Source organism: Lathyrus oleraceus, chromosome 4 (genome assembly GCF_024323335.1).
Source record: "Lathyrus oleraceus cultivar Zhongwan6 chromosome 4, CAAS_Psat_ZW6_1.0, whole genome shotgun sequence".
Classification (NCBI taxonomy): domain Eukaryota; kingdom Viridiplantae; phylum Streptophyta; class Magnoliopsida; order Fabales; family Fabaceae; genus Lathyrus; species Lathyrus oleraceus.
In genome coordinates, this window is record NC_066582.1 from 158,619,168 (window position 1) to 158,691,256 (window position 72,089).

Consider the following 72,089-nt stretch of genomic DNA (forward strand, 5'->3'; position numbering starts at 1 on the left):
CACAAACAGGAAAACATGGAAACCGAATGCCAATCGCTGGACTTATATCAAACTCCAAACCAACAAACACACACAGGAAACCAACTGCCAATCGCTGGACTTACATCAGTCTCCTAACACACACAAAGAGGTCGCAAAAGAAAAAGGGCGCCCGGAGAGATCAGCTCATCTCCTGCCTACGTACCTCATTTGGTATGAGGATCAGGGCGACGTAGTTCCCCTACGCAGGGAAAAAGGACTAGCCTAACCAGATACAAAGGGAGACACAAACTACTAGGGAGACTACGACTCGAGCCTAGAAGTTATCATGCATACGATCCCTATGTTAAGGTTTCTATCTAACTTGCACAGGCAGCAAGCTATCCTAAACAGCATAAGCAAATACATACAAGCACAAAAAGCAAGCACACACACTATATGCACACAATTGGGCTCATACAAGGTTAGGCTGTGAAACACAAGCCAGCTGGAATCGGGTGTAGTTAGCTCTTAACCCTAACATTGAGAGTTAGGGTGAAGCAGATGAAATGGGAAGTGAGGGTAAGACCTCACAGCTCTTATCCCTGGCCTGGGAGAGCTTCAGACAAATGAAAGTGTGGGAGTTCAGAAAGTAGGAACTCTTCTCCACATATGACTGACACAACATAGATCTTGGGTTAATATCCACAATGCATCAACACATGGTGTGAGCAAAGTGGATGACACACTGAATAGCAGGAGATGGATTGCACATCTCTTTTATCTGCCAATTGCCTCATAGAGGTCTTTTCCTGCTTGGCACAAAAGTAAACATTCACAAGCATTGCCTCTTAAGGAGGACTTCAGACAAGTGCCTGCCCACATAACAGGACAGGTCTTCCAGACTACATGAAGTCAGAGAGTTATACCTCAGTGGTTAAGCAACCAAGCAAAGCAAAAGCAAGTTCAAATGAACTCAAAGCAACTTAGGTACCTGAAAAAATCTAACCCAATCAGTATACAATTCAAACAATCAAACAGACAACAGTCAATCACACAATCAGACAGATAAGGCATTAAGCCACAATGTGCAAGCCATAAGCCAATGGGCATAACACAAATGACTTGGCATCAACCTACAAAACAACATAAGGTTAGCCAATCAACAACCAATTAATCAATCCAAAGGAGTGAACTACTTCAACCATGGTAATGTGCTTCTTAACCTGAAATCCACAACCCAAACAGTGAGTCCAAACCACTAGGTCAAAGCCTAGGGTCAAAAGAGGGTCAAACATTCAAAACAGAACATGAAATTTAACATGAATCAACTTCATTCAATCAAGAACACAATCCAAAAAGTCCCATATCAATATCATTAACCAAATTCATTTCATGAACCAAACATGGCAAGGTATGCAAGTTGTGACCACATTGTGACATCAGAAAAAACAAATGCACATTAAATCTAAAATGATTCAAATAATCTTGGCAAAATTCATGAGTAAACAGAACATACAACATGATCATTACACAAAAAATTAGAGGCATTGGACATCATTAGGCATGGCAATCACATAGCATAAGTTAAGACAAACACAACAAGCACATGTGTGACACAAATTGTCACACCAAGTTAGCATAGGCCTAAAACAGAGATGGATCATGGTAAAAACCTCAAACCAAAGCCAAAACAACACTCAACATGTCTAGAAATAGTGTGCAAAATTTCACAATCATTGGATAAGGAACAAACATTTCACAATCAAATGAAGTTCAAGGCAATTTGGAAGCTCAAATGTGACCAACTAGAATGAAAAATCTCAATTAAATCAGAAATGATCTCAAAAATTCCAACAAAACTCATGAGCAATCACAACATCCATAGCATGCATCATACAAAAAATCAAGGCAATTGGAGCTCATTTGACATGGCAAACACATCAATCAAGTTGAACATCACAAGGTGTGACACAAATTGTCACACCTAACTTAACATGATCATAAAACAGCAATGGCAATTGATAAAAATACCAAATCAACACCAAAATGTCAAGCAAGATGTCTAGTTATAGCATGCAAATTTTCAGATTCATTGGATAAAAACTCAGCATTTCACAAATGATATGGCAAGGCAAGGTACAAAATGCATACATGTTCACATACCCTAGCACAAAATGAAATCCAACCAAGCACAATTTATGGAAAAATGATCAAAAAATAATAGACAGAAAATGAAACACAATGCAAAAACCCACATATTTTTTGGATGATTTTTCAATTATATATGAATTTTGGAAGATGAAGAAAAAATGAAAAAATGCATGAAGCATGGTACATGAATATATGAGGAAAATAAATGAAGCATATGAAGAAATGCTGGCACGGAGGATCGAACAGAGTGACAATTCAAACTGAAGCGCGCCAAGCCTTGAAACGATGCGTTTCATTAGTTGACCTGGCCTGGTCAATGCTGGCGTGGCTTAGTCAAAGCGCTACAGGCCAATGGATACGCCGTGTGTGCAGCTACGTGGACCAGTACCTGAGAAACCCTAGCTAACGCATGCATGGCCTTAAGAAATCCGCAGGAAACTATGATGAACTGGCAATTAAATCCGCAGGAAACTATGATGAACTGGCAATTAAATCCGTAGGAAACTGGAAATCAGCATGAACACGTGAAGAACACGATGAAGATCATGAAGATCTTCATCCAATTTTTTTTCCAGATTTTTCAAAAGTTCCAGAAATGAACATTGAGCATACCAATCGAATCCTTATGCAATGCACATTCACAATCCATAATCATTTTAACATAAAACAACGAAACAAGCATGGATCGAAGACATTAATAATCATGCATCAAACTTCAAACAAGCAGAAATCCATGTACAATGCACCATTTTACTCGATTCAAAGCTCAAATTACTCAGCATCAAGAGATCTATAACAACATCACAACAATTTTAAGAACTAAGAAGTTTGATTCATAACCTCTTGAAGAGCAGCTTTGGAATTCGCTTGATTCAGGCTTTGTAATGGCTTCAATGTTCTTCTATAACACTTGTACAAGTGATTGGAAGAGAAATTGCAGCTCAATTGCACACGATCTTGCCAGAATTTGGATTTGCCATGGATGCTTCAAGCTTCACAAATGCTTCAATGCTGCACTGTTTTCTTCAACTCCACGTGTAAACCTGCTCGAGAACAACTCAGAAACAAGGATCAAGCAAAAGGAATGAATTGAATGTGAAGAAATTGCAAGAAAAAAGTGAGAGAAAATTTTGGTATTTTTGATCTAGATCTGAAATTGTGATTGTTGTTAATGCTGAAATAGTTAGGGTTTGCCTTATATATGTTCCACTAATCACTCTTTTAATCATGTTTAGGCCAATGGTTAAGTGGAATTAACAAAATGTGGTGTAAGTGCAAATTGGGATTTTCACCCTATGCATGAAATGCATGGTGAACAGTGCACGAGCTTGCCTTCAAATTCTCTCAAAATTCTGTTTTGGAGCTAAATGCAATGGTGGAATGTTCAAATAATGCACCAAATTTAAACTTCAATTTTTCCCTCCAAAAATCAAGTGAAATGGAAAATGTTCATATGATGATAATGCATGTCATGTAATGCAAGATTTGGAAACTAGAAGCCAAAATAAGAACAATGCAAAAAGAGCCATCCCATTTGGAGTTTTGGTTAAGAAGTTATGCCCATTTGAAGTTCAAACCACACTTTGCCATGTTTTGATCATATCTCCTTAACCACACATGAGAAATTGATGATCTTGGACTTTTTGGAAATGGGAGAGAAAGATATACAACTTTCATGTTGGACAAATTTTCATTTGAAGCTTTCTTGATGATGTAATCTTGAGTTGAAGTTGGTCCAAAACCTTTCCATTTTTGGAAAGTTCAAATTACAGGTCACCTGCTATTTTGGGAAAGTTTTGATCTGACTTCAAATCCTTCAATGTTGATGTTTGAAATGTCAAATGAGACTTGTTTGAACATGAATGAGGTAACTCTAACCATCTCCCACCTCCAAATCCATAGTTGAACTGACAGTTGACTTCTGTTGACTTTTTAGGGTTTCAGATGATTTGCACATGGACTGATGAGCTTTGAGCTTTCAACACTTGGCCAAATCACTTCAAAATGATCCTTGGGTCATTTGAATTCATTGTACCAACCCTAGGGCTTTGATTCCATAGAAAATGCACTTGCTTGCTTGCACAGTTGAATCTCCTGACCAATCTTGCCTGATGACTTGGTGAACTATGCAATGAACAATGCAATGTTAATGACCTAAAATGAAAATGTATATACAAAATGGGAGGTGCAAATTTGAGGTGCTACAATAAGGTGTAAACCATAATCCACCAAAATTGATGATTGATCTTGATAATGACCTGATTCATCCCTTGACCTTTGATTGTTTGCCTTTTGTGTGATCCCTTATTTATGATTGTTGCATTCATGCATTCATGCGCATCATAACATTCATCACACGGAATTTTCAAGGAACAAAGGTATTATGTGTAAATATTTCCAGACCATGGACTGTGGACGAAGGAACACTAAGAAGTACAGTTTCAGATGTCCCAACTTGAAAGAGTTAAGGAAGTTAGCATCTTTTGTATTAGACCCCTTTGACTTCAAACAACGCCATGGGAAGCTTTTGTCTATCTTGTCTACTGATGTGGTTGAAGGACTCTTGAGTGTGTTGGTGCAGTTCTATGACCCTCTCTACCGTTGATTCACTTTTCCTGATTATCAGCTTGTGCCTACGTTGGAGGAGTATGCCTATATCTTGGGAATACCTGTTTCTAGCAAGGAGCCTTTTAGTGGATTAGAAGAGATTCCCAGATCTCATCTTATTGCTGAAGCTCTTCACTTGAAGAAGTCTGAGATAGAGGCTCATTGGGTGAAGAAAGGAGGATTGTTTGGGTTGCCATCTGATTTCCTCATCAAGGAAGCTACTTCTTTTTATCAAGCTGGTAGTGTGGATGCTTTAGAAGTTATCTTGGTGTTTCTCATTTATGGATTAGCTTTGTTCCCTAACATTGACGGTTTTGTTGATGTTAACGCCATTAGACTTTTCTTGATTAGGAATCTTGTGCCTACTTTAATGGGTGATATGTATTTCTCTTTGCATCTAAGGAATTCGAAGGGTGGTGAAACCATTGTCTGTTGCACTTGTCTCAGACACCTGCTTTTATGGAGAACAAACAATGTCTACTGTGGTCTCAGAGACTTATGTCTCTCACTAATGATGATATAGTTTGGTATGACTATGCATTGGGAAGTTTGGACATTATTGATTGTTGTGGTAAATTCTCTAATGTGCCTCTCATTGGTACACAAGGAGGAATTAACTACAACCCTGCTTTGGCTCGTTGTCAACTTGGGTTCCCCTTGAAAGACAAACCTAATAACACTTTGTTAGAAGGTCTTTTCTATCAAGAGGGTAAAGATCCCCAACATTTGAAGCAGAAGATTGTGCATCCTTGGCATAATGTGCATAGGAAAGAAAGATCTGAGCTTGGTACGTACAATTGTGTAGCTTTGGAAGCTTACCCTCTTTGGGTGAAGAAGAGAGCTTTGGAGTTGAAGATGCCTTATCCTTGTGAAATACATATGTCTATGGTTGTGGTTGAGCCATTAGCTTTCCCTAACCAAGATGTAGAGGAGTTGGAAGACGCGCTCGCCAAGATGAAGCAAGAGAAAGATATGTGGGAAGAGCGTTTCCGTGCTTTGAGTAAGAAGCATGAAGAGTTGCAGTTGGAGTCTAAGGACAAAGATGCACTTATCGTGCTACTTGAAGACCAGGTAGCAAAGAGACAGAGAGAGCCGAAGGTTTCATCTTCTAGCATGCCTCAGCCTTCCGTTACTTGGAAGAAGATTGTTGATCAGCTTGTCCTTGAGAAGACTCAGATGAAGGCTTCTTTTGAGACCGATATTTGACGCATTCGAAGGAAGTACGCGCCTTCAGCTAGGTCTTCTGAAATTATACTCAGTGCAATCCTTCCAATTATATAAATGAAAAGAGATTTTTGGTCATATAAAAATTATTGCAATTGTTGATATTTATATTTGCAAATGATATAGTAAGTTCCTTGAAAATAAAAATAAATAAACAAGCACTGCATTTTCATGCATCATGCGCATAAGCAGGTTTCTCTTTCGCCAGATGTCTCATTGGTGTTTCTTCTGTACTTTAGCCAGGCTGACTCATCGGTATAATACTCGCGCCAATCATATTAGAACCATGGAACATTTGGAGCAAGAGAACAGAGAACTAAAGGAAGAGATCGCCCGACTGACTACCATGATGGAGTCGGTACTAGCTGCTCAGAGCCAAGCTTCTCCAACACCCGTAACTTCTCCTCAGAGGACATTTATTTCAGAGGTGGCTACCTCTATCATGCATGTTGCTTCCCCTCACTTCGTGCCTGCTATGTCTTCCAGATTCTCGTGGGGAATGCCACCGAACTATATGCCTGAAGGCTTTATGCCTACCTTTGCTTCGATGCCGGCATCTAGCCCGATCATGTCTGTGCCACCTCCCGTTGTGCATACCTTACCTCGTGTAGAGGACACCATTTATCATTCCGAGCCGTCTGAGGGTCCGGATGTTTACGAGAAAATGGTTGAAATGAAGGATCAGTTTCTTGAGCTGCGCAAGGAGTTGAAGACACTAAGGGGTAAGGATTTGTTTGGGAAAAGTGATGTTGAGTTATGTTTAGTGCCAAATGTGAAGATCCCGGTGAAGTTCAAAGTGCCTGACTTTGAAAAGTATAAACGGAACACATGTCCACTCAGTCATCTAGTGATGTATGCTCGCACGATGACCACCCAAACTGAAAATGATCAACTGTTAATTCACTACTTCCAAGACAATTTGACCGGTGTTGCGCTCAGATGGTATGTGGGGTTGGACAGTGCAAGCATTCACACCTTCAACGACTTGGGAGAGGCTTTTGTTAAGCAGTATAAGTACAACGTGGATATGGTGCCTGATAGAGACCAACTGAGGTCTATGTCTCAAAAGGATAAAGAGACGTTTAAAGAGTACGTGCAAAGATGGAGGGAATTGGCTGCTCAGATCACTCCTCCCTTGGAGGAAAAAGAGATGACAAAGATCTTTCTGAAGACCCTGAGTTCATTTTATTATGAACGTATGATCGCTAGTGCCCCTAGTGACTTTACTGAAATGGTAAACATGGGGATGAGGCTTGAGGAAGGAGTCCGAGAAGGACGATTGTCAAAAGATGAAGCATCGTCATGTAAGAGGTATGGCAGTAGTTTTGGGAAGAAAAAGGACAACAAAGTTAATGCAGTAATCAGTGGGAGGCAGAGGAGGCCTCAGATCAGGAAGAGTCAACCATCCCGTCAACATCATCATCAAGTATCTTCAGTCATTCCAGTATTCTCTAATAATCAATCAACACTAGTTCAACAACAACAACAACCACAACAAAGAACCAACACCTACAACAACAACAATACCAACAACAATCATCATCAACAAAACTTTGAGAGGAAAAAGGTCTCTTTCGACCCGACTCCTATGTCTTATGCAGAACTGTACCCGTCTTTGGTTCTCAAGAACCTAATCCAACCAAGAAACCCGCCGTAGATTCCAGAACCACTTCCTTGGTGGTACAAACCTGAACTCCGTTGTGCTTTTCATCAAGGGGCACCCGGACATGATATAGAGAACTGTTATCCGCTCAAGTATGAGGTTCAGAAGCTAATGAAGAGTGGAATGGTGTCCTTTGAGGACCGAGCGTCGAACGTGAAAGAAAATCCATTGCCCGCCCATAGAAATTCTTCTATGAATATGGTGGATGGTTGTCCTGGCGAATTTAAGGTTTTTGATGTTCGCTTTATCCGGAGGTCCTTAGTGTAGATGCATAAGGACATTTGTTTGGTGAGTGATTGTGAGCATGACCACGATGGTTGTGCTGTTTGCAATCTTAATTCAAGGGGTTGCGAAGTTGTGAAAAGGGACCTCCAACGACTGATGGATGAAAGCTTGATTCAGATTGTTCAATCTCGTCATGTAGATGACGATGTGAATGTCATAGTGCCCATTTTCAAGCAACCAGAAAGATTGGTGATTCAATATGACACTAGCAACAGTAACAATGTCAGCAATAGATCAGTATTGTCGTTAGTTATACGGCTAGCGGGCCCAATCCTGTATTCATCTGATAAAGCTATTCCATATCAGTATAATGCTACAATGATGAAGGATGTTCTAGAGGTCCCGTTACCTACGACTAGTTATGTAGTGAGCATTGTTGATGTTACCAAGGTGACCCGCAATGGTCGTGTGTTTGGGCCGATGTTCCCAAAGGAGAAAGAGGAATCGGTTGTTAGTAAGAAGGTAGAAGTGCCTGTTGTGGATCCGATTAATGCTTCAAAGGGTAAGTCTGGTGAATCCAACGATTTGAAGGCTAATGATGATGATGAGGTACTTCGATTAATCAAGAGAAGCGAGTTTAATATGGTGGAGCAGTTGCTCCAAACCCCCTCAAAGACCTCAATGTTTTCTTAGCTCATGAATTCTGAAGCGCACAGAGAAGCACTGCAGAAAGTTCTCTAGCAAGATTTTGTGGAACATGATGTTACAGTGGATCAGTTTGATCATATTGTGGCTAACATCACTTCCTGCAACAATCTCAGCTTTTGTGATGAAGAACTCCCTGAGGAGGGCAAAAATCATAACTTGGCTTTGTAAATCTCTATGAACTGCAAAGAGGATGCTTTGTCTAATGTGCTAGTTGACACCGGGTCTTCATTGAATGTGCTACAAAAGTCAACTTTGTCAAAGCTATCCTACCAAGGAGCGCCTATGAGGTATAGCAGTGTAATCGTCAAAGCTTTTGACAGTTCGCGCAAAACAATTATTGGTGAAGTGGACCTTCGAGTTAAGATAGGTCCGAGTGATTTTCAAATTATTTTTCAAGTAATGGATATCCACCCGACCTACAGTTGTTTGTTGGGAAGGCCATGGATCCATGAGGTGGGAGTTGTTACCTCCACTTTGCATCAGAAGGTCAAATTTGTGAAGAGTGGAAAGCTTGTAATCGTTGGCGGGGAGAAGGCGTTGTTGGTTAGCCACCTGTCATATTTCTCTTATGTTGAAGCTGAGGATGAGGTTGGAACTCCGTTCCAAGCCTTATCTATTGCCGCTGAAAAGAGAGTTGGGGCACCTATGTCCTCATTGAAAGATGCAAAGAAGATTGTGGAAGAAGGCAACATTGATCAATCGGGGCGCATGGTAGAGGTCTCCAACAATAAAGGCAGAACCGGTTTGGGATTCCAGGGAGGTTCATCAATTGTAATATTAGAAGATATGTAACTTAGCTTCTGTAGCGGAGGGTTCATTCATGGCAATGAACAACACTTAGTTGTTGTGCTAGAGGATGACGAAGAGGAAGACTGCACCAATTTTGTGACGCATGGAAAGGCTTGCAACAATTGGTTTGTTGTTGATATTCCTGTTATTTTGCATCGATCTAAGTAATTGCTTTTATATGTTTTCAAAATCCTTCTCCTATGCCTAAGAGAGAAGTGAGCATTGTTTGGGCATTTTCAAGTTGATCATTAATAAAACTAATTCTATTCATCCATATCTATGATGTTTGTTTTTACTATTTGCTTTATTCTGAAAATGGTAATCACAAAAAACATAAATAAACAATATAATTGTCCATCTGCATAATATTTGGTCACAAATCCACTTCTCTAAAATCAAAATATCAAATCATTATGCAGGTTGGTTTCTAACCCCATTGAATACAATGATCCTTCTCCTTCTCCAAATTTTGAATTCCCTGTGTTTGAGGCCGAGGAGGAAAGTGATGAAGAAGTGAGTGATGAATTATCTCGTCTTCTTGAGCATGATGAAAGAATCCTTCAGTTGTTTGAAGAGAAGATTGAGCTAGTCAACTTGGGTTCCGAGGATGATGTGAAGGAAGTCAATATTGGGTCTCGATTGTGTCTAGATGCAGAAAAGGGGTTGATTGATCTTCTTCGAGAGTATTCAGATGTGTTTTCTTGGTCCTATCAAGATATGCCTGGTTTGGATTCTAAGATTGTGGAGCATAGATTGTCGTTGAAGCCTGAATGCCCGCCAGTCAAGCAAAAATTGAGAAGAACGCATCCTGATATGGCCGTAAAGATCAAAGAAGAAGTGCAGAAGTAGATTGACGCCGGTTTCCTTGTGACCACTGAGTATCCGCAATGGGTGTCCAATATTGTGCTTGTACCGAAGTAAGATGGAAAAGTCCGCATGTGTGTCGATTATAGAGATTTGAATAAAGTCAGTCCAAAAGATGATTTTCCTCTGCCACACATTGATATGTTGGTAGACAATACTGCTAAATTCAAAGTCTTTTCATTTATGGATGGATTTTCCAGATATAATCAGATTAAGATGGCACCCAAAGATATGGAGAAGACCATATTCATTACACCCTGGGGATATTCTGTTATAGAGTGACGCCTTTCGGTTTAAAGAATGATGGTGCAACTTATCAAAGAGCAATGACTACTCTTTTTCATGATATGATGCATAAAGAGATTGAAGTATATGTCGATGACATGATTGCTAAATTAATTGATGAAGAGGAACATGTTAAGCATTTGTTAAATCTATTCGAACGTTCGAGGAAGTATAAACTCCGCTTGAATCCCAATAAATGTACTTTTGGTGTTCGTTCTGGTAAGTTGTTGGGCTTTATTGTCAACGAGAAGGGGATTGAAGTTGATCTTGCCAAGGTCAAAGCAATACAAGAGATGCCTGCGCCCAAAACTGAGAAGCAAGTCAGAGGTTTTCTCGGCCGCTTGAATTATATTTCCATATTCATTTCACACATGACTGCCACATGCGCGCCTATATTCAAGCTTCTTCGGAAAGATCAGTCTTGTGATTGGACCGAAGATTGCCAGAAAGCTTTTGACAATATCAAGGAATATCTGCTTGAACCTCCAATTTTGTCTCCACCTGTTGAAGGAAGACCATTGATCATGTATTTGACTGTGATCGAAGATAGTATGGGTTGTGTTCTTGGTCAACAAGATGAGACTGGAAAGAAAGAATTTGCAATTTACTACCTCAGTAAGAAGTTCACCGACTATAAGACTCGATATTCTATGCTTGAGAAGACTTGTTGCGCATTGGCTTGGGCTACTAAGCGTCTGCGTAAGTATATGTTGAATCATACCACTTGGTTGATATCCAAAATGGATCCGATCAAGTATATATTTGAGAAGCCCACTTTAACTGGGAGAATCACCCGTTGGCAGATGTTGTTATCAGAGTATGATATCGAATACCGATCTCAGAAAGCGATCAAAGGTAGTATCTTGGCTGTCCATTTGGCTCACCAACCGATTGAAGATTACCAGTCAATGCAGTATGATTTTCCTGATGAATAGATCTTGTACTTGAAAATGAAAGATTGTGGTGAACCGTTGCTTGAAGAAGGGCCAGAACCTGGTTCTCGTTGGGGCATGGTATTTGATGCAACTGTTATTCAATATTGTAATGGTATTGGGGCAGTGATTATTACTCCTCATGGCACGCATTTTCCATTTACAACTAGATTGACTTTCAAGTGTACAAACAATATGGCAGAATATGAATCTTGCATTATGGGGCTTGAAGAGGCCATGAATCTCAGAATCAAGAATTTAGATGTCTTCGGAGATTTGGCTTTGGTTGTGAATCAAATCAAAGGTGAATAGAAGGCAAATCAAACCGGTTTAATACCATATAGAGATTATGCGAGGAGGATTTCAACTTTCTTTAAAAAGGTTGAGTTTCATCATATCCCTCGAGATGAGAACCGAATGGAAGATGCTCTTGCAACATTGGCGTCAATGATTATGGTGAAGTATTGGAATGAGGTTCCCAATTTGACTGTAATGCGTCCAACTCATGTGTTTCCTGTGGAAGAAATCAAAGACGAGAAGCTGTGGTATTACGACATCAAATGTTTCCTCCAAAGTCAGATTTACCCGTCTGGGGCATCATTGAAAGATAAGAAGACTTTGAGAAGATTAGCCGACAATTTCCACTTCAACGGTGATATATTGTACAAGCAAAACTTCGACATGGTTTTGCTCAGATGCGTGGATAGACACACAACAAACTTATTGATGACTGAAGTGCATGAAGGTTCCTTTGGTACTCATTCCAATGGACATGCAATGGCGAAGAAGATGTTGCGAGAAGGTTACTATTGTCTAACAATGGAATTTGACAGTTGCAAGTTTGTGAAGAAATGCCACAAGTGTCATATATATGCTGATAAGATTCATGTTCCTCTAACACTATTGAATGTTATTTATTCCCCATGGCCTTTCTCCATGTGGGGAATTGATATGATTGGGATGATTGAGCCCAAAGCTTGGAATGGACATCGTTTCATTTTAGTGGCAATTGACTACTTCACAAAATGGGTTGAAGCGGCATCGTATGCAAATGTAACCAAGCAAGTGGTTGTGAGGTTTATCAGGAATCAAATCATATGTCGTTATGGTGTGCCAAGAAAGATCATTACTGATAATGGATCGAACTTGAATAATAACACGGTGGAAGCTCTTTGCAAAGACTTCAAGATTGCACATCATAATTCTTTTCCCTACAGACCTAAGATGAATGGGGTTGTTGAAGCTGTGAATAAGAACTTCAAGAAGATTATTCAGAAGATGGTTGTCACGTATAAAGATTTGCATGAGATGCTCCCATTTGCTTTGCATGGGTATCATACATCCATCTGCACTTCAACAGGGGCAACTCCTTTCTCTCTTATATATGGCATGGAAGCAGTACTCCCCGTAGAAGTTGAGATTCCTTCATTACGTGTGCTCATGGAAGCCAAGTTGACTGAGGCTGAATGGTTTCAAACGAGGTTTGATCAGCTGAGTTTGATTGAAGAGAAGAGATTAACTGTCATGTGTCATGGTCAGTTATATCAGCAAAGGATGAAGAAAGCTTTTGATAAGAAGGTCAGACCTCGTGTGTTCAGAGAAGGTGACCTTGTGCTCAACAGTATTCTATCGTTCAAACCAGATTCTAGGGACAAATGGGTTCCTAATTATGAAGGCCCATATGTTGTTAAGAGAGCCTTTTCAGGCGGCGCTTTGATTCTTACAACTATGGATGGTGAAGAGTTCACTCTTCCTGTGAACGCAGATGCAGTCAAGAAATACTCCGCCTAAAAAGAAAAGAACAACTCTCTAAGTTGAAAACTCGAAAGGGCGGCTTAGGCAAAAAATGAGCGTCTCGGTGGATTGAAAACCCGAAAGGGCGATTCAGGAAAAAATTAGAGACATAAAAATAGAAAGAATTTCCCGATAAGTTGAGTACCCCACCTTGGGGCAACTTATGCAAAAATTAGGGATTATGACAAGTAATAACATTCTGCTGATCTTCAAATTTTGGAGAAACTTTGTTGAGCACAATGGTTGACGGTGGGTCATCATCCCAGCAGCGGTCAAGAGCATAGCGAACATCAAAAGTTGGTAGAAGGATTAAGGATCATTTGTATTCAATGTAACCCTTTTCCATGTAAATTACCATTTTCAACTTTGTAAAGATCTATGGAGTCTTGTCATTTACAGATTACCATTCTATTAAATAAAGTTGAGCTTTTATCCAATTATTTATACTCTTATTTACTTCAGCCAATAGTTTTAAATTTTATTATGATCATTTTTGAAATTAAAATCTTTAATCAAAATCATTTTCTTAAACATATAAAAACAAGTATTTTTCAAAGCAATTAAAAAGAAGTATCAACATCATTTCAAAGAGTAGCAAGTCTTAAGTGTGAAGCATTAAGGGTTCCCAAAGCAGTTAACCCTTTGGGTATCCTTAGCCGAGTTTGTTGACCCGGTTCCCCTCCAGAGTTGTGTTTGATCCCCAGTGGAGCTTCGTTTATTTTCCAGCTGAGTTGGTTGATTTAGTGCCCTGCAGCGTGTTATTTCCCCAACAAAGTTTCTGCTTCCCCCGACTGAATTTGTGTTTTCCTCAGCAACTCAGATCCTCAACTGAGTAATTGGACTCCCAAGTAGATCGTGTTGGTTTCTCCACCAGTCTCCATCTGACTTGCTCCCAGTCAGAGTTTCCTCCTGGTTTCTAAGCAGCTACTTGTGTTTATCCTCTATATGGTTGTCTCCTATTTTGATATGGTGTTGACCTAAAATTCCCTGCAGATTTGATAAAATTTCCTCTCCTTTTGTGGATTGACCGAGGATTATATCGATGACTCAAATTCTTTGCGAATCCTTTGTATCCTTTGTGATCATTTTTTCAACATAATCATATATATACATATACACTCATATAATTTCATAATTTCATAATTGCATCATCATATTTGATTGATTTATTTAAGATGCTTATTCTCTATTATGGCGGTACTTTATCCCCATACAAATTCGGTGTCTGTCCTCCCTCAATTGTAGAATGTCATCCCTTTAAGCTGAAAGACTTTAACCTTTCTTATTTTCCCCACTGAGTTATTTCCTCGTGGATGATTATTACTTCAGCTTCCTCCCCAATTGATTATCTGGATGGAATTTCTCCCCTTGAGTTATATCCTCATTGGGTTGAGTCTTGATTGGCCGTTTCTTTCTAGCTCTTGCCTAGATAGATGCTTTGAGTCTCCTAAGACTTTATTACCCAGTAACTGGTAATATTCTTCTTAGTTTCCAGTTTGTTACTTCTTGCCCAATACACGACAAAAGTATCCCTGTTTTTCCAGCAGTAGAGTCCCTAGTGGATTCGTTTTTCTTGATTCCCCAGGAAGCATATCCTTGATATGATCATCCTAACCGGTGACGAATATCTTTCTTTCCCCTGCGTGAGTTTATCCTTGATATGTTCATCCTAACCGATAATAAATACTCTCATTTTTTGGTATTCTACCCAGTATAAAGGTAGTTGTAATCCCTATTTTGTTCCCCAGAGAGTTAATCCTTGATATGTTCATCTTAACCGATGACTGATTTCCTTCTCCTTTTGGTATTCTACCCAGTAGTCGGTAGTTGGAAACCCTAATTTCTCACACAGAGTTTATCCTTGATATGTTCACTTTAACCAGTGACAGATACTCTCTCTTGGTATTCTATCCAGTAATTGATAGATGTAATTCCTATTTTTCTCCTCACATAGTCTATCCTTGATATGTTCATCCTAACCGGTGACAGATTTTCTCTTTGATGGTATTCTATCCAGCATTTGATAAATGTAGTTCCTACTTTTTGTTCAGTTGGTATATCCTTGATATGCTCATCCTAACCGGTGACGGGTATCCTCCTTGACATTCCCAGGCAAGTCTATCCTTGATATGTTCATCCTAACCGATGACGGACTTTCTTCCCTATTGAGATTATCCTTGATATGTTTGCCCTAGCCGGTGACAGATATTTTCATCTTTGGTCTTCTACCCAGTAACTGGTAGTTGTAAATCCTATTGTTCTGCAGTTTTCCCCAACAAGGCTATTCTTACCCTGTAACCGATAATGAATACTCCCTCCTGGTGGTTCCCAGTGAGTCATCCTTGATATGTTTATCCTAACCGTTGATGGGTGTCCTCTCTGTCAGATCTTTATTATCTCCTTACCCAGTAACAGGTAGTGGATAATAAATTTCTACTCCTCATGCGTTGAAGTTTATCTTCCCCAGTCGAGTTGAGCGTGCATTTCCTTAGTGAAATCGTTTTTCCTGCATGATCCAAGTACTTCAGTGTTATCCTAATCTACTCGTATCCCCTACAGATGTTTTGTTTCCTTGGATGAGTCTTTCCATGGAATTCCTCTAGTCTCCCAGCAGTTTTAAGTCGTAGCCTGGCCTACACATAACTTGTTTCCCCCTCAGAGTCTCTATCTCCCTAGTGAGTTTTCCTTTATGGAATGCATTATGCCCCTGCGGATTTTCGGTCTCTCTGATTTCTTTTCCTTTGTGGAAAATATTTCCCCATAGAGAATTAACTTTTACATTCATATCATATGCATCATGAGGTCTCTTAGGGACCAAAATTTGTCTCTATGTCGTTATTTAAGCTCATTCTATTGAGTCGAGCCGAAGATTTTAACCTTCACCTCCTCAGTTAGAATGTCCTTAAATAGGGGCAGTTGTAAGACCCCAATTTTAACCCTAAGATCCCTCATGCAATTTCACCATGTGCATTAGCATTGGGATCATACCTTGGCATCCTCCTTACCCCTCTTTCATTGGATTTGTTTTAGGAGAGATCACCAAGCACCATGTGATTGTATCATACTTGTATATCATCAGTTTTACTAACCAAATACCCAAAATATGTCTTTGTAGTTGCCTAACTCTTTTTGTAGGTAGGGCATGACCACCATTGATCTATCAAGTTCATATCTAGGGTTTGAGACCCTCATGACAAAGAGAATAACCAATAATTGATCCAAGAATGGTTATGAGTATCATATATGAGTCCCATTGATCTCTACATGTTATATTGATCAAGTTTTCTTCAAGAGTTTGAGGGTGATTAGCCTTGGAAACCCTAGTTTGACTAGTATCTTGAGTAACTTCTCCAACCAGCTATCTCACCAATTGATTAAGTTTTTTCAAGGGAAACTTCAAAATTCATCATCCTATGCATATATAATCTACCAGGATCCAAAAAAGTTAAGAGAATTGAAGGTTAGCAAGTTGGTTGATGGTGGTTGGCCAGATGAATTCATCTGATCAAAACTGGGTCTGCCTAGACCCTATCTCCTACACTTTTCACCATATGAAAATTATTCCAACAGAAACGTTACTCCAAATGACATTCCCAACAACTTTCATGTTGAGACCTAGAGCTATTTTTGCTTGGAAATTCATTTTCTATGTTGAAACATTATAGGTCATTTTGTCTAAACCCTAATTTGAAAGTCAACTTCCCAAGGCCATAACTTGCTCAATTTTTATTAGAAGAAATATTTACAAGTTTCACAATCAAATTCGAGATGTCTACTTCAACTTTGATGTTTGTAGTGGAAGCAAAGTCAACTTTTATGAGCATGTGATATGAAGATACATTATAGGTCATTTTTGACCTATACCATTGAACAAGTGATTTTTCCAAACTTCAAAAATGCATAACTCTATCATTCCAAATCCAAATGACATGAATTTGGTGACCATTTTGAAGGTATTTTAAAGAGCTATAACTTTGATAAAGACACATTTCTCATTTGAAGCTCACATGAAAAGTTGAGTAAGGTGGAACGTTGAGATATATGGCTTGACACAGAAATTTTTTCAACATGTTGAAATTTCAAAATTCCTCCTAAAAAGTCACCATGATCCAAGCTCCAAATGAAAAAGTGTTCAACATCAAACTTGTTCCCCTTTATCCAAGCTTTCCAAAGAATCCATGGCCATGCATTTTGGATGAGGTTTGCTAGGGCTGCACATGGGTTTAACATAACTACATCATTGGAGGAAATAAAATGTAAAAACTTCATTTCACATTGCCTTGCCAATCAAGCTTCATTTAGACTTCAACATGGTTGATTTTGGACCTTAATGCATTGCCTCATGGGTCTGTACATGCCCACGTACTCGTTCCATTCACATTGCTAAATTTGGACAAAATTTCAAGTGTGCAAATATCACTCCGTCATGCTATAAATACATGACCTTTGTGCTCAATTCAAACACACCTTGTGCGCCAGCTTTGCCCCCTAATTCAAACCCTCTTATTCTAAAGGAAAACCGTAGAATTTTCAATTTGAAAATTGAGTTTGAATCTCAACTGTTGGAGATTCAAAAACTCCAGGATCCAAAGCCTTGCACCCTTGCTAATCAATTGTTGCAAGCTTCTCAAGTGTGATCAGGTCGTGTTTGAAGCTAGCAACATCAAGTTCTGCACAACATTGAAGGTAATTTTCAGAAAACTTCATCTCTTCGATTCTCACTCAATTCTCATCAATTCTCTTGGATCTTTGGTTGTCTGAAGTCCTACCAATGTAGGCAAGAAGATTGAGTTGCTTAGAGGTTGAATTGAAGAAACTCAGTTGACACACCTCACAATTCAACTCCTCATATCTTTCCATATATGTGGAGTTAGTCAAAATTGAGGTGATATTCATGATCTACACCATTTTATCATTCAGATAATGTCCTCTTTTGTCATTTATGATGTGGTGATGCCTGAACCAGTCCGCCCAAGGTCATTGGAGAAGATGACCGGCCTTTGGCTCCGGCGATGAGATGGAAGTGTTCAGAGCCATTAGATGAGTTTGAAATCTTTTAATCTCGTGTGTTGCTTTTAAATACCACGCCAATGCCGCGTTGACTGCAGTACACCATGGAACGCGCACGCTGATCCATTTGATATTCCACCTCAATTAATGAGGGAGATCAAGTGGTCCACGTTTTTTGATATTTTTTTATTTTTCTTATATTCCTTTTATTTTCATTAATTCATATTAATTTTAATATTGATCCAAAGAATATGAGAGTTTCACCAAAAAAAATTCAAATAATTTCCTCTTTCATATTTTGAATTAAAATTATTTTTTGGATCATTATTAATATTTTTCATGACTTAATTGATTGTGTTTGTTTTTAATTGTTTAAAAATACTTTTAAGTCTTTAAAAATTCTGAATTTTTTTTCTCCAAGGTCCTTTGACCTTGTTTGACCTATGATAAATCTCATGGCCATTTGTTTGGTGTTTTGATGAGGTTTTAAGAATTTGACAAACCATATTTAATTTAAATGCATTATTTTAGTATTTTCAATTCAAATAAATGTCAATTAATTGTGTTGACCTATTGTGATGACTTGTATGAGTTTGACTCTTGTTGTTCGGCCTTGGTCAAGGTTGATTTGACTTTGTCAAGTTAATATCATTGGATTTAGGGGATTGATGGAATGTACATTCCATCTCCCAAAATGAATGGATGATATTAATTTGGTAAAAGTCATCCTTTGACTAATTTGAGTTTTGATCTATTCCCCTCCCTCTTCATCTAATTCCCCTTCTTTATGCATCCATTTCATTTGACCCATGATATCTCAAAGTCCTAAGGCTAGTTGATTGAAAAATCAACATAAGTATGGATGAGATTAGGCCACCTCTTTTGCATATTCTTTTTGTGTGTGGTATGTTTCATGAGCATAGTCCATTATACTATGTCTCTAACACTCATTAACACCAAAATTCTATTGTCAGGTCTCAAATAGTTGTGACTTCTACATAAGTCCAATTACGATTGCTTAACATAGCGCTAAATTTGTGACACAAGAAGACATAGCATTCTAGTTAGTGAGATTGTAAGTCTCCCCTCTTTCATGGTATTTTGTGGAAACTTGGCCTTTTTTCCTTCCTTTGGAAGATGTCTTGGCTTAAGGTTTCATGCTTGTGAATAGTGGGTTGAGTGTTCTCCAAAGAATGACTTAAAGTGAAAAGCAAAAGCAAAACAATACTAACTTCTAACTCATCAACAACTAACATTTAATTTCAAGTCCTTTATTTTTAATGCACTTTAATTTTTAAGTTCTATTCATTTGCCATTATTCATATTGTTCTAATTGTTTATGTTAATGTCATTTTCCCTTTTGTCCATTTGGACCATATTGTGTGATATATCTTGTTTGTGTATATTTTGTTTGTTTGTGTGGTCTTTGACCATTAATGTACATAATAAGAACAAAAACCTTAAAAGACTTTTGTGTGGACTGTTGACTTGATCTTGGACAAATTGGACTTAGAATTTAGGCAACCTCCCTATGCTAAAGGACTTGGCCAATGCCAAATTTTGTGAAACCAAGTGATTGCAATTTGAAACTTCATCTGATACATCATTCAATATCCCTTTGAGTTCATCTGCAACATGATCATTCTGAAGTTGTTATTTTGAACCTGTGACTTGTGGAATTCATCTGCTACATGGGCTAATTTTAAGAAGATCATGAAGTGACTAAGCTTGGATGTGGCTATATTTATTTGATTCCTTTCTCTTCAAGTTTATATTGTATGCATTGTTTGTTGCTTGATTCTAATATCCAAGGGAATTTGGGGTTTCTATATGGCATTCTTGCCTATTGGATTGCTACCCATCGGTCGGATCTTTTCAACTCTTAACTTTTATTTTTGTGCATAGGATTAGTCTCTTCATCTCCTCCCTGTCTATTTCATTTCAAAATCTCTCCCTCCTTTTAAAAAACTTCTTTGTTTGAACTTGTTATTTTTCTAAATTTTGACCACTTTTCAAACTTCTTTTCTTAATCAAACTCGTAAACAAACTTAATTATACTTGACCTAAACTTTTAAAAAGCCAAAAAGAACTAACTCATTCAAACCATTTTTAGGCCTTTGTGCCTTTCAAAACTTAAATTTTGTTAAAAGCAATGCATCCACTTTAAAATTTGTATCACGAACTACGAGGTTTTGATCCCTCATTTTTATGTTGGTACGTAGGCATAAGTCCGAAGATCTTGTCATACACAAAAATATAATTAATGAATTCTTTTCTCATCCCTCACTCTATTTATTTGTAAACATCATTTTTATACAAAATACATATGCACACAAAAAAGGGCTCCCTAGGAGTACCTAGGACACTTTGAGTGCTAACACCTTCCCTCTGTGTAACCAACCCCCTTACCTGTAATCTATGACATTTTATTAGTTTTGATTTGAAAACTTCTTACTTTTAGGTTTTGTTCGTACTTTTTCCCTTTCCCTTGGAAATAATAAAAGTGTGATGGAGACTCTTGTTATTTGATGTCTAGCTTATCCATAGCTTGATGATCATGAATTTACCATTACACCATGCGAAGAAAATGGGAGCATCTCATGCCAATATTTATACGTTACAACCATCTTCTGGATGATCTTCTTAATGTTCTTGTTTGCAACTTCAACAACCCCATTCATCTTGGTTCTATAGGGAGAAGAATTATGATGTGTAATCTTGAAGTCCTTGCAAAGAGCTTCCACCATATTATTGTTCAAGTTCGATCCATTATCAGTAAAGATCTTACTTGACACACCATAACGATATATAATCTGGTTCTTGATAAATTGGACCAGAACTTGCTTGGTCACATTTGCAAACGATGCCTCTTCAACCCACTTTGTGGGGTAATCAATATCCACCAAAATGAAACGATGTTCGTTCGAAGTTTTGGGCTCAATCATGCCAATCATATCAATTACCCATTGTTGTACCCCAAAATTTACCCTCTTCTTTTTTACTATATTTGTCTTATGTTTTATCATCATGTACATTCATGCATCTCATTGGTTCTATGGTTTGAGATCAAGGCATCTATCTTGTGACCTTCTTCGAGCTTTAAAAGGGGGAACAATTACAATCAATACAAGGAGGGTGGGATATCCTCAACTTCATGATCATTAAAACTACAAGGGTTTCCTCATGCCCTAAGACATCTCAAATGGTCCATTACTTCATCAGTTAAATGAGAATTGTAAGAAAATGGAAGTGGATCACACTCTCCTATCTTTTGATCCCTGAGCTAGGAATGTTGATTATCTCAGTATATGGCATACTCATGGACCAATTTGGATCACCTTCATCCTATTATCATACAAGACATATTTGTTCCAAAGTTTTTTCCACTTTCCTAGAAGAATCAAGGTTTTGAAGATGTGCACTTCTATCTTGTCATTTTTTAAACTGAAGTTAGGGTTTGTGATAAAGTCAGTTTATTTCTAAATTTTTGAGCAAGAGTTGATTCCATGGTATTCTATGTGTCCCTAAGTGTCTATGTGTAGAATATTAACCATTAATTCCATTCATAAGAGGTTCAATTGTTCAGATGATTATTGGTTTGATTTAGTTGGGGAAAATTCAACTGGGCAGGTTAAAAGGTCAACTTTTTATTTTATTTTTGTCAACATTGTTTTCCTCAAGTCAAATTTGGTCTATGTGTGAAATTTGATCAAGAAAAGTCAAGAGATTCATCAAAAACCAAGAATTGTGGAAAATTGCTTAAATTGGAAATTAGGGTTTTGAAACTTACTATTTTTGGCAAGTTTGGTGTTAATGAGCAACTACTTTCATGGCCTTTGTTCTATATGATCAAGACTCCAAATCAAGTTAACCTTAATATGGACTTTGTTCTCTTCTCTCCAAGCTTCAAGGAGGTATCAAGTTTGAAGCATTTGGATCATCATAGCTCAATATATGATCGTTGAAAATTGAGTGTTTCAAATTCATCCATTTGTCCCAAGACTTAGAAAAATTCTAAGTATCCCAAGTCAGGATTCCCAAGCATGTTCATGGCAGTTTTTAGGACCTTATCAGTTTCATCTCAATTTGTTTCCAACATGAAAGTTGTAGTATTAAGTCTCCCCTTTCCATTGATTCCAAGATCAAGTCGTTTGGATAGTCACAACTCAAGATATCACTCTCACAAGTCATGACCTTGGATTGGTTGATTGGCCTTTATACTTAGTGAAATTTTTCTAAGTATTTGTTCATTCCAAACCACATACTTCATGCCTATTTTTCACAAGGTTACAGATTTTATTTGGATTCAATCTCAACATGAAAGTTGTAGGGAACTTTCTCCTTTCCACTTTTGCTTCAAACATTTTCACATTTGGTAACTTGAGGAACAAGTTATGGACATAACAAAGTTAGGACCTTAATGACCACTAATTGACTTATGATTGTCATTTTGATATGCAATTTTAGGTAGTCATCTCCGTGCCCATTTTTGAAGGGGCTCAAGGATTTGTTTCAAATTCCTCCAACATGAAACATGTTTTTCTCATTTCCCTCTCTTCAAAAAGCTCTAACTCACTCCATTTGGAAAAGAGGACATGAAGTTATGTTGGTTCAAAGTCACCATGTTGCAAGCTCTATTGCCTCACCTTTTGGTTGAACTTGTGAATGATGATGCATTCCCTTGCAGCAAGTCCATTTCCCACTTTAATTACACCTCATTCTTTGCTTCTTTTGGCCAAGCACCACTCCATGTATGCATATCGTGCATCAAAATGACCAAATAAGGAAAATGTTCCTTTTGTACAAAATTTCTCCACACATACTCTCTCCCAAGCCACGAGTCCTGCCCCTTTCCCATTTCATTTCAGCACCTTAAAATGACACCAAACGCACCTTATTGCCAAGGGAAAATGCAGGTTCCACACCTTATTATCTCTCATATTGAATTTGTTCCAACTTATAATTTCAAATTTCTCCAAGTATGATGACACTTTTACCCTCACCTAGGGTTGATATAAAAGGCATCTTTGTTCTCTAAACAGGACAGAAGGTGAAAAGGAGGCAAGGAAGAGGTCTGAAGCAGACACTCATTCTCACTGATTCCTCACCATTTAAAGCTTTTGAAGCATCTGATTTGTTCATCCTAGTTCACCCTCTTCCCATTTGAGCACCTGATCTTTCTTTGCACCTTCCTTTAAGAGTCCAAGGTGCAGTGGACACTCTCTACTAGGTAAGGATCCCTCACCCTACTCCTCTTCATATGTAGTCTTTTGGCCATGTCTATGTTCATACATATGCATCTGGAGAGTCTACTACTAATTAGACCATTGGAGCTAGGCTCAATGTTTGGTTATATTTTTGAGTGTTTGATGTTTGAACATGTTAAACCCGTATCTTATAACTCACTTTTCTCCATGCTCTTTCTTTTGTTTTTGAAAACTAAAGATGATATGTTGTTCTACTCTTTGCACACTATAAATTTGGTTCAAGTTTTGTTCGATTTGGAGGTGAATTGAGAGTTATTTGAGATAGAAAGGAGTTGAATAGAGTTGGGTTTAAGGCTTGTTGTTCTTGTTTGTGCATGGTCTGAGGTAGGAGACAAAGTGGTGGCAACATGTGATTGGTGGATTCATTATTTTATTTTTTTGTGTTTAAGTTAAAGTGACCGGTTGATATGTGTTTACATGCTAAAACGTTACACTCCACCTTTTATTCTATTTTTTATTTTCCTGATGCTGGTTTGGACTGGGCTACACGCGCTAATGCTTTCCCCACCCCCAGTTTTGGCCCAATTTCCTTTTTCCACTAAATCACTTTGTATCACATTTACTGATCTACACCCCCTTTCTTTCTCACATATTTTTTATTATGCCATTTTGTTTAATTCTATTTAAAATACTTCTCTTAGGCCAAAAAAAAATTAATTTATGAGGGACATTTGAAGTGTTATTTAATTTTTCATATTTTTTATTTTCCTTTTTAATTTGTTTTAAATTTATTTCGTTTTTTTAATTATATGTGTCTATTTAGGCTAGTTTACTTTGTTAGGGTTTGATTTTTAATTTTCCGATTTGAGTTTTGACCCAATATTTTATAAACTTGTAGACACATGTATATAGGTCATTTAATCTTCCATTTTTGTTTTGGTTTTTAATTTTGAGTCAAATTTGAACCTATTTTTGAAGGTATCTTTGTAATGGTTACTTGTTTGTGCTTAACCTAAATGATCTAATTTCTTGAACATATTTTACACATGATTTTGAGTATATCTCTAAGACATTTTATTCTTTTGACTTCATCTTCCTTTGAATAATTTTTCATAATTTATCTATGCTTCTAACTATTTTTCTTGAATTATGAAAGGCATGTTTGTTTCTTTGTGTAACATTTTGCATCTAGTTGTTTTTTTTTGATTGAACTTGTGCAACCATTGGGGATCTCTTTCCTGTTCTCCCTTAACTTCATCATCATCGCTTGGGATTCTTAAATTCACCCATTTGAACTCGTTTGAACATTTCTATTTGGTTTTTCTTTGCTTTCTTATCTTGGATGCTTCCTACTTGCTCTAAGAGGCCCTAGTTGGATTTTTGTCTTGTGCATTCTATTTTGAATACTATGAGTCCAATGGATTTTATTCCCCTTGTCTACACTTCTGATTTCCTTGGTCTTGGTATCCTTATACTTTTCTCTTATGATTCTTTTAATGGTATTCCATTTCCATTCATCATGATGACACATTAAGAGCTACATTCTTCTTTTCATGACCTAGTTTTGAATTTGATAGATGGTGAAGCTCTTAGGAGCTTGGGATCCATTTTTGTATGGTTTGATTTTGTTCTATTTTCATTCTTCATGTCTCAATTTCATTTTGAATTGGTCATTTGTTTAGATAGGGCAAAGGATTCCTTACTTGGATGATGTCCACCTGTTGACTTGTTAGTTATGCTTGAACTTTGAGTTTGTTGGTTTGTTGATACCTATTGAAGTTTGGAAGTTGTTTTTTATGCTTTTAAGAGGAATTTGTTATTCAACCATGACCTATGGGCATCCCTCTTTTAATCTTTGTTCATCTTGTTGATTTTGATGAAGGATTCCTTTTATAGGATCATATCTTTACTTGTTTATCAAGTTACTTGACTTTGATTTGTGTATGAAGTTTGGATGACTTATTTTGTTACTCTTTGACCTCATCTTGAGTTAACTTATTTCACAAGTATCACATTCCTTAATGTCATATGCATGCTTCCATTGTTTGATTATTTCTTGCTTAAGCTTCTTTGAACTCGTGTGATTGTTTGCTCATCTTTTGGCCTATCTTGGGGCATAACTTGTGTGACTCATTCTTGATGTTAGAGTGACTTATATGTGAAGTTTAATGTGCCATATACTTATGACTTGTTTGATTTGATGCCATTTTCCTATAATTCTACTTCATCTATATTTGCTTAAGGTTCATTAGCCTTTAGGAGCATGACTAGGGTTTGATTTTGATTATTATGTGTCTTAACCTTTGAGTATGCTTTGATATGGTGTCTTTGTGATGTCTTGAGTTTCTTTAGGCACTGATGCTATATTTTGATCTCAATCTTATACTACGCCCTTTGCCATGTTTAATTGTTCAAACGTTATAACTTTACATGATGATTGTGCACTTTGATGTTTAAACAATATATGCATGACCTTTAGGAGTTAGACAACATTCCCTTATTCCTAATTGGATGAGATGTTGCTGCCCATTTTTGTTTTGATGGTTTATCTTTTTCTTTAGTAGCATTCACAATTTGTTTGAGCTTTATTTCTCTTTTTCATGACTAGTTTGATTGGGTAATTCCAAGAACTTTCTTCCCTTCCTTGACTTGATATGGATTGCTCCAATCTTCCTTCCATTACTTGATATGGATTACTTTGTCATTGTTCTCACTTTATCTTTGATCCATGACTTGATATGGACTACTTATGACCTGATATAGATTGATATTTTCTTCACTTATTCTTTCATGACTTGATATGATTTGTCCATCTTCTCTCTGTTCTTCCATGACTTGATATAGATTGCTTTGGCTTGTATCTTCTTTCCATGACTTGATATGGCTTACTTTGTTATCTTTCATCTATTCTTCCATGAGTTGATATGGATTTCTTTGTCTTTATATTATCTTATCTTCCCCCCATGACATGATATGGATTGCTATTACTTTTCTTTTACCATGACTTGATATGGCTTCCTTTATGGATTTTGTTCTTACTTTCACCATGACTTGATATGGATTTGACCTTCTTTCATCTCCTTTTCCTTGTGTGAACAACATGTTCCCCATATGATTTCTTTGGTTCATTCTTAGTTAATATTAAACTAAAGTAGACCTTAGGTTTGTTAACCAAGCATGAAAATAATAGGTAGACCCTTTTTTCCTTAACCCTAGGTCAATCTTTGTATGCTAACTCAGGTAGATGTTTCCCACTCATCCTAACTTTAGGACCACTATTGTACGCCAACATTAGGGTTATCTTTATAATTCCCTTAAATTTTTCATTTTCCTTTTTGCATTCATTCTAAAACAAAAACCATTTCTTAATCAAAATTCAAAAACATCGTAATACTACTTGAACTATTTCAACAATAAGGAAGAAGTACTCATCTGCCTCCAGCTTTAGGTGGATCATTTGATGTATTCTTTCAACAAAATACCCAACCAATCAAACTTATTTTTGCCTCTTGGATTTTCTTTTTGAAATTTTTCAATAAGGGTGGTTACCCATAAAAATCACCAACAAACCAAAATATTAAGAAGAACTACGGTGCTCTGATTCTTTTTGATACGTAGGCATTGGGTTGCAAAGCCTAAGCGAGCGCAATAATAAGAACTTTATTTTGTTTATAATTCAATATTTTGCATGCATTCCTTTTAGTCGGTAAGTTTTAGAATAAACACACCCTTTTGATTAGAACAACAAGAGTGGATCATGTAGAGTACTACAGACGTGAGGGGTGATAATACCTTCCCCTTGCGTAATTGACTCCCTTACCCATCTTTTGTTTGCGAGATCATTAGATGCATCCTTATATAGGTTTAATCAGTGTTTACTTTCCCTCTCTTGGGATAAATCATATTGGTGACGACTCTGTTTTGTGTGTGCGTTTCTCCGAGATGCGACAACCGGTAAAAGGTAATTTACTTCTTTGATTTTCTCCAGTGGATTCATTTTTTCGTTTCCCCAACAAGTTTATCCTTGATATGGTCATCTTAATCGGTGGCGGATATTCTTCCTGTTTGGTATTCTACACAGTAAAAAGGTAGTTATAATTCCTTCTTTCCCTAGAAGAGTTCATCCTTGATATGTTCACTTTAATCAGTGATGGATTTTGTATTTCTTTGGTTTTCTACCCATTAAAAAGGTAGTTGTAATTCCAATTTGCGATATTTTGCCCAGTAAATGGTAGATATAAATCCTATTCTCCCCTCTGAGTTTATCCATGATATGTTCACTTTAACCGATGATATATTTTCTCTTCCTTCGATCTTCTACCCATTAACCGGTAGTTGTAAACCCTATTTTCCCGATAGTTTATCCTTGATATGTTCACTTTAATCGGTGACAGATATTCTTCCTTTGATTTTATCCTTGATGTGTTCACTTTAACCAGTGACAGGTACTCTCTCTTTGGTCTTCTTCCCAGTAACAAGTAGTTGTAATTCCTATTTGGTTTCTTTTCCCCGGTAGGTCATTCTTACCCAGTAACCGGTAATGAATATGCCTCATTTTTCTAAACGAGTCATCCTTGATATGTTTACTCTAACCGGTAAAGGATGTCCCTCTGTCCGTGTGTATTATCTTCTTACCCAGTAGCCGGTAATAGATAGTACATCTCTTTTTACTCCTGTGTTGAAGTTTTTTCTTCCCTAGTTTAGTTTTTCGTATTTAATTGTGAAATCGAATTCCCTTTTGTGTTTGAGTATTTCAGTCTCGTCCTGATTTATGAATTTCCCCAACGGGTGTTTCTTGTTGTATTGGTGTTATCTCAATACATGCGAATTTCTTTTTTTCCCCAACCGAGTCTTTTCACTGATTTATTTTCATGGAAAATCCCCCCGTGTCTCCAACAGTTTTCAAGTTGTATCCTATCCTACGTATAACTTTTATCCCTAGAGTTTCTGTCTCCCCAGTGAGTTTTCCTTATGGAATGCATTGTGCTCCTGTGGATTTTCATTTTTTCTAGATTCTTTTCTTTGTGGAAATATATTCCCCACAAAGATTGTTTTCGCATCTCATATCATATGCATCATGAGGTATCTTAGAGACCAAAATTCATTCCTAGATGTTGTTATTTAAGTCCATGTTACTGAGTTGATACGAAGATTTTAACCTTCACATCCTCAGCTAAAATGTCCTTAAATAGGGGCAGCTGTAAGACCCCAATTTTGACCCTAAGAGCCCTCATGATATATGAAGCTAGCAAAAATTTACCTGAACGCATCGCATGCTCGAACATACAACAGAGTCACCATCGAACTTTATTTATTCCGCAATAAAAGGGAAAACATCGATAAAACCCGGGGGAAAGAGATATGATGGGTAAGGAAGTTGGTTATGCAAGGGGGAGGTATTATCACCCCTAACATCCATGGTACTCCATGGGAACCGTTTTGATTGTTCTCGCTCGAATAGGTGTTATATCTAGAGATTACTCGCAAAAGAATTGGAAAAGGAAAAGAAATAGATAGAGTGCTTGGTGAGGATTGTGGCCATCATACCTACGTATCATCATAGTGCAATGAGTAATTCAGAGCTCCGTAGTTCAAAGAACTAGTGGTGGGAGATGAAAAGAAGTGTGATCGAAGGTATGGTCTGAACCAAAGGATTATGTTTTGAACTCCAACAATGGGGAAAACATGAACCCAAGAGTAAGGTGGCTCTTACCAGTACGTGGGCTAGCATGGTGTCATACCCCGATTTTGTCTGGGCATTTTAAAAATTTCATAAATTCGATTTTTATTTCAATTTGCATCAGTTGTACAGTATAACATGCATTTCATCATTAATAACATCTAAAACATCAATCAGAATAAATTCTTGAAAATACAGACAATTTGGTTAAATCATTCCTCAAGTACGTGCAAAATCAGCGGATAAAAGGTTTCGAAATTAAACTTGCAAACGCCTATATTATTAATCAACGGTTCGCGTAGTTCAGCCTGGTGTGCTCGTTATATTTTTCGACGACTTTTTCAGCTGCATTTTAATCCGTTTGAGCCTTTTAACCGGTGAAAATTTATTTCAAAATTTAAAGAAACGATGTATTTTTTCAATAAGTATATTTCGCACTGATCATTTTCATGCATCCGATTTAATTTTTCGAGCAAATTTTCACCCGACTTTTATTCATTTTTAGTCGTTTTAATTTTATTCTTTTGTCAAATAGTCAGATTGAATAAATAGAATTTTCCATGTTATTATTTTAATTTTATCATGATTATTTAAAAAGTTGTGAATTTTATTTGATTCAATTGATTAAAATTGTTTTAAATCGATTAAGTCATCTAAAAAAGGAATTATATGCATTTTGATTTATTTAAATAGTGTGCGTGTCTTGGTGTGCTTCTTTGATTCAATCCAAACCATCGATTCAAATTAATCAGTGGCCATTATTAACAATCCACACTTATCCCATTTATCCAATCAAAATTAGGATTTAATTAATACTATTATTAAAGAAAATCTAAAACTAAATAAAATGAAAAAAAATCACTCTCTCTTGAATGGACAGGCTCCAACTGTAATATACTACTGGTAACAGCTAGCAAAAAAAGATACCAATAAGACTCTCTCCAACGTTTAAAAAAGGGGAAAAAGAGAAAAAAGAGGCCACACATAGATTATGGTTTTTTCAATTAAATGGAGGGGGCGTTTTCCAGAAGAAAGACGTCGGAAGACTCTTTCTCTCTCCTTGATGAACAAAAACCCACCAAATACATTCTCTCTGTCTCTCAAAAACGAAAAGAAGAAAGGAACAGGGGAACAACCTAAAACCCCCGCTCAAAAAACTTCTTCTTTTCCATAAAACAACCAAACCGTAAATTTGTAGCTAACGTCACCTTCGTCTTACACCCTTCCGCCGCCGGAATTAACACGTCGCCACACTACAGCTATCACCTACCTCATCCCTAAACCATAAACCTCACGCCATCCTCCACAACCGGCCGCCGTCGGAAACTACCTCACGAAATCATCGCCGCCACCGCCGACATCTCTCGGCCATCCACAACAAACCCTCACGACCACTCCACCTCCATGGCCACCGCGTAAGCCACCACACACTCCTTCACACTCACCCATCGACTTCCGTTCGTGTTCCAACAACCGCCTCCATGACCTTCGTTGCCACCGTCAACCGCCGCATGAACCTCTAACGAACCAAAACCATGTCCTCTTCCCTCACAGTGGAACAACTGAAGCACATTTGTTTCCCTCTTCCGTCAATCGTAAAGGATTACTAAGTTGTGGTTTGAATATTCTAATTGTTAGATTTGCAAGTATTATTGGATATTGTCTCGTTGGTGTTTTATGAAAACTGTGGTTTTAAGCATAAAAGTGTTCAAGGCTATGAATTTGAGTTAATTATTTATTATGTTTTTAACTTATGAGTTGGTTTTGTGTTGATTATGATGAAGATATTGAAAGTGCCTTCTACCAATTCGCGAACCTCCTCCACCTCCATTCATTGTCACGATTGGTATTACCACCCTACTCTTTACTTGTTATTCTTCAGTAATCTTTAAGTTTTAATGGCATGTGTTTGTGTTTATACTGAAAATGATGATGAGAAAGTTTTGTTAAACTTTTTTTCACGTGAGAGAAAAAGGAGAGTGTTGGATCATTTTTTTTATTTCCTTGCGACGTATTGTTTAAAAAAATGATGATGAAAGTTGTTACTGATTGACTAGGGAGGCGCCTCCTTTATGGCTTTTGTTTATTTTTTATTTTTTTTTATTTTTATCTATTTTTTTATGTTAATTGGGTTTAAGTGTGTAATTTGGATCTGACCTAACTAGTTGATTTAGATATTATCACCTTTCTATTTGCACCTTCATATGTTCTAAATAATTTGGTAACATTGTAATAATGCAAAGTGCTATGGATTTGTTAGTTGATTTACTACATTTCATTTTAAATTGGATTTTGATCCACGGATACGGTAATTTTTATGTAGTTATGTCGTTAAATTGTTTACATTAATTTGGTATTTTCAATGTGCTTCAGTCCTTACGTGTGATACTCCGATTATGTTGTCGCTATGTGTAAATCGGATTGGAATACATTATGGTTAATTCACTTCAATCATTTTTAATTAAATAAATTCGTTAATTAAAATTTGTTTAAATTAGTTAATCGTGATAATGGATTTTAATTGCCTTGAGTATTTAATTTAATCAAATAATTTCGATGATTAATCTTAGTTATATTAATTAAGTAATTTAATTAAATTTTAATCAATTATTTTTTATAATTAAATATTGTGTGACTTATTTCACCACCAATTTCGCATCATTTCTATATCAAGACCGATCTAGTTTCATCATTGGTTCAAAATCATTAAACCATTAAAAAATATCACATACTTCTCGATTCAATATCGAGCCCATTTTCAAACACCTTTGTAAGTCGATCGCTTTTAGCATCGCCATCAACCTTACATAGCTTACTCTTGGGCTTTCTTACAATGAGACCTAGTCGATTATTAATTAATCAATTAGATGATTGATTCACTAATTATAACCTAATTTATCCACTAACGCATATATTCAAACCTCGGTCCAATATCGAATATCTTTGTTCAAAATTAATTAAAACATCTAATTATGATTAAATACTATTTCATTTAGAAATGAAAAAGGGGGATGGTTTTGAGTTTTCAACTCCTCTCCTCGATTATTTGAATACGAGTTCTCTTACTCGGTTAGTCAAATAATTGTCATTTCTAACTCGCCTAAGCTTATTAAAACGGATCATTTTCATAATAATGAAATGAAAAGGGGGATGGTTTTAAGCCTTTAACTCCTCTCCTCGATTGTTTGAATATGATTTTTCTTACTCGGTCAGTTAGACAATTGTCATTTCTTTATAAACCTCTAAACCTGATTAAATCAAAACACTCTTACAATAAGCTAAATGAAAAGGGATATGAGTTTGAGCGTTCAACTTCTCTCTTTAATTGTTTGAATATGAGTTCTCTTACTCGGTTAGTCGAACAATTGTCGTTTTTTCCACAAACTTATAACTCAATCAAGCATTCTCATAATAAACTATACGAAAAGGGAGATGGTCTAGAGTTTTCGATTCCTCTCTTCAAATGTTTGGATCTGAGTTCTCTTACTCAGTCATTCGAATATTTGTCGTTTACCTTAAAACATAACAACCATACATAAACCTATTTTCATAAACACCCAGATGAAAAATAAAGTAGTCTAGAGTCTTCTATTCCCTCTTCCGATTATTAGGATACGAGTTGTCTTACTCGAATGTCTGAGTAATCATCATCCATTTAAAATACCTTAACTATTATCAAACTCCTTTTACAATTAAGGATGAAAAGGGAGATGGTCTAGAGCCTTCGATTCCTCTCCTCGACTATTAGGATATGAGTTGTCTTTCTCGACTATCTGAGTAATCGTCATCCAACCAAAAATATCCTAACACATCAAATTTATTATCCTCGCCCTCGTGCGATCAAAACCAATCAAAAAAAACATCAAACATATTAATTCAACTTGTCACCCCCGTGTGACCAAAACTCTTTTCAAAAAGAACACTGTTTAATCCTTTCTAATGCGCACAACAAACTAGTGCTTAAGCCTCCGCCGAGAGTAGACAAGCCAATGTTTATCCTTTAGAACGTGATCTAAACAACTATTCGGTAAAAGACACCAACCAACCGTAGTCCCCGAACTACGAATGCTCTGATTTCCTTATTGCACCATAAGGATACATAGGCACGAGATTGCAAGATCTTGGCGAGCACACTGATAAAAAACCCTCCTTTTTCCCCCTTCTGACGTTTCCATCCATCTCTTTTCAATATTATTATCACTCGAAGAAAACAAACAACATAAGCTAACATTCAAATCGCAAATTAGAACTAAACGGTTCCCGTTGAGTACAATGGACGTGAGGGGTGCTAATACCTTCCCCTTGCGTAATCGACTCCCAAACCCGAATATGGTTGCGACGACCATTAGCCTATTTTCTAAAGGTTTTATTGATATTTTCCTATTCCTTCATTCGGATAAATAAAGTTCGGTGGCGAATCTGTTCGAACATAATTTTTCCGTGACCATCGCGAGGAATCGTATTTTTTGAGATGCGACAGATGGCGACTCCGTTGGGGAATAGCTCCAAGCAAGAGAGAGTGAAGCCTAACTTAGTTCAATTCATGTATTGAGTGTTAATCTTGTTTGTTTTTATCTTTATTCTGTTATTATTATTCTGTTGTAATTATTGTTTTGTGATTTATGGATTATGTCTTATTTGGGGCTCTCTAGTTAGTGGTGCTTTGTGAGATAGGCTCTCTATCCGAGTCTGAGAATAACCATAAGTTTAAGATGGTGGTTGCGTAGTGGACACCCACAAGGAGTCTTCCTTGTTGGGACGATACAAAGACCCCGCCTAGAGGAGATTCTCTTAAGATATTATTGTCCGACGAGTCTTCGTCACGATGATAGTATTTTCAAGTTGGATCAATGACTCTAGGGACCTTTTAACCCACTATATCCGGCGGTTATGTAGTATTAACCTACGAAGTTTCAGACTTGTTGGGTTAATACGAAAGCCCCAATCAAATGAGATCCCTTGGACGTATTACTATCTTACAGTAATATTTCCAACCTCGATCTATGACTCTATGAACCTTGTTAGAACCTTGGACTCGAGAGTTGTGTAGTAGAATCCCCATGGAGCCTTCCTTGTTGGGATAATACAAAGACCTCACCTAGACGAGATCTTCTTAAGGATATTATTGTCCGACGAGTCTTCGTCATGGCAGTGACGTCCTCAAGAAATATTTGTAACTCTAGGAACCTACCAACTGTACAGCTTACCCATGGGGTTACATTAATCAGAGATACTCGTCATTTACCCATTATTTTGATCCATCTGAGAACACCTTGAACCTGTGATCCTGAGCATGTCACTACATTCATACACATATCATTGCATTTGCATTCATCATGCATCGTATATCAATTTTCACAAAATATATATACAAAAAAAACTCATTTATCCTTCATCTATAACCTGCAGTTGATTTCCCAACACTCATATCGGACTTGAAGTAGCTCTCAAAAGATCATGGATCCGTTGGAGCAAAGCCATATTGCATTGAGAAGAGATGTGGATTCGATGAAAAACCAGATATACCTACTTGAGGAGGCTATGATAGCTTTAGCAAAGGGAGAGGACAACATTCAGCAGACTGTAGCGATTGAGAATGTTGTGCCAGCTCCAGTAAATGGTCCTACCCAACCTCAGTCAGTGCGAACCCCAATTGATAACTCTGTGGTACAAGAACGTCATCTCATTCAAGATGGGGGTCCCTTACATCATGATGATGTTGAGTATCACAACTTTGCATTCTCCGTGCCAGATTCTCATGGAACAAGCCTAGTGGATAATACTGAACAACCACAAGATGATGAGATCGCTAAAAGACGCCACATGCTAGAGAAAAGACTCAAGGCCATAGAAGGACAAGATACTGTTGGACTGAATGCCTTAGACATGTGTTTGGTATCTGATCTAGTTATACCCGCAAAATTCAAAGCACCAGAATTTGATAAGTACAAAGGGGATGGTTGTCCAAAGCACCATTCGGTGATGTTCTAGCGAAAAATGACCTCTCATGCCCACGATGATAAGTTGATGATTCACTGTTTCCAGGACAGCTTGACTGGGGCATCATTAAGTTGGTACATGAAGTTAGAAAGGAATCATGTTCAATCATGGTTGAACCTAGCTAACACATTCTTGACGCAATACAAATATAATATGGACATAGCTCCCGACCGCATGCAGCTAAGAGCCTTATCTCAAGAAGACAACGAATCCTTCAGAGGGTATGCCCAAGGATGGAGGGAGTTAGCGGCTTGCATTGAACCACCGCTCTTAGACAAGGAATTAATGGAATTATTCAGAGATACCTTGCAAAGTCCTTACACCGAAAGGATGATTAGTAGCACAACATCAGACTTCTCTTACTTGGTGTCAATTGGAGAACGCATCGAGTATGGCCTTCAAAGTGGAAGAATCCAATGCGCTTCAAAAATCCAGAGCATTGAGAGTGAATCTATTGCCAGTTCCCAAAAGGAAGAAGAGGCTAAAGTTAATGCAGTTTGGGAAATCCCACAAACTCCATATCAGAGACCATCCTCTCCTTATGATCAATATTCTACAAATCAAGGATCTCCTCAGTATCAACACCAGATTCCATCTCAGCAACCATACAAGCGTCAGAATACTCCGCATCAGCATCGTCATCATGCTCAACAAAGGCCAAGGAAGCCAGAGAGACACATTGATCCGCTTCCAATGCCATACAATCAAGTACTTCCATACTTGATCAAGAAAGGGTTTATAGTGCCAAAGGAGCTAAAACCAGTAAGTCCTCGATATCCACCTGGCTTTGACGCCAATGCTCGATGTGACTTCCATGCTGGGGCAATGGGCATTCAAATGAAGACTGCAAGGTGCTCAAGAGCAAGATACAAACTCTACTTGATTCCAAGATGTTCTCTTTTACGCCTCGGAGTGTGCAAATCAGTAATACTCCTTCACCTAGTTGTGCTGGTCCATCAGTCTATGTCGTGGAAGAATTTTCTGAGAATAGGTCTGAAGATGATTACCATACTAGTCTCGATGAGCAAAACTACCACCACTCTGAAGAAGGCTAGCCCAACAGTGAACCAGGCACGAGAGAGCTTCCTCTACACTGGCAACCATTTGCATATTTTTAGCATTTCATTTGTATTTTTCTTTGCATGTTAAAGTACTTATCTGCTTTCAAGTATTGTTGATTTCCTTTAATGGTAATATTAATGAAATGACCATGCATGTTTTGAACGAGTCCTTTCGTATTCACTCATATTTTCCACTTATATATAAAAAAAATAACATTACTCCCATTCACTTATAAAATTGATTTTTAGCAAAGATTGAAGGGAGGATGACGAAAACGAAATACCCATAATTGCTAATAGTATGCTTTTGGATAAAATCCTACTGATGATATACATGCATTGTTCCAAATCCCCAAACACTAGAGAGATAAGGAGTTAATCCCTAGTCAGCCACTTTGAGCCTAGAAGTAGGAGTTTCTTTCGAATCTACAAACCCTTACATTTAACCTGGGGCAGGGTAGTGTTCAGTTAATCTGACTATGCATTCGAATTACAAGATGAAGCATCCCGCCTGTGGATCGACTACACCCATTTGTCGCACGCATCCTGAAGTGTCAAAGGAACCTTGAAAAATCCAAAAGTTGTATCGGTTGTTCTACAATGACCAATGGCTTGGCAGTCACAATTCTCTAAAAAAAATAATCAAAGAAAGAGCCCGCTAAGTCGAACACCTAAAAGGTGACTTAGGAAAAAAATTGGGGCAATCCCGATGGACTAAAGCTTAAAAAAGCGGTTCATGCAAAAGTTAGGGATCAAAACAAAAATTAAAAGAAGCAATGAAAATCCTCAACAAAACAAAATAAGATTCAGTGACCACCATACAAAAATCAAAGGGTCACCAACATCCAAAAAACGAAATAAGGTGACTGCCATTTCAAGGAAGTCTTGAATCTTCATCTTTCTCCTTACACTGTCAAGCCTTTTTGACAAATGTGTGTGTTAAATTAGCTGAACATATGACTGGAGTAATATCACGAAGAAGGGGCAAGTTGAAACAAAATTTGAGCCTCATATCCTTTGTTTCGATAACCATGAACCAGGCCATGTTACAACCCTTAAAAGACCTAATTGAAGCAGGGTTTATTCTGAAAGCATACTACAGCAAGGTTGCGTGAACTGACTCCTAAATATTTGCTAATCACCTGTATTGGTATCATATTCTCGCTATATTTTTTGAACTAGCTAAATCAGCATTGTTTTTGAACTAATGGTTCATTCATCACACACTATCACATCACTCCAATAAATGATTTTTCAAACCTGCATGAATATCGCATTAAAATTACCATTTATTAAATAAACAATTTTAACTTCAAGTAAGTACTTAACATCAAAAAATTCCAACAAGAAGAAATCAGAGAAGAACTTGATCATTCGTCAATGCTGACCCAAAGCAAGGCTACTTCCTAACCCTATGGATTATGGGCATGGTATCTAATGACTATGAATCGGTCAGTCAAAAGACAAATCTCCAAGCATCAGTGGATCAAGGAGGCAAATAATTTTAAAATATTCAGTCAATCTGGGGCAAGCCTTTCAAAATCTCAATCAGGGGCAAACTACTGAAAGATTCATACGTTGGGGCAGAATTGGTTTAAGCCATGGTATAACTATTCCCAGGGTTTCCTTTCAAAAGGTGAATTCCTTCAAATACTCTACAAGCCAGGACAGACAAGTTACAAATAGCCTTGGGGCAGAGAAAAAGCATAATCATCATGCATTGATTACGTCGCTACGCTCATTTGCAAGCCATCAAGGCATACCAGACAAAGAAGTGGAGTTTCCCTCAAGAAGAAACGCACAGTCTATGAGTGAAGGATAAAACTTGGGGCATCAAGAGCGTCCATATTTATCCTGCAATCATTACATCGTCAAAAGATCGAGTGCCGGGAAGTCGAAACCTCTCTCCAACAAAAGTCCAATCCCTATTGGCATCTCCAAAACCAAAGTCCAATCCCTATTGGCATCTCCAAAACCAAAGTCCAATCTCTATTGGCATCTCCAACCAAAAGTCCAATCCATATTGGAAACTACCAAAAATAAAAAGTCCACTTTGCTGGCATCTTTATAAACTCAAGTCCAATCAACATTGGTACGCAGAAAGTCTCACCTTCAAAAAGGGAGATCGATCCAAAGACAATCGACATTCATCTTGCATTACCACATGCAATGCATACAATAAACACACATGACTTTCCCTCCAAATAAGGATGTTGCATATCAAAAATCTCTCTCACAAAAATGAGAAATTCTCATTAACATGCATCATATGCATACATAACATAATAAATCCTTCCCATCAACCCTTTGATGAGGACATAACCTGACTTTTTCTATCCGTCAACCCTTTGACGATGACAAACTCTTTTCCATCAGCACTCTGATGATGACAATTATATTCCGTCAACCCTTTGACGATGATATTACATATATAATTTCTTTTCCATCAGCCCTCTGATGATGACAATCTTTTTCCTTCAACCCTTTGACAATGACAAATACATTTCCATCAACCCTTTGATGATGCCACTCCATAGTGAAGTTTCTTTCCGTCAACCCTTTGACGATGATACTACATATAATTCCTTTTCCACTAACCCTTTGGTGATGCTATCCTTTACTTCTTCCCGTCAACCCTTTGACAATGACAAATTATTTTCCATTAACCCTTTGATGATGATATTCCCCAACAATATCTCATTGGAAACAAAATAAAAATCCTACAAAACATATCCAATTACCCATTTGTATTCTAACATGCATCATATGAATCATTCATAAATGGTTTTCCTACCAAATAGAAAATTAAAAAAAAAAACACAGTCATATCAATCATCACCATACTCATGCATAACACTCCCACAAAATGGGAATTTCAACAAAATAAAAATCATCTGCATTCCTACATGCACAGCCAAATATCCCCAGCAATTGCATACTTGCATGCATCTCATGCATCATCCCATGCATGGTATTCCCACCCAAAGTGGAACATCATACAAAAATCAAACATAAAATATTAGGATCCAAGGTCATTCATGTATATCTTAGACATTCCTCATTTCCAAATAAAGTGATTACCCTGCATGTGCTCGTGGAATCATTTTCCAGTAAGCCATTTTTTCAACTTTATGATTAATAATGATATTCCCAACATTTTCTTTGCAATCATTGCTCCCCAAGCAGAGGTTACCCTAAAAAGTCTCTTATGAGCATTTCCCCTGCAGAGCATTTCTAGTAAATCTCCTTCAAAAGGAGTCTTTTCTTAAATATTTCCCCCAACAGATGAACATTTGAGATGCTGCATCATTTATCTGAAGAAGCTCATTCCTCTGTTTGAGATACTGCTTCATTAAAATGAAGAATCTCATTTGTTTTTAGAGATACTGCTCTAGTATCCTTGGAAAGTCTTAGATTCAATTAAGGTATCATTTCCTTGCTAGGAACATCTTAATTCTATCATATAAGATGCTGCTTTGATTCGATACAGAGAATCTCATGTTGCTGTTTGAGATGTTGCTACATCAATATGAAGAGTCTCATTCCAGATTTTTTTAGAGATACCGCTCTAGTATCCTCAAAGAGTCTTAGATTCAATTAAGACATCATTCCTTTGGTCTGGAATATCTTAATTCTATCATATAAGATGTTGCTTCGATTCGATACAGAGAATCCCATTTTTGTTGTTTGAGATGCTGCTTCATCAATATGAAGAGTCTCATTCCGGATTTTTTAGAGATACTGCTCTAGTATACTTGGAGAGTCTTAGATTCAATTAAGGTATCATTCCCTTGCTAGGAACATCTTAATTCTATCATATAAGATGTTGCTTCGATTTGACACAGAGAATCTCATGTTGCTATTTGAGATGCTGCTTCATCAATATGAAGAGTCTCATTCCAGATTTTTTAGAGATACTACTCTAGTATCCTTGAAGAGTCTTATATTCAATTAAGAGATCATTTCTTTGGTCTAGAATATCTTATATCTATCAGATAAGATGCTGCTTCAACTCGATATAGAGAATCTCATTTTTGCTGTTTCAGGTGCTGCTTCATCAATATGAAGAGAGTCATTCAATTTTTAGAGATACTACTCTAGTATCCTTGAAGAGTCTTAGATTCAATTAAGACATCATTCCTTTGGTATGGAATATCTTAATTCTATCAGATAAGATGCTGCTTCGATTCGATACAAAGAATCTCATTTCTTCTGTTTGAGATGCTGCTTCATCAATATGAGAGTCTCATTCCCATTTTTATAGAGATATTGCTCTAGTATCCTCGAAGAGTCTTAGATTTAATTAATACATCATTCGTTTGGTCTGGAATATCTTAATTCTATCAGATAAGATGCTGCTTCGACTCGATACAAAGAATCTCATTTTTGTTGTTTGGGATGCTGCTTCATAAATATGAAAAGTCTCATTCCAAATTTTTTTAGAGATACTGCTCTAGTATCCTCGAAGAGTCTTAGGTTCAATTAAGACATCATTGCTTTGGTCTGGAATATCTTAATTCTATCAGATAAGATGCTGCTTCAACTCGATACAGAGAATCTCATTTTTGCTGTTTGAGGTGCTGCTTCATCAATATGAAGAGTCTCATTCCAGATTTTTTAGAGATACTACACTACTATCCTTGAAGAGTCTTAGATTCAATTAAGACATCATTCATTTGGTCTGGAATATCTTAATTCTATCAGATAAGATGTTGCTTCGACTCGATACAGAGATTCTCATTTTTGCTATTTGGGATGCTGCTTCATCAATATGAAGAGTCTCATTCCAGATTTTTTAGAGATACTGCGCTAGTATCCTAGAAGAGTCTTAGATTCAATAAAGGTATCATTCCCTCGTTAGGAATATCTTAATTCTATCATATAAGATGTTGCTTCTATTCGATACAGAGAATCTTATTTTTGCTGTTTGAGATGCTGCTTCATCAATATGAAGAGTCTCATTCCTAGTTTCTTCTGAGATACTGCTGTAGTATCCTTGAAGAGTCTTAGATTCAATTAAGGTATCATTCCTCTTGTTTGGGATATCTTAATTTTATCATATAAGATGTTGCTTCGGTTGATACAGACAATCTCATATTGCTGTTTGAGATGCTGCTTCATCAATATGAAGAGTCTCATTAAATTTTTAGAGATACTGCTCTAGTATCCTCGAAGAGTCTTAGATTCAATTAAGACATTGTTTCTTTGGTCTGGAATATCTTAATTCTATCAGATAAGATGCTTCTTCGATTCGATACAAAGAATCTCATTTTTGTTGTTAGAGATGTTGCTTCATCAATATGAAGAGTCTCATTCCAATTTTTTTAGAGATATTGCTCTAGTATCCTCGAAGAGTCTTAGATTCAATTAAGACATCATTCCTTTGGTCTGGAATATCTTAATTCTATCAGATAAGATACTGCTTCGACTCGATACAGAGAATCTCATTTTTGTTGTTTGGGATGCTACTTCATCAATATGAAGAGTCTCATTCTAGTTTTTTAGAGATACTGCTCTAGTATCCTCGAAGAGTCTTAGATTCAATTAAGACATCATTCCTTTGGTATGGAATATCTTAATTCTATCAGATAAGATGCTGCTTCAACTCGATATAGAGAGTCTCATTTTCGCTGTTTGTGGTGTCGCTTCATCAATATGAAGAGTCTCATTCAATTTTTAGAGATACTTCTCTAGTATCCTCGAACAGTTTTAGATTCAATTAAGACATCATTCCTTTGGTCTGGAATATCTTAATTCTATCAGATAAGATGCTGGTTCGATTCGATACAAAGAATCTCATTTTTGCTGTTCGAGATGCTTCTTCATCAATCTGAAGAGTCTCATTCCAATTTTTTTAGAAATACTGCTCTAGTATCCTCGAAGAGTCTTATTTTCAGTTAAGACATCATTCCTTTGGTCTGGAATATCTTAATTCTATCAGATAAGATGCTGCTTCGACTCGATACAAAGAATCTCATTTTTGCTGTTTGGGATGCTGCTTCATCAATATGAAGAGTCTCATTTCAGATTTTTTAGAGATACTGCTCTCGTATCCTTGAAGAGTATTAAATTCAATTAAGACATCATTCCTTTGGTCTGGAATATCTTAATTGTATCAGATAAGATGCTGCTTCAACTCGATATAGAGAATCTCATTTTTTTTGTTTGAGGTGCTGCTTCATCAATATGAAGAGTCTCATTCCAAATTTTCTAGAGATACTACTCTAGTATCCTCGAAGAGTCTTAGATTCAATTAAGACATCATTCCTTTGGTCTGGAATATCTTAATTCTATCAGATAAGCTGCTGCTTCGATTCGATACAAAGAATCTCATTTTTACTGTTTGAGATGCTGCTTCATCAATATGAAGAGTCTCATTCCAATTTTTTTAGAGATACTGCTCTAGTATCCTCGAAGAGTCTTAGATTCAATTAAGACATCTTTCCTTTGGTCTGGAATATCTTAATTCTATCAGATAAGATACTGCTTCGACTCGATACAGAGAATCTCATTTTTGTTGTTTGGGATGCTACTTCATCAATATGAAGAGTCTCATTCCAGTTTTTTAGAGATACTGCTCTAGTATCCTCGAAGAGTCTTAGATTTAATTAAGACATCATTCCTTTGGTCTGGAATATCTTAATTCTATCAGATAAGATGCCGCTTCAACTCGATATAGAGAGTCTCATTTTCGCTGTTTGTGGTGTCGCTTCATCAATATGAAGAGTCTCATTCAATTTTTAGAGATACTTCTCTAGTATCCTCGAACAGTCTAAGATTCAATTAAGACATCATTCCTTTGGTCTGGAATATCTTAATTCTATCAGATAAGATGCTGCTTCGATTCGATACAAAGAATCTCATTTTTGTTGTTCGAGATGCTGCTTCATCAATCTGAAGAGTCTCATTCCAATTTTTTTAGAGATACTGCTCTAGTATCCTCGAAGAGTCTTAGATTCAATTAAGACATCATTCCTTTGGTCTGGAATATCTTAATTCTATCAGATAAGATGCTGCTTCGACTCGATACAAAGAATCTCATTTTTGCTATTTGGGATGCTGCTTATTCGATATGAAGAGTCTCATTTCAGATTTTTTAGAGATACTTCTCTCGTATCCTTGAAGAGTATTAAATTCAATTAAGACATCATTCCTTTGGTCTGGAATATCTTAATTGTATCAGATAAGATGCTGCTTCAACTCGATATAGAGAATCTCATTTTTTTTGTTTGAGGTGCTGCTTCATCAATATGAAGAGTCTCATTCCAAATTTTCTAGAGATACTACTCTAGTATCCTCGAAGAGTCTTAGATTCAATTAAGACATCATTCCTTTGGTCTGGAATATCTTAATTCTATCAGATAAGATGCTGCTTCAATTCGATACAAAGAATCTCATTTTTACTGTTTGAGATGCTGCTTCATCAATATGAAGAGTCTCATTCCAATTTTTTTAGAGATACTGCTCTAGTATCCTCGAAGAGTCTTAGATTCAATTAAGACGTCATTCCTTTGGTCTGGAATATCTTAATTCTATCAGATAAGATGCTGCTTCGACTTGATACAAAGAATCTCATTTTTGCTGTTTGGGATTTTACTTCATCAATATGAAGAGTCTCATTTCAGATTTTTTAGAGATACTGCTCTCGTATCCTTGAAGAGTATTAAATTCAATTAAGACATCATTCCTTTGGTCTGGAATATCTTAATTGTATCAGATAAGATGTTGCTTCAACTCGATATAGAGAATCTCGTTTTTTTTGTTTGAGGTGCTGCTTCATCAATATGAAGAGTCTCATTCCAAATTTTCTAGAGATACTACTCTAGTATCCTCGAAGAGTCTTAGATTCAATAAGACATCATTCCTTTGGTTTGGAATATTTTAATTCTATCAGATAAGATGCTGCTTCAATTTGATACAGAGAATCTCATTTTTGCTGTTTGAGATGCTGCTTCATCAATATGAAGAGTCTCATTCATTTTTAGAGATATTGCTCTAGTATCCTTGAAGAGTCTTAGATTCGATTAAGGTATCATTCCCTTGTTCGGAATATCTTAATTATATCATATAAGATGATGCTTCGGTTGATACAGAGAATTTCATATTGCTCTTTGAGATGCTGCTTATTCGATATGAAGAATCTAATTTGTTCTTAGAGACATTGCTCTAAGTATCCTCGGAGAATCTTAGATACGACTGAGGTATCATTCCCTTGTTGGAATATCTTGATTATATCATGTAAGAAACTGCTCCGTTGATCGCCAGAGAATATCGTGTTTTCAGTTCAAGACAATGTTCTTCTAATTTTAAGAAAGTCTTAGATATAGTTGAGGTGTCATTCTATTGTTGGAATATCTCGATCATGGCATCCAAGATTTTGTTCTGATAATTCCCAGAGAGTCTTGCATTTTGTTGGAATACCTTTTCTTAAAGTATTTCTCACTGCATTTTGTTTCTGCATTTCTTCCTTGCACTTCAAAGGACAAAATTCGGGTCTTTTCGTACTTAATTATCTTCCACCACGAATGTACGAAGACTATTGTCATTCATACTTTCTAGTTCAAGGTAATTAAATAGGGGCAACTGTCATACCCCAATTTTGTCCGGGCATTTTAAAAATTTCATAAATTCGATTTTTATTTCAATTTGCATAAGTTGTACAGCATAACATGCATTTCATCATTAATAATATCTAAAGCATTAGTCAGAATAAATTCTTGAAAATACAGACAATTTGGTTAAATCATTCCTCAAGTACGTGCAAATTCAGCGGATAAAAAGTTTCGAAATTAAACTTGCAGACGCCTGTATTATTAATCTACGGCCCGCGTAGTTCAGCCTGGTGTGCTCGTTATATTTTTCAACGACTTTTTCAGCTGCATTTTAATCCGTTTGAGCCTTTTAACCAATGAAAATTTATTTCAAAATTTAAAGAAACGCTGTATTTTTTCAAAAAGTATATTTCGCACTGATCATTTTCATGCATCCAATTTAATTTTTTGAGCAAATTTTTGCCCGACTTTTATTCATTTTTAGTCGTTTTAATTTTCTTCTTTCGTCAAAATAGTCAGATTAAATAAATAGAATTTTCCATGTTATTATTTTAATTTTATCATGATTATTTAAAAAGTTGTGATTTTATTTGATTCAATTGATTAAAATTGTTTTAAATCGATTAAGTCATCTAAAAAAGGCATTATAGGCATTTTGATTTATTTAAATAGTGTGTGTTTCTTGGTGCGCTTCTTTGATTCAATCATCATCGATTCAAATTAATCAGTGACCATTATTAACAATCCAAACTTATCCCATTCATCTAATCAAAATTAGGATTTAATTAATACTATTATTAAAGAAAATCTGAAAATAAATAAAATGAAAAAAAATCTCTCTCTCTTGAATGGACAAGCTCCAACTGTAATATACTACTGGTGATAGCTAGCAAAAAAAGATACCAATAAGACTCTCTCCAACGTTTAAAAAAGGGGAAAACGAGAAAAAAGAGGCTACACATAGATTCTGGTTTTTTCAATTAAATGGAGGGGGCGTTTTCCAGAAGAAAGATGTCGGAAGACTCTTTCTCTCTCCTTGATGAACAAAAACCCACCAAATACATTCTCTCTGTCTCTCAAAAATGAAAAGAAGAAAGGAAGAGGGGAACAACCTAAAACCTCCGCTCAAAAAACTTCTTCTTTTCCATAAAACAACCAAACCGTAAATTTGCAGCTAACGTCGCCTTCGTCTTACACCCTTCCGTCGCCGGAATCAACACGTCACCACACTACAGCTATCACCTACCTCACACCTAAACCATAAACCTCACGCCATCCTCGACAACCGGCCGCCGTCGGAAACTACCTCACAAAATCATCGCCGCCACCGCCGACATCTCATGGCCATCCACAACAAACCCTCACGACCACTCCACCTCCATGGACACCGCGAAAGCCACCACACACTCCTTCACACTCACCCATCGACTTTCGTCTGTGTTCCAACAACCGCCTCCATGACCTTCGTTGCCACCGTCAACCGCCGCATGAACCTCTAACGAACCAAAACCATGTCCTCTTCCCTCACAGTGGAACAACTTAAGCACATTTGTTTTCCTCTTCCGTCAATCGTAAAGGATTACTAAGTTGTGGTTTAAATATTCTAATTGTTAGATTTGCAAGTATTATTGGATATTGTCTCGTTGGTGTTTTATGAAAACTGTGGTTTTAAGCATAAAAGTGTTCAAGGCTATGAATTTGAGTTAATTATTTATTATGTTTTTAACTTATGAGTTGGTTTTGTGTTGATTATGATGAAGATATTGAAAGTGTCTGCTATCAATTCGTGAACCTCCTCCACCTCCATTCATTGTGACGATTGGTATTACCACCCTACTCTTTACTTGTTATTCTTTAGTAATCTTTAAGTTTTAATGGCATGTGTTTGTGTTTATACTAAAAATGATGATGAGAAAGTTTTGTTAAACTTGTTTTCACGTGAGAGAAAAAGGAGAGTGTTGGATCATTTTTTTTATTTCCTTGCGACGTATTGTTTTAAAAAATGATGAAAGTTGTTACTGATTGACTAGGGAGGCGCCTCCTTTATGGCTTTTGTTTATTTTATTTTATTTATTTTTTATTTTTTATTTTTATCTATTTTTTTTTATGTTAATTGGGTTTAAGTGTGTGATTTGGATCTGACCCAACTAGTTGATTTAGATATTATCACCTTTCTATTTGCACCTTCATATGTTCTAAATAATTAGATAACATTGTAATAATGCAAGTGCTATGGATTTGTTAGTTGATTTACTTCATTTCATTTTAAATTGGATTTAGATCCACGGATACGGTAATTTTTATGTAGTTATGTCGTTAAAATTTTTACATTAATTTGGTATTTTCAATGTGTTTCAGTCCTTACGTGTGATACTCCGATTATGTTGTCGCTATGTGTAAATCGGATTGGAATACATTATAGTTAATTCACTTCAATCATTTTTAATTAAATAAATTCGTTAATTAAAATTTGTTTAAATTAGTGAATCGTGATAGTGGATTTTAATTGCCTTGAGTATTTGATTTAATCAAATAATTTCGATGACTAATCTTAGTTATATTAATTAAGTAATTTAATTAAGTTTTAATCAATTAATTTTGATAATTAAATATTGTGTGACTTATTTCACCACCAATTTCGCATCATTTCTAAATCAAGACCGATCCAGTTTCATCATCGGTTCAAAATCATTAAACCATTAAAAAATATCACATACTTCTCGATTCAATATCGAACCCATTTTCAAACACCTTTGTAAGTCGATCGCTTTTAGCATCGACATCAACCTCACATAGCTTACTCTTGGGCTTTCTTACAATGAGACCTAGTCGATTATTAATTAATCAATTAGATGATTGATTCACTAATTATAACCTAATTTATCCACTAACACATATATTCAAACCTCGGTCCAATATCGAGTATTTTTGTTCAAAATTAATTAAAACATCTAATTACGATTAAATACTATTTCATTTAGAAATGAAAAAGGGGGATGTTTTTGAGTTTTCAACTCCTCTCCTCGATTATTTGAATACGAGATCTCTTACTCGGTTAGTCAAATAATTGTCATTCTAACTCGCCTAAGCTTATTAAAATGGATCATTTTCATAATAATGAAATGAAAAGGGGGATGATTTTAAGCCTTTAACTCCTCTCCTCGATTGTTTGAATACGAGTTTTCTTACTCGGTCAGTTAGACAATTGTCATTTCTTTACAAACCTCTAAACCCGATTAAATCAAAACACTCTTACAATAAGCTAAATGAAAAGGGATATGAGTTTGACCGTTCAACTTCTCTCTTCAATTGTTTGAATACGAGTTCTCTTACTCGGTTAGTCGAACAATTGTCGTTTTTTCCACAAACTTATAACTCAATCAAGCATTCTCATAATAAACTATACGAAAAGGGAGATGGTCTAGAGTTTTCGATTCCTCTCCTCAAATGTTTGGATATGAGTTCTCTTACTCAGTCATTCAAATATTTGTCATTTACCTTAAAACATATGAACCATACATAAACCTATTTTCATAAACACCCAGATGAAAAAGAATGTGGTCTAGAGTCTTCTATTCCCTTTTTCGATTATTAGAATACGAGTTGTCTTACTCGACTGTCTCAGTAATCATCATCCATTTAAAATACCTTAACTATTATGAAACTCCTTTTACAATTAAGGATGAAAAGGGAGATGGTCTAGAGCCTTCGATTCCTCTCCTCGACTATTAGGATACGAGTTGTCTTACTTGACTATCCGAGTAATCATCATCCAACCAAAAATATCTTAACACATCAAATTTATCTGTCCTCGCCCTCGTGCGATCAAAACCAATCAAACAAAAATCAAACATATTAATTCAACTTGTCACCCCCGTGTGACCAGAACTCTTTTCAGAAAGAACACTGTTTAATCCTTTCTAATGCGCACAAAAAACTAGTGCTGAAGCCTCTGCCGAGAGTAGACAAGCCAACTTTTATCCTTTAGAACGCGATCTAAATAGTTGTTCGGTAAAAGACAATGACCAACCATAGTCTCTGAACTACGAATGCTCTGACTTCCTTATTGCACCATAAGGATACGTAGGTACGAGATTGCGAGATCTTGGCGAGCACACTAATAAAAAAACCCTCCATTTTCCCCCTTCTGAGGTTTCCATCCAGCTTGTTTCAATATTATTATCACTCTAAGAAAATAAACAACATAAGCTAACATCTAAATCGCAAATTAGAACAAAAAGGTTCTCGTTGAGTACAACGGACGTGAGGGGTGCTAATACCTTCCCCTTGCGTAATTGACTCCCGAACCCGAATATGGTTGCGACGACCATTACTCTATTTTCTGAAGGTTTTATCGATATTTTCCTATTCCTTCATTAGGATAAATAAAGTTCGGTGGCGACTCTTTTCGAACATAATTTTTCCACGACCATCGCAAGGAATCATATTTTTCGAGATGCGACACATGGTAGCCACTATAGGGTAATTCCGAAAATAGAAAGATATAAGTGTTTGGGGGTATGACCTAAACATCTCTTGGTTCACAAAGTGACGCAAGGTTGAGTACAAAGAGGTAGTGTATTTGGCTCAGGGATATTGGTATATCACATGGAGTGAATAAAGGTAGAATACGAATGTTTCATGGAGATGAATGGAATGAAGTGACCAAAATCACATAACTGAATATTTCGTAACAAGTGACTGAGGAAGTATTGTTTGAAACCGAAGGTGAAAGTGTATTGTAATCCACATGAGAAATGGGATTTATACCATAGAGGGAAATGGCGTTAAACGATAGGTGGAACATCATGGTTTCCACTATATGTTATTTAGCCAAAAAAAGAAGGAATTAAATGTCTGGGTATTAGACAAACAACTCTAGGTAGAAATGCGGACTTCCGTTATATCGTCCTAAAATGGTGTATGTAGAATTCCAAAGAAAACTGTATTTCGATGTTAAAGAAATAGCACGTCATATCGTCCTAAAATGGTGCATATAGAATTTCCAAAGAAAACTGTATTTCGATGTCAAAGAAATAGTACGTCACTGGGTGAACGGTTTATGATCGAAAGTAGATCATGAATCATGAAATATATGAATGGTGCCCTAAGGCGGAAGGAGAAATAATTAGGAGTATGCTCGCCAAGGATTTGCATCCTCGTGCCTATGCATTCTCATTGTGCAATGAGAAAGTCAAAGCAATCGTATTTCATGGAACCACGAGAAAAAGAGAGAGATAAGTGATGAAAAGTGTAACTTGTAAAAACAGAATGGTATCAAGGGAACCCACAAATGGAAGGAACTTGGAATCGAAGACTAAACAGGCATTTACCAGTACGTGGCCTAGCATGGCTTCTGCAATAGGTTAAATCCCAGAACAAACACTGAATCAAGCGTATGGGTGCCAACCAAATAACTCTTGATTCGCAAGACGGACTACCGCTATATCGTCCTAAAGGGGTATAGGCGGGGCCCAAAATAAAGTATCATTGTGCACAAGGAACAATATATCACTGGATGAGGAACAAACAGTTCGAGATCAAAGAAGAATAGTATCTTGGATCCAAGAAGAGATAGACTATGAATCGAAGAGCAAGGTTGTGTTTAAACCCAAAAAGACTAAATTAAATGTCTGGGGGTATGACCCAAACAACTCTCGATTGATGAGGTGGATTGTCGCTAAATCATCCTAAAAGGATGTACAAGGAGTCCAAGGAGAAGTATAGTTGATCTCAAAAATATGGTATTTGATTGATGAATGAAGAATGAATTCAATATATAGGATAGCCTGCGAAGAATCTGGATTCCCCTGCCTATGTATCCTTATAGTGTAATAAGGAAATTAGAGCTTTTGTAGTTCATCCCACTAGGGCTGAAAGCAAGATGATTGATGAGGCAAAAGAATATGCTTGAATGATTGAATGAAAGAGTGGAATAGACTTTATAGATATTGGATAAGAACCACACTAAAATCTATGAGTAAAGGTGGATATGATAAGCAACGGGCCAAACGTATCGCACCCAAAAATATCCAGAATGAGTGTAGGAAAGCTCCAGTCTCATTCCTTCTTTACTACGTAAGGCTTGTGGCATGTGATTCTCATATTAACTTTCAAGTTGGTGAAGGAGAATCTTTGTTGTTGTTTTTTGAAATGATGGAGCGAGAGAGACTTGACAGTTGATTGATGAGGATCACACTAAAGTCTATGAATAAGGGAAGTTGCTTTGAATAACTAGGGCCTACACCCCGTATGCAAAGTCACTCTAGACAAGGATGGAAGAAACTTCGTCTCGTTATTCCCTATTGCTTAAGGCTCATGGTGTGTGATACTTCTCATAACTGACAAGTTATTGGAGAAGAATCTTCATTGTTGATCCTTGTGTTCATGTTGTTTTGCGTTAAGAAGACTTGGTAGTGTATTTGATTCATATTGCACTGAAGTCTATGAATAAGGTAGAATGCTTTGAATAGTTATGGCCTACGCCCCGTACGCAAAGTCTCTTTAGGCAAGGATAGGAGAAATTTCGTCTCATCATTCCTTATTACTTAAGGCTCATATCGTACAATTTGAATTGTATTTAACAAGTGTTGACCTTTGATTTATCTTGTATAACCCGTTGCTTGATGTGATTGAGGATGCCTTGGTTGAAGATCTGACTTGAGGCTTCGAGCTCCACAGCTTAGAGAAATAAGTATTATTAAGTGACAAAGGGTCTTTTGGTCACTCAAAGTAGATTGTTGGGTTATATAACTTCAAAGAATTTAATCGATCAAAATTACTTTTGATCAATTTGAATCATGGGTTCGAAGCAATTGGAAATTATGGTTAATTCTAATCTAAGGGTTAGAAATTGTCAAACTAGCCTAAGGAACCATGTTATATTTAGTAAAAAATCTTGATTAAAAATCTATGTTAAAAATTCCTAAGGGGACGTGCAATTATGTGATTAAGATACCAAAATAACCCCTAAGGGGTAAAATGGTCAATTCACAAAAATATCCAATTATGAACACAAACTTAATTCCAATTAAAGTTTAATTAGAAACTACAAATTGATTCAGTCCTAAATTCTAAAATTAACCTAATGTTCAAGAATTAACTAAATTCTAAAATTAACTAAAATCTAACTATTTTCTAATTCCTAATCTAACTAAACTATATTAAAATCTAATTAGAAAACTATACAAAACTCCAATTAATTCTTAAATTCTAATTAAAATCTAAAGCCTAATTAAACCTACTTAAAATGCTAACAAAACAATTACCAAAAATATCAACACAAAATAAAATGGAATTAAAGGTAATTAAAATGATAATTAAAATGTTGGGCCAAGGGAGGTGCAGGCCCTGAACATAGAGTTTATAATTCAACAATAGGAGCTTTAGGTCTAGTAGAATAAGCGTAAATACCAAAAAGTATAGTTGGATTCAGCAAGTATGTTGCTAAGAAAAACAGGAGTGTGGAAAGCAAACTATTGGGCTTAATGGTTAAGCCCAACAGAAATTGCAAAGGGAAGGGCAAAAATTCAGCAAACTCATTTTCTCTTCTCTATACATCAACTTCCAATTTTCATGTAAAAAAGGAACCACCACCAGAGCTCTGGCACCACCGCGCCGGAGGCAGCAGAGTTGGTCGGAATCAAGAAAAAGCATCACTTTCCTACTCCTCTCAACCCTTCTATCCTAATATCTCATCTATTCTAACTAGAAGTTAATAAATTCTGGAAATTGAGTCATTAAAGTCAAGAACACTAAGCATAAAATATGAAATTAAATGGAGATGGAGAAGAATCAAACCATCAAACCTTGGGGTTTTGATTCTCCACTATATAAGCTACATTGTGGTATCAAAAATTCAGCAAACAAGCAAATATGAAAATTCATCGACCTGCAAGACAGAGGATTTTCTTGGAACTTGTTTAAATTTGAAGGTGATGAAGATGAAGAAGAAGAAGTGAAAACCATAGGTATTCAACTTGGACTCTTTAATCTTCTACTTCTACTATGAACTCCTCCTCTTCAAGAATCAACTCTAAAAAATTATGAATTGAATTGTTGTTATGGATGTTGATTATATGAGTGTAGGGATGATTGTTGAAGGCAAGAGGTTTAGCTCAATTAATAACAAACTTCAATGTGAAGCTTGATCCAATGGTGGTTTGAGCTTTGGTGTAGGGAGAGGAATTGGAGAAGATGAAGTGAGAGGAGAAAAGTTGAATTTGCAATGAGTAATTTGAGAGAATTCTGATTTTGGTCATTGTCCTTGATTTGATGAGAGTGATTAGTTTAAATAGATTATAGGTTTGGATCAAATGGAGGTTCAAAGTTAGTTTTCATGTGGCTTGGAATTGGTTAAATGAGGCTTGGAGCTAGTTGAATTGGTTTGGAATTAGTTTGAAGAGGTTTGGAGTTAGTTGAAGTGGTTTGAAGTTAGCTTGGGACTATTATGAGTAACTCACAAATCTTGAGAAGTTTGGTGAATTGAAGTGTTAAGAGTTTGGTTCAATGTATGAATGATATGGTTGGTTGCTGCATAATCATGTAAAGATTTCAATGTGTATTGATGCAAGCATTAGGATTGGTTTGGAGTGCAAAGGATATTGCATTACTGCTGAAAAATGCAGCATTTTGGCTACTGCCAGCAGGTGTAATCGATTACCCTAGATATGGTAATCGATTACCATCAAAAAATGGTTTTTTAGGCTACTGGAAGCAATGTAATCGATTACCCAAACATGGTAATCGATTACCATCATGAAAAATGATTATTTGGCTACTAGAACCAGGGTAGTCGATTACCCAAACATGGTAATCGATTACCATCATGAAAAAATGGTTTTTTGGTTGTTTTTTATGCATGGGCACATGTGTGAGGCATAATGGCTTGTATTTCTTTGAATAAATGAATGAAATGGAATTAATGGATCATCAAATGATTTGATTAAATGGATAATGAACTTGTATCAATGGGAGTATAAATCAAAGCATGAACGAATCTTGATATTTTAGTAAAACCATGAAAGTAATGGATGAAGCGGGAATGAAATAAGACTCGAATCAAATGGATCATGAGACCATGAGGTCAATGAAATATGAATGCAAACATGCCTTGAATAAATCACATAACACCATGCATTATGGTTTACTAGGTCAAAATTCAAACCTATGTATCAAACAAGAATCTCGAGCCAGGTGAGAAGCCAACTCAAATGGTGTATCAATGCCATGAACCACAACTAGGGTTTCCACTGCCTCAATACAAACCATAGGGTTCACAAACTTCAAAGCCAAGGATTATGGTTTTGATGAACCGTAGATCAGAAAGCCAAGCCATCAAAGCACCTAAATACCAATTATCCCTAATTAGGGTTTCAAACAAAGCCCAAAGCTCCACTAGCAACACCCCAAAACATGAACCCACAATTAGGGTTCAGAAGTCAGGTTAATTACACAAAAGGTCAAACACAAAATCCTATAGGAGCAAAGTCAAGAATTAGGGTTGGGATGTACAAATGAATGTCAAGATGTAGGCCATAAGAGTCAAGGTCCCAAAGAATCCAAAAATTAGGGTTTCTCTCTACATGATGAGAAATACCACAATCCTCAAGCCAAAACCTTGATTTCATTAGCCATAAACCTTGAATCTATGATGCCTATTAGCAAGTGTTAATCATGAATTAACGATGCACATGAATGAATCATGAGTGAGTCTCAAGTTATAAGTCAGATGAGAAGCGAAAAGGGAGGGCAAGTTTTAGGGTACAACAGTTGCCCCTATTTAAATTTCCTGAACCTGAATACAAGAATTATGGAAGCTTTTCAGACATTCAAGTTAGAAGAGGATTAAATACTAACGTAAAAAAATTCCCGTTGGGAATGGATGTAATATGATGAGAGCCAAGCTAAGGTTAGGATTTGGGTTAGTCAATAAAACTGGATTTTTGGCTTTTCTCGTTTGCACGATTTCATGTTATGCTTTATGAATGATATGCATGAGTAAAACGACGTGATTTATGCATGATAATGATTTATGCCATGGTTAAGCCAGATGCTCACATAGAGGGCGGTGGGAATTTTGGGCTAGGATAAGGTCATATCGACATGATTCTCCGACACATGCTTCAAGCCCAAAAGTTATTATCATACCTCTAGATTATGTCTGAAACATGGAGAGAGTTTGTACCTGCGTAGCCTGTCCCTACTGAAAGTTTGCACCAACTGCCCCAGTTACCGATTATGGAGTAGCCTCATCATCTGAGTATCTCAAACTGGCTTGCCCCATCATCTTGAAACTGTATTCCTTTGATTAACCATCTTGGGAGTGATTGACTTCTTGTACTCTCGGGGTAACTTGCCTCAATATGAGCCTTGAAGTAACTTTGCTTCTATCCAGCTGATTCAGAGAGATTTGTAGAACGTCGACATGGTTTCCCCAGATTGATCGGCTCTTGAAGAGATCTGAGCTATGTGATATCAGGAATTTGTTCAACCTTCCCAATATGTAAGCTTCCTTGACGTCAAACGACTGTTCGCATGTAAAATTCTCATTTTGAAAATGATAATTGTTATGTCATGCTCATGCAAGTTTTGAAAACTCAAGTGTGTTCACTAAGATTATGACATCTAGTAAACTAATCACTTATTAGAATGATAAATCAGTATCAATATAGATGATAAGAAAATCTTTAGGAGTCAGCTTAACCCGATCGTACCATAGTACAGTTTCAAAATAAACTCTACTTCAATTAGGTCTTTTGAGGGTTGTAACATGGTCTGGTTCACGGTTTCAGAAAGAAAGGATATAAGACTCAAAACCTATTCTAACTGACCCATTCTCCGTGATGTTCTCCAGTCCTACATTCAGTTAGCATAAAATAAGCGTCCCTCTTTTAGAAAAGGATTTTGAATATGAGCAATGACGGTTAAGGAACCTTATGAGAGTTTAGAGTGATAGTCATTCACCTTTTTCTTTTGTTTGCAGTCACAAGGATTTGCTCTTGTTGAGTATTTTGATATTGGTCGTCTGATTCTTTTATTTTATTTCCCTTATTTTTTCCTGGGTTGCCCTAATTTTTGCCTAAGTCAATCTCGTTTTCAAGTTCTTGACTTAGCGGGCTCTTGATTTTCTTTTGATTTTTCTTATTTCTCAATCTTTTCTTTTTGTACTAGAGAAAACCCTATGACACTGCTTTCTTGATTTGTTTCAAGGTTCATAACTATATCACTCCTTTTGTGGGTAAGGTTTAACCATTCTGGATTTGTGATTCCATCCTCTTTTGAGGGATATGATATGATTTATCACTTGATGGGATATCCTCTTTCTGAAATTTGACTGCAAGTCTAAACTAACTAAAGACTACCCTGCCCCTGGTTAAACATGAGGGTTTTATGTATAAAGAAAGAAACTCCTACTTCGAGGCCCAAAGGGGTTGACTAGGGATTAATTTTCTTATATCTTCGGTGTTTATGGATTTGAACAATGCCTTACATCATCAGCATGGTTGTATTCAAAAGCATACAGGCAACGATCTTGCAAAATTTTAATTGCATCATTCTCTTTTGATTTTATTTAACAAATAGTTTGATACTGATAAAATAAAATATGAGTGAACACAAATGGATTTAATCAAAATAAGCATGTTTATTTCATTATGATCATTATTCAAAACAAACAAGTTCACAATTGAACCATACATTGACATACAAGAGAATATTACAAATGAAAAAGATTGAAAGACAATATGATTGTTGGCGGGATTGGCTTCATTATTCTGTGGAGATGCTACCTCAGTTCTGAGCATTCTTCATCAATGACTGCACTCACCCTCTTCAGTCTTGACATTAGGGTCTTCTTTGGTGAAAGTCAGAATCTCCTGATCAATAAGTTCTTGTACCCTAGCTTTGAAAACCCAACAATCCTCAGTAGAATGTCTTATATGCCCGACATGGTAGGCGCACGAAGCATTTGGATTGTGATTTGCATGATATGGGAAAGTAACAGAAGGAATCTTCTTTGTCTCAATGAGTCCATGCTGGACAAGGTAAGGTAGCAGCTGAGCATATGTCATAGGGATCTGATCACGTTGATGACGCTTTTTATCAAACTGCACGATCTGCCTTTGCCCTTGATGGTTACACGGTATGGTTTGTTGACTTTTCAGAATTTTAGCCAGAGGCGACTGATGATACTAGGGTGCAACACCATGTGGGAATGAGTAGCATGACATAGGCACCAAAGGTATCTGAGAATGAATCTGAGGAGTAGCCATCTGTTGGAACATTTGAGCAGATTGCACCAAGCCAGGATTGACTATCTAACAATAAGTCTGACCATAATGAACTTCAAATGGGATATAGGGTGTCCCAGTATAGGCTTACTGAGGCATAGCAACAGTAGGAGATGATGCCCTAGGATAGGCCAACAACATTCTAGGACGGTATCCTTGATTCAGATACTGCATAACAAGTTGAACCACCGGTGGATGAACTTGCACACAAATTAGAGGACCCTTGTATTCAAATCTCTTCTCAACAGACGCTTCAGGAATCACAGGTGTAAAGCATAACAACTTATGATTAATGAGGTCTTGAACCTTGGTCTTGAAAGGGTAACAATTCTCTATAGAATGCCCTACATGTCCGACATGATATCCACATATGGCATGAGGGTCATGCTTATGACTCTAGGGAAATATAGCATGCTTGATTTGTTTAGGCATAATTTCCCCAGCGTTAACCAGTATAGGTAGCAGATGTGCATAACTCATAAGAATTGGATCACTGCAAGGACATCTCCCTTCCTGATCTTTGTTTCATTTACTGTTTTGCTTCTGCTTCAGTTTCTGATTGCTTTGAGCAGGTCTTTGATGTGGTAGAGAATACTATTATAGAGGAAGAAATGGAAGCATGCCTGCAGCCGCCTTTTGTTTGTTATCTTTCTTCACACTGCCTTCAACTTGCTAATCAATCACAACCTGATTTGTGCAGTCTGTTGTCATGATGTCCAAGGATAGCCCCAAAACCATCTTAGCTCTATCAATGATCTTACCTTTTTCCATGATTCTTTGATGATCGATGTTGGCGAATCGTTGTCTTTCTGACGTAGGAATGGATAGGGCGAGTTTTCTAGTCAACACGCATGAAATGCAAATGAGTGAATGCATATGTTAGGGATGGAATGCGAATAATTATTCAGCATCCATAGATTCAAAGCATTGGTGGAAAAAATAATTCAGGGTCAAAACTCCGGCATATGTACAACAATGCAAAAATGATATGCAATAGAGTATATTAACAGTATGAAAATAATCTGGATAATCTGTGTATACCGCCCGATGTAGGATCAAAAGTTCGAAGTCTGTCAGAATAAGGTATGCAGGGGCTATGGTTTCCTGCAGAAAAATCTCATATCCCCTTCAAAGGTAGGTTATAGTCTTCAAAGGCAACCTAGAAGGTTCCTAGAGTCAATGACCCATTTATAAATACCATTTCCTTAGACGAATGACTCGTTAGACAATTATGCTCCCAAAAGGATCTACTCTAAGTGTGACGTCTCGTGTCAACCATAATCGCGAAATAACTCTACGGAGGTCAAACACGACTCTAGTCACATTGTTATCTTGCGTATGTACTCAAACTCGGGTATAGAGATTTTCTCTCATGTAATCTATAACCCAACCCAAAAGAGAGTATAACAGATAATATCCATAATAATATCTAAAGCAATAAGAAATACGATAAACAAAGTGAGTGAAATGTAAAGGTAAACACCCACACAAACGGAAAAGCAATCAAAACTAGGCTCGACTCCTTTGAACGACCAGGAAATGCTCCAAGAAGAAGATTCCCCAGCAGAGTCGCCAACTAAAGTTGGGGATGCTCAAGAAGAGACCCCTAACTACAAGCAAACTCCCTAGTAGAGTCTCCAACTGAAGCTAGTGGAAATATACCTGAACGCATTGCACGCCCGAACATACAACAGAGTCGCCATCGAACTTTATTTATTCCCGAAGGAAAGGTAAAACATCGATAAAACCCGAGGGAAAGAGATATGATAGGTAAGGAAGTCGGTTATGGAAGGGGAAGGTATTAGCACCCCTAACATCCATGGGAACCATTTTGATTTTTCTCGCTCGAATAGGGGTTATATCTAAATATTACTCATAAAAGAATGGAAAAATGAAAAGAAATAGATAGAGTGCTCGGTGAGGATTGGGGCCCTCATGCCTACGTATCCTCATAGTGCAATGAGAAATTCAGAGCTCCGTAGTTCAAAGAACTAGTGGTGGGAGATGAAAAGAAGTGTGATTGAAGGTATGGTCTGAACCAAAGGATTGTGTTTTGAACTCCAACAAGGGGGAAAACATGAACCCAAAAGTAAGGTGCCTCTTACCAGTACATGGGCTAGCAAGGCTGCCTCTATAGTGTAATGCATAAAATACAAAGAAATAAGTGTTTGGGGGTATGACCCAAACATGTCTTGGTTCACAAGGTGACGCAAGATGGACCACAAAGAGGTAGTGTATTTGGCTCAGGGATATTGGTATATCACATGGAGTGAATGAAGGTAGAATATGAATGGAATGAAGTGACCAAAGTGGCAGAACTGAATATTTGGTAACAAGTGACTGAGGAAGTATTGTTTGAAACCAAAGGTGAAAGTGTATTGGCATCCACGGGAGAAATGGGATTTGTACCATAGAGGGAAGTGGCGTTAAACGATACGTGGAACATCATGGTTGCCACTATCTGATATTTAGCCATAAAAAAAGGAATTAAATGTCTGGGTATTAGCCAAACAACTCTAGGTAGAAATACGGACTTCCGCTATATCGTCCTAAAAGGGTGTATATAGAATTCCAAAGAAAACTGTATTTCATTGTAAAAGAAATAGTACGTTGTCGCAACCTGAAAAATACAGTGTGCGAAAAAACAACCGGCGAAAGAAAATGACAGAAGAGTCGCCACCGTGCGTTATTTATCCCAAAGGAGGGAAAGGAAACGCTCGAAGTAAACCTGAAAAGAGGAAAGGAAAAGACAAGGTCTCGCAACCAAATCTTGGGTTCGGGAGTCGGTTATGCGAAGGGAAGGTATTAGCACTCCTACGCATCCGTAGTACTCTACGGGATCCACTTTTGTAGTTCTTGTCTAAAGGGTGTGAGTTTATTTTGTGCTGTTTACTAAAAAAAGGGTTAAATGAAAATGACTCGTGCGGGTGTCGCATCCACTGCATACGTATCTCATCTGAATATGAGAATCAGAGTCTTCGTAGCTCGGCTGACCTATGGGTTGGGGGGATGTGTGCTCGCTAAGACATCGCGTCTTATGCCTACGTATCTCATCTGGAATGAGAATCAGAGCAAGCCGTAGTTCGGCTAACTACGGGGTTAAGGATTATGTTTTGGGGGCGGACGATGTTACTACGCAATCTACCGGATGCTCGACCTTTGGAGACTTACTCGCCTGTAGTAGAAGGAGTAAACGTGTGTTTAGGAGAAGAAAAATCAATGAAGGGTTAGGGTTTGGGATGCTCATGCAAAAAGGCAGTCCTTGACGAAGGAACCGCGCTACCTGCGGGGATACGAACACATACAAAACAAACATGTATAAAGTAAATGTGCCAACAAGGCAATCAGAATAAATCTCCCAAATGGTATCCCACAAGCAAAGTGGAATATCCAGCGATCTATCCCTGCAAAAGTCATGTGAGCCTTCACAAAAACTCAACAAAAGGGTTAGTGAAACAAGATAAGGATTAGGAGAAAACATGCTATGACAAACGTAAGTCAGATTAGAGCAAAACAGTATGGTTTTTCATGGATAACAGTATGGTTTCAGAAACCTCAAACCCTGTGGCATACACTTCAGAAATTAAACGATTAAGCATTCAAGGCATTATTTATACATTCATACATAATTATGAACCCGTGGGCAAAAACCTAATGAAATTCATCCATCATACCTCAAACATTCAGAGTATTCAACTTCAAAGCACAAAGGTAATGGGAATAAGGGCAAACCTGATTGGAGAGATCGGTTGAAGTCAAATGGCACGGCTGGATTTGCAAACCAATGTTAGGGTTTGCTTGAGCTGAAAGTGTGTGAGTCAGAATGAACCTTTCAGAGTTGCCTGGAGGTTGCTCTGAACTCTGTTAGCTCTTCTCTCACTATCTTTTTCCCCAGGGTTCTTCACTCACTATTTTTTTCCCAGACAGGGTAATAGGAATAGAATGGCCTTTTGTTTCACTGAAACTCTGAATTTATAACCTGATTTTTGTGGACCTGTGGGCTCAAATGAGAGAGGTCAAAGTCTAAGATTTTTTATTTATTTATTTAATTAATTATTTATTTATTTCGTTTTCCGTTTTTTTTTTCAAAACACGTGGGTTTCGCCTAGCGAGCATGACAGCTCATGAACAAACCTTTGCTCCTTCAAGATTAACGTTTTGACTGACGAATAGACCCCTGTTGGAAGTAACTCAAGTCTTTCCCTTGTGTTTACTGATCATCCAAGCTGAGGCAAGGGGATCTGCTGGGGAAATGATCACCATCTTCTGGACCCTGGCAAGGCTGCTGGAGATGCACAGCGCAAAGAATTCTGTGGGGATGTGACCCGCCACACGGTGTTCTAGCAATGACGAAATACCGAGATTCTGACTGGAGAGAGAACGGCACTGAAAACCTGTTATTGGGGAAAGCGATAGTGGTTCTGGCAACCACGATCTGCGAGAGATGACTCAGCAGGGGAAGCAAAGACCGATACGGTACCGAGGTTCTGCTTCAAGGAAAGAAACCATGGATCTGGCATTGGGATTATCGATCTGGCCTCGAACTCTGAGGAGCAGCCGCTTCTGCTGGGAAGATACAGTCTGGCACTGTCAACTCCGCTGGGGGTATATAGTCTGACAATGTCAACTCTACTGGGGAGTGTATAATCTGAAACCACCGCTTGGGGGGAGGTACAGTGGTGAGAACCTGCTGGGGATTGAAGAATCCAACGCTCTGATCAGCTCTGCAAGGATAAGATACCGAATTCGTTTGTTGGTGGAAAACATTCACGATCATCTACAGGGGATTTTTAAGGAAATGCCCCGAGGGTACCTGTTCTGAATAGACGATCCAAAGCACTTAAAATTTACAACAATTTTAAATTTTTATTAAGCATGTACCTGTAAAGCTCTTATGTGTCATGATGCAATGTTTATCAAAAAATTCGGACGTCATTTTTGCAAACAAAACAGAAAAATGAATAACATGTAAAGTTCTTATTGATTGAACGGCCTCTGAATAGGCATTTACATCAGGAAGTAGTCCCTGGAAAGCGGTAATCTCACAACAGATAAAAAACAAACATTAATCTAATGGCAATGTGAAATGGATTTCTATTGGGTTCCAATTCTGCTATGAATTGCTCGTCTTCAAGATCCTCCAGATGATCAGCTTTCTGAAAGAGTGATTGGACTGTTTCCTATCCTTCAAAAGTTTCCAGTCATTGACACGAGATGAGATTCAGAACTACTCAGAACGCAGTCATTCGCTTAATCCCTAACTTTTTCCTGGATCGCCCTTTTCGGGTTTTCAATCCACCGGGATACCCATTTTTGCCTAAGTTGCCTTTTCAGGTTTTCAACTTACCGGGTGTACAATCTTTTCACTTTTAATCCCTAATTTTTGCCCGAACCTTTTTCATTTTCTTGGTTCGCCGGGATGCCCATTTTTTCCTGGACTACTCTTTTTATTGTCCAGCGGGTCTATTTCATGCGAAGTATTTTTTAACTGCGTCTGAGTTCACCGGGGAAGTGAAGTTTTCACCATCCATCGTTGCAAGCATTAAGGCCCCACCATCAAAAACCTTGGTGACAATATACGGTCCATCATAGTTAGGAGTCCACTTGCCCCTGTGATCTGTCTGAGGAGGAAGGATCCTTTTCAACACCAAATCTCCGACCTGGAAGCATCGAGGACGCACTTTCTGAGCAAAGGCTCTCTTCATCCGACTTTGATACAACTGTGTCGCATTACGCAAAAAACCGGCGGGAAAAAGACATAGAGCCGCTCGAAGTAAACCTGGAAAGGAAATGGTCTTACGACCAGAGATTGCAAGGATCGGGAGTCGGTTATGCTAAGGGAAGGTATTAGCACCCCTACGCATCCGTCGTACTCGACGGGATCCACGCTCAGAAAGAATAGAAGAAAGGTTGCTAAAAAGACTGCTCAAGAACTGCACAAGCTGGAAGGAAACACAGACGAAAGACGGAGAAAGCGGACTCGGCAGGATATCGCATCCTGGGCCTACGTAGTTTGTCAGACACAAACATCATAGTCGACGTAGTTCGGGGACAACGGGAAACATGCTCGCTAGGATGTCGCATCCTATGCATACGTATCTTCTCTAACCAGAGAAAGAATCAGAGCACTCGTAGCTCGGCTAACGCACGCCAAACAAAACACAAACAGGAAGCCAACTGCCAATCGCTGGACCTACGTCAGACTCCAAGCACACAAACACACACAGAAAACCGACTGCCAATCGATGGACTTACGTCAGACTCCGAACAAACAAACCCACACAGGAAACCGACTGCCAATCGCTGGACTTACGTCAGACTCCAAACACACACAAGTGGGTTGAAAAAGAAAAGGGTGCCCGGAAAGATCAGCTCATCTCCTGCCTACGTACCTCATCTGGTATGAGGATCAGGGCAACGTAGTTCCCCTTAACAGGGAAGAAACTTCTATCCTACCCAGAGACTAGGGAGATAACAGACTACTAGGGAGACTACGACTCGAGCCTAGAAGTTGTCATGCATACGATCCATATGTTGAGGTCTCTAATCCTACCCTAACTTGCACAGGAAGCAAGCTAGCCTAAACATCAATCAAGTAAGCAAACACAAGCACAGGAGAGCAAGCACACACACTATATGCAAACAAGTGGCTCAAACAAGGTTGGGCTTTAGTCAAGGGGTCATATCAACCTCGACAAACAAGCCAACTGGAAAGGGTATCTGAGGCTCTTAACCACTGACATTGACTGTCAGGGTGAGCAGATGAAATGGGAGATGAGGGTAAGACCTCATAGCTCTTATCCTTGGCCTGGGAGAGCTTGAATCAATGAAAGTGTGGGAGTCCAGAATGTGGAACTCTACTCCATAATGACTGACACAACAAGATTTTGGGGTATTTATTTAAAGTGCATCAACACATGGTGTGAGCAAGATGAAAGACACAACTGAGTAGCAGGGGATGGATTGCACATCCCTTTTATCTGCCAATGCCTCTTCACTTAGGAGGTCTTTACATGTACAAGGCACAAAGATAAACAAGCACAAGCATGGCCTCTTAAGGAGGGCTTCAGACAGGTGCCTGCCAAAATAACATGACAGGTCTTCCAGACTACATGGAGAATAGGAAGTTACCTAGGTGGTATGCCAACCACAAGCAAAGCAAAGCAACTCAAACAATGAGTTAAAGCGGCTAAAGTACCTGTGTAAACAACCAACCAATCAGCATGGTATTCAGACAAATAGTCAACAGACAACAACAGTCAGACAACTAATATACACAACAAGTCAAGCCAACAAGTGGCAAACAATCAAGTGAATTCCTCTCCAAGGAACCTACAACACAACAAATGTTAGTGAAGCACATCATTTTGCATCTCAATTTATGAAATCAACATCATCCATCAAGACTAGAAGCTTGAACCTGAAATGCACAAGTTAAATGTGAGTTCAAACCCCTAGGTCAAAGCCTAGGGTCAAAAGTGGGGAAAAAAATCCAAAACAGAAGCTAATACTCAACACAAAGCAACTTTAATCAATCATGAACATGTCCTAAAAAGGACAAAGTCAAAAGCATTAAGCATGTTCATTTCATGTGCAAGAGAAGGCAAAGGGCAAATTCAAAGCTCACAAGTGATCATCATGAACGAAAATTCCACATCAAAACAAAGATGACTCAAACAATTCTGGAAATTTTTGTGAGCATACAACATGTCCAATAGAATCAACATACTAAAACTCATAAACAGAGAAGCTCATTTGATATGGAAATGAAAATGCACAAGTTGATCATCCAATTGTGTGACACACATTGTCACACCATGCAATCATGTGTATAAAACAAAAATGGCAAATGAGAAAAATGCACAATCAAGCCTCAAACATCCATCAACATGTTAGGAATAATCATGCAAAATTTCATGGCAATTGGATCAACATCAAGCATTTCACAAGGGAAAGAACAAGGCAATGTCACAAATGTACACATGTTCAATCATCCTAACACAATTCAAAATCCAGCCATGCACAACTTCAAAGATTTACATCATAAAATAGAAGAGATGTCAAGGATCAAGTAGCAAAAAACCAGGAATTATTTGGATGATTATTCAATTAGTTATGATTTTTTAAAGTTGGCTAAAAGAAATTGAATCAAAAATGAACATATGCATGAAATTTGGAGGGAAATGGTTAAAATGTGAATTAATGTGAAAAAACGCTGCTGGCCAGAATCGAATCGTGCATGAATTCAAATGAGGCGCTGGAGTGTATGAAACGCAGGCGTTTCATTTAATGTGTTGGCATGCCAACAAAGCGGTCAAAGGCACATGTGGCGAAGTCAAGAGAATAAGGACCAATGGATCAGCCAAATGGACGCACACGCAAGCAATGAACAGGACAAAACCCTAGCCCAGTCAACATGAACCAGACGGCGGTCAAAGCAGCCGCGCACGGTGGAAAACACCGTCTTCCTCGCGAAGACGGTGATGAACAGTAGCAACATCAAAAAAAAATCCAGAACTTGTCAAACTTTATACCATTCGAACCGTTACAACATGTAGATCACAGATCAACCATTATTTCACACTAATTCATCACCAACAGAGAGAATCGATGGAAAACATTTTGATGTAACAAACTTTATTCACACGTATCTCACTCAATAATGCACCAAATCATGTGAATTTTAGCTCAGATCAGCATGGAAAGCACTACACTATCATGGCAATAGTTTTGAGAATTATGAGATTCGAAAACTGAAGCTCTTGAAGATCAATTTCTGGAAATGTATGATTCAAGGCTTGGCAAGATTCAAATCTACCCCAGAACACTTGTTATGCAGTTTGATGAAGAAATTGAGGCTTGGAACTGCTTGAATCTTGCTTAAATCTGAATTGCCATTGTTATGTTCTTGAGCTCGCACAACACAAATCTTGTCCAATCTTGATGATCCAAGGCTTGATCTGCACTAAATCCACACCAGAGAACAAGAATATGCAATAAAATTGGAAGGTTATGTGATGAAAATTTGAATTATGATTGAGAGAAAAAAATTGGAGGGAAAGAGAATTTCAGATCTAAAAATGGTGAATTGTGAAAATTCTGTTATAATTAACTATTTACATGACATGTTAATCCATTTCCTAATCATGCTTAGGCTTGGCTAATTAAACTTTAATGAGAAAAGAGGTGTTATGCAAAATTTGATTTTTTCACCCCATGCATGCAATCCTACGTGAACAGTAGCAAATGGCCATGCATTTTCACTTAAAACCATGTTATGAACATGTTGGAATGGTTAAAAAGTCCATATGATGCACCAATTTTGAATTCATGATTTTCCCTCCAAAATGGACATGAATATGCATATGATCATATGATGAATTTTCATGCAATGTGATGAATGATTTGGAAAGTTCATTTCATGAGAAGAATTTTGCAAAAAGGAGCACTCAATTTGGAGTTTTGAGTCAAAAGTTGTGGCCTTTGGAAGTTCCATGCACACTTGGCAATGATTTGATCATATCTCCCCAACCATTCATCAGATGCTCATGATCTTGGACTTTTTGGAAATGGGAGAGAAATATCTTCAACTTTCATGTTGGACAAAATTCCATTTGAAGCTTCTTTGATGTTGGAAAGTCAAGTTGAAGTTGGTCCAAAAACATGCCATTTTTGGAAACTTGAAATTACAGGTCACTTTCCATTTTGGGAAACTTTTGATCTGGCTTCAAAATCTTCAAGGTAGATGTTTGACATGTTGAATAAACCTATTTGGGACATGAATGAAGTGTCTCAAACCATTTCTCCACCTCCTAGCCCTCAGTTGACTTTTATGGGCCCCAGATGACCTGAAACTGCATTGTGGACTTTGAGCCTCTAACACTAGGTCAAGTTGCCTCAAAATGAACCTTGGGTTCACATAAGCTCTCTAGAACAACCATAGGGCTTTCATCTCATGAAAATGCTTTGCTCCTTTGCACAGATGAATTCTCCCGATACCAGTCTTGACTGATGGAATGCAATGTACTATGCAATGGTAATGTAATGTTAGTGTAATGTTAACGACCAAAAAATGAAAATGTATGCATGACTGGGGGGTGCAAATTTGAGGTGCTACAGCTGCCCCTATTCAATCAGCTGAGAACCTGAACGGATGAGAGCAACGACTGTCAGACCTTCAAGGTACACATGGATTGAATACCAAAAGAACCGTAAAAATTTGCACTCTGCGGGGAATGAACAAAAACAAACCGTCGACTTGATGTACACTGACATCAAGGAAAGTGAGGCCATTTACCGATGGCGGCTTGAACAGTCGAATTGATGTACACTGACATCAAGGAAAGCGAGGCCATTTACCAATGGCGGCTTGAACAGTCGACTTGATGTACACTGACATCAAGGAAAGCGAGGCCATTTACCGATGGCGGCTTGAACAGTCGACTAGAGAGGCTTGATATACTCGGATATCAAGGAAAGCGGGGCACATTTACCAGATGGCGACTTTCAACTGGAGAGGAACAAGATGTTCACAACTGGAACCAGACCAGACGTCTACCGACGACTCTACTGGGGGATTTGATATGTACCAGAAAAGGGATACATGACCAGACATTGACCAATGACTGGGAAAAGGATATACAACCAGACGTCAACGGACGAATGGGAAAAAACTCGACGTTTACCGACATCGAAGGATGATGTTTACCGACACCAAAGAAAGGACGACCAGACCCTTACCGATGACTGGAAAAAAGATACACAACCAGACGTCAACGAACGAATGGGAAAAACTCGACGTTTACAGACATCGAAAGATGATGTTTACCGACACCAAAGGAAGGACGACCAGACATTTACCAATGACTGGAAAAAAGATATACAACCAGACGTCAACGGACGAATGGGAGAAAAAGAAACTCGACCAGACATCAACGGATGAATGGAACAAAGATATACAACCAGACGTCAACGGACGAATGGGAAAAAACTCGACCAGACATCAACGGACGAATGGGAGAAAGAAACCACGACTAGACTCCAACAGACGAATAGGAAGACTTAACCAGACATCAACGGATGAATGGGAGAAAGAAACCACAACTAGACGCCAACGGACGAATAGGAAAGACTCAACCAGACATCAACGGATGAATGGGAGAGAGAAACCACGACTAAACACCAACGGACGAATAGGAAAGACTCAACCAGACATCAACGGATGAATGGGAGAAAGAAACCATGACTAGACGCCAACGGACGAATAGGAAAGACTCAACCAGACATCAATGAATGAATGGGAGAAAGAAACCATGATTAGACGCCAACAGAAGAATAGGAAGACTCAACCAGATATCAACGGATGAATGGGAGAAAGAAACCACGACTAGACGCCAACGGACGAATAGGAAAGACTCAACCAGACATCAACGGATGAATGGGAGAAAGAAACCACGACTAGACGCCAACGGACGAATAGGAAAACTCAACCAGACATCAACGGATGAATGGGAGAAAGAAACCACGACTAGACGCCAACGGACGAATAGGAAAGACTCAACCAGACATCAACGGATGAATGGGAGAAAGAAACCACGACTAGACGGACGAATAAGAAGACTCAACCAGACATCAACAGATGAATGGGAGAAAGAAACCACGACTAGACGCCAACGGACGAATAGGAAAGACTCAACCAGACATCAACGGATGAATGAGAGAAAGAAACCACGACTAGACGCCAACGGACAAATAGGAAGACTCAACCAGACATCAACGGATGAATGGGAGAAAGAAACCACGACTAGACGCCAACGGACGAATAGGAAAGACTCAACCAGACATCAACGGATGAATGGGAGAAAGAAACCACGACTAGACGCCAACGGACGAATAGGAAGACTCAACCAGACATCAACGGATGAATGGGAGAAAGAAACCACGACTAGACGCCAACGCACGAATAGGAAAGACTCAACCAGACATCAACGGATGAATGGGAGAAAGAAACCACGACTAGACGCCAACGGACGAATAGGAAAGACTCAACCAGACATCAACGGATGAATGGGAGAAAGAGGCTGATGTTACGGACATCGAAAGATGATGTCTACAGACACAAAAAAGGACCCACACAGGGATCAACATGACATCTACCGGTGTCACAAGAAAGATATCTACATATGTCGAGACAAGGCCAATTCACTTGTCGGGGACTACTCTGGGGAGTCAAGCTTTCCTTTCACTAACGAGTGAGGAAATAAACCTCTCTGGGGATTTATCAAACTTGAATGCTGTTTGTCAAGAGCAACTGTAGCAAATGTGCCGTACAAATGTTGAACAATGATTCACCTCTGCTGGGGACCTGATCCAAGCTTGCAAGATGCTAAGGGAGGAAAACTCCTACTGAGCACACGATTCTGATTCGATCTACCAATTCTGTGGGGAGTAGCACTGCTGGGGTGCTTGCTAATCGGACATTCTCAGAGCGGCACAGAAACCAACTCAACTAGGGAGTCAACCGATGGGAAAACACCAACCTCTCTACCCTGTTGGGGAACCCAATTCTGAAATCGACCCAATGTCGCGATGCTAAATTCTTCCGACAAACCCATTCTCGGATGGTAACCACGGCTTAGGGCTAGTTTATGTTTGCAATGCTGATGCATGAGTTTTTTTTCCAGCGCAATGCTCCATAATCATGGAAATGCTACGCACTTAATGATGCAATATGCTATGCTTATCTAAATGATGAATGCATAAAAACATGTCCCCTCCGGGGATAACACTGGGGAGCTCGAGGTGCTGTGGAGCTGGGTATCACTCCAATTTCTTCCCTGCTGGGGAATAGCATTGCTGCAGGGGAAAGGATGATCCTTGCTGGGGATGACCTCCACCGAACCCGATCCACTTGGGGACTCCGCTGGGAGAAACAATTAATGCTCACCTCCACAGGGGATAACTACCAACCCACGGGCAGGATTAACTCTACCTGGGATAATTTTCACCGAACCTGATCCGCTTGGGGACTTCGCTAGGGAAAACCATCAACACAGACTTCCGCTGGGAAGACTACCCACTTCAGACTTGCTGGGGAAAACATTCCCAACTCTGTTGGGGAAAGGCATTCATAACCCTGCTGGGGATTGCAACACTTCAAACCTGGCTGCCAAGAAACAAGCTACCCCAAGACACCTCCGCTAGGGAAATAACAACCTTCAGACTCAGTGGGTACTAACAGTCCTCAGACTTGCTGGGGAAGATGCAACCTTCAGGCTCAATGGTGAGGGAACACTGATCTCGAATCCGCTGGGGAGATAACAACCTCGAACCCGCTGGGGGGATACGGCCTATTTGACATGGAACGCCCATCGATTCGTCTAACCCTGGCATTTCCCATCCAACCACAGTGTCAACTTTCCACTTTTGGGAGCTCCCAGCCTCATTTGGTCTCTTCTGATTCATCACCTAGTATTCTCGTCTTTTCCTTACTTCGAGACAATTGATCTCCTCAGATTCGGGCTAACTCCCTAATCTTCAGACTTTGAAGAGTCTTCTTGATTACCCTCTAGGATCGTCGTCGCAATTCTTTCACCGTCTTTTCACCGTTCTTCTATCCCTTACCCCTGATTGGACTCTGCAGGGATCTTTTGTCAAAAGGTTACCCATCACAAACTGCAAGTGAATGAAGATATCTAACAGCACCTGCACAAGAGATCGTTAGATAAAAGCGTGCCCCAGGCGTGCCAACATTTCAACATCTAGGTCACTCAAACTTCCGAATAAGATTTCCAGATTTCAATCTTATAAGCATGCATCAGAAGGGACCTCTATGTTTCAAAATGCAAATATTCTTATAATAAATAAACGGATGTTTTTGCAATCAAAGCGGTAATGAAAACAAAACAAAATTATTTGACTGAACATGCATTTTATTGACTGAACAGAAGGTGGCTCGGAACCAAGCAACACAGGAAGCAATCCCTGAAAAGAGGTGATTGCGCATAAAAAGGAAAAGTCTATCCTAATGGCAATGTGAAACCGTGTTCTCATCGAGTTCCAACTCGGTTACACCCCATATGTCCTCAAGACTTTCCGCACTTTCTGTCTTCTGAACAAGACGCTTCCGATCGATCTCTGTCGGTGATTATCCATGGCGTCTTAACCAAAGTACAACGATCATGCTGGACGCAGTTGTTCGCTTCTATCCCTCTTTTGCCTGGACCGCCCTTTCGGGTTTTCAGTCCACCAGGATACCCTTTTTTTGCCCAAGCCGCCCTTGTGGGGTTTTCGACTTGCCGGGTGTACAATTTTTCTTTTTTCCTTCTTATCCCTAATTTTTGCCCGAACCTTTTCTCTTTTCTTGGTTCGCCGGGATGCCCATTTTTGCCTGGACTCTTTTATTCTTTTCGTCCAGCGGGTCTCTTTTACGAAGTATTTTTTAACTATGTCTGCATTCATAGGGGATGGAAAATCTTCGTCATTCGTGATCATCAACAACAAGGCTCTGCCAGATAAAACCTTCTTGACCACGAATGGACTTGCATAATCGTGTGTCCACTTGCCCCTACGATTGTTGAGGAGGAAGGATCCTTTTCAACACCACGTCTCCCACCTGATACGCACGAAGTTGCACTTTTCAGCCACAAGCACGTTTCATTCACTGGGTACAACTGCCCATGACAAATAACTGCCAGCCTTTTTTTTCTCAATCGGGCTCCCTTCTTACCGAGTCCTTATCCATTCAGCCTCTTTCAATCTCACGTCCCTCAAGACTCTCCACAATGGGATCTAGACCTCATCAGGTAACACCACTTCTATCCCATACACGAGCGAGGAAGGCGTTGCCCCAGTAGACGTATGCACCGAAGGTCGATACCCAAGATACAGGCTTCGTATTCAGCCACCATCGTTGGTGCATTCAACTGTTATCCGGTCAACAAAAGGAATGTGGGATCCCTTTGGCGTAACCAAAGCAACACCAACTCTGCTTCTATTCTCGTCGACAGCCCCATCAGACATCAGAATCCGTTCGGATTCAGGGTCAGGCCCCCTCCTCCGGGATTGGTTCCTCACAATCTTTCGAT